We start from the raw sequence: 66,568 nt of genomic DNA on the forward strand, positions 1-66,568 counted from the left end.
CTACATCCGTGTCGCCGCACACAGCGGCGTCATAAAATCGTGACCACACCTCGAACGCTTCCTCCCTGGAATACGGCGGAGTTATTATCCCCTTGTCATCCCGCGACCCACGATACCTCATCCAAACTTTCTCGGGCTGATCCACACAGCCAAGGTTTAACGTCCCGGGTACTGTTATTCACATTGCTTCCGCGGACGGATCCATAAAGCAAATGCACCCAGGAGGATCAAGGCCGAGTACCTGCATGTTTTTCCGGCAGCAGAGATCGAACCCACACCGCCTCCCGCGCGAGCGGCGTCTCTGCGGCTATGCATGTTTGCACGAGCAGTGACAAACGCGCTAACCACTCGACCACCCGTCGGTCTACGATACCTCATCCAAGGGAGATCGAGTCGAGAATCGCGACTCAAGCAAGCGGAAGACCTACTCAAAATCTCCGGATGCGACCCCCAAAGGCAGGATCCGTGAGAAGGAAAGGGATTGCGAAGAAAACGCCGGCTGATGATTTTTTAGGATGTGAAAGGCTTCAGGAAGATCAGGGAAGAACACATCGGACGAAAATTCCGGCCGAAATCGAAAAAATGGCGAACAGTACAAACCTGGAGGAAAATAGACGGTTCCTACGAGCGGTCGGTTTTTCTCTGAGACTCATTGCGTCCACTCGTAAGTGTTTTCAGGCAAGACTTTATCCCCGGAGCAGGAGCGGTCGATTCGGGATAGCGTAGAGCCGGCGACTCGCCAAATCACACAGTCCGTTTCGAGAGATCAATTCCTGAACGATGGGACCTTGTTCTGAGCGCAAGACACCTAGATGAGTTTCTGATTCGTCTCTCTGAAGACCCTAATGATCGCGGGCTCAACAGAAAGCGATCTCAGTCATCCGATCTCGTCGAGAACGGAAATGTGGGAGCTCATAATCTCATATTCTCCACTTATCAATCGGAGTATGCACATCGTGTAGCTTCAGAATTCACACATTCTTCCCGAAACTCCTTTGATCGTGCATCTCGACACTATCAATATAGCCATCTCTCGCGTGAGCATCACTGATGCTCCCAGCAAGTCTGAGCTTCTCGTATCAGTGATCCGGGAGGATAATAATTTCCTAGGTCAGAATCAATCTAAAGGTGAAGGAGAGCGAACTCTACGGAGGGCTGCCGTAAACTACGATTCGCAAACATGCGTGATGCGCCGCTCCGATGCGGAGAGGTAACTGATCAATCTATCGGTCGCAGTCGCCAATCCCTTCTTCCGGGTATACCCTTCTCCGCTACGTTTTCCGTCATGGAGCCTCCCTAGGAAATAAGCGGCAGGTAGATCCATGCAGCACGCAGACCGGAGCAAGGTGTTTCGCTCTCTATCAGGGCCATGGCCCCGGGGCTGACATTTCACCTCTTTCGGGATAAAAGAAATTGAAACTCTTTATTTTCTCTCCTCTCTCGCTTAAGGTATAGACGATTCCGAAACAAAAATCAATGTCGGTAATCCATTGCCGTCCAATGCTGTTCATATGGATGGAGAACGGCTTCGAAAACAAGACGTATTCAGGGACAGGACTTCGTTTCTGGAATCATCTTATCGCATCCAATCGCCTCTCTGAATGCGTTCGGATCCAATTGCTCAAATGATCGAAAACCGAAACCATCAGCGGGTTCATCATTCTGCTCTCCGTTCGTCTCAACGATAGCGTCCAAATCGTAGTGCCACTCTTCCGCTCGGTCAGTCTCGGTCGAATTATAGATGTCGCACAGTTTGAGTCTGTTCGGCGGATTGCCCAGGGAGATCGCACTGTCAAGGGGAGCCGCGGCGTCTGGGAGCGTCAACGGTTTGGTTGCGAGTGATATCGGGGTACTCGAACACACGTTCGGTTTCCTGCAATGGACGACGGAAGTCGTTTTCGGGGACTCTTACGCTCTCAGCTCGGATGGTCTCGGACATCTTGTATAACTACTGACTTCACGGGAGGCGTTTGCCTCATGGATTGCCGGATTTCGAGGGGCTTGAGCACGAAAGAGTCCCATTTCTTCGCTTGAACAGCCAGAGCGAGATTCAGAGTTGCCTTTAACTTCCGTATCCTGCGGATCGGAGAAAAAAATTGTCTGCGGGTTCTGTGCTCATCTCTACCTATGGGACACGTCTCGGAACAGTGCTCTGGCTTGAACAGGCTCGTGGAGCTTTGTTCGATCGGAGATGTAAATGAGGCCCTCTCCCGGTTCACCTGCGATTGCAATCTTCCAGGCGATCCATCCATACCGTCTCCTCGTTGGCATTACCACGGAACGAAATGTTTTCTGAAGCACTGGATCTGTAATAGACCGAATTTGGTTTTGATCCCGCCGTTAGCTCCCCGAGCTCTGAAAACAACACTCTGAGCTCCGAAGCGAAGCCAGTCAGCATTCGAACATCTCCTCGATGACTCACGTCTTTTCTCCCAGCAGATTAGTCGCGGACATGGTGTCGAAGCCTCGCGAAGGCAAAAGTTCGATTGCTCGGGTACTTCCTTGGAATGTTTTGGTTTGAGTCTCTCGCCGTTGTCTTGCGGAAGAACATCCGCACGCGCATGCCCCGGGACATTCTGGATGTTTTTTGAAGGGCGACTGGATGAATACGAGCTGCGAGGGAAGTATACTGTAGGCTTACGCTCCGCGCGGAGCGAGCCAGAGATGAAAAATGTATGTAGGTAGTTCTTTTCGGAAGCTTCACAAATCCGTTCTGATGATATCTTTCCCCCTAGCCCGCCTGTCTGGCTTTCATATGGGAACGATGATGAGCTGAGGCATTACGCGGGGCTTCAGAGTGAATTCGAGAGAATTCCGGGGGAACGGAGACTAAAGGATCCAGCGGCTCTTTCCGTGAGGGATATCTGCAGCGAGAGGGGAAATAACCTCTCGGAGAATTCGATGCGATTGCGAGCGATTCCTAATCCGTAAATACGACGTTTCGTTCAGCGTCGAGCGCAGCGCGCAAGTGCTTGTTGACAGTCTCTCTCTTGTTGTATCATCGGCAGAAATCAGCTGCCCGAGTTCCGGCGATAAGCTCCGCGAAGAATGGATGTGTGTGCCCTGGAAGAAAAAGCTGCCGAAGAATGGCGGCTAGGTCTCCGAGTCGAAGTGCCGCTAGTATACGACTTCAAACCAGACCTCTGGGATATTCCTGAGAGGACGTTGAAAATCGATGCTCCGAAGACTACTGCACAGTCTAGACGAGTGCCTCTTCTCCCTCGACCCTGCGATGACGATATCTATATGAGGGAGATACACCTGGAAATCATGAAACGAGTGCAGGAACGATACAAAATCGATCAACTTCCGTACTCCAACCCGCCCAAATTCCCATTATTCCCGCCGGACGACCCAAGTGTCGAGGTGGAAATCATCGCATCGTTTCGTCCTTTCGGAGTCCGTTTCATTCACTACCCGGAAAACTACGCGGACTGCGCTTGTTTCATCGCTCCGCAACTGATGAACTACTTCGAGCGTAGGATTATCAGGCCACCCGCCGACAGTTTCGATGAAGATTTTTTCGGAGACGTGAAGTTCCAGACGTTTCTGCATGGCTCGTTTGATCAGTTCGCTCTCCTACACCACGCAAGAACTTTCACAGTCATCGGTTTCTGCTCGAAGACGTGGCTGATGGTGACGTACAAGTCCGAAATCGAAGAGCGATGCTTCGAGGAGCGATTCGAGTTCGTAGCAGCGCTCAAACATAGATTGGACGACGAACACAACAGCGCGTGGACGAAATCTTTTCTAATGTGCCCGAGTCCCTATCCCCAATCGTTCGTTTTCTCTGCGAGAGAAAAATCAGACACACGTCAGCCAGAATGCTCCCGCCAGAGCGATTTCCTTTCGACTTCAAGTCCGGAGATTTTCCGAGATTCTACGGTCGACTTTGAGAGAACATTCTCAGAAGATTTTTTCGAGCCTCCAGGCTCGGAAACTTGTGAGAAAATTCTTGACGTGAGCCTAATTGAACGCAAGCCCGCAGATGATTTCCCTGCGAACTTCGAAGGGAGTCCGGTCTCGAGTCTCGGAGGAGAGCTCCCCTTCGAATGCCAATGGTTGGATAGCGAGGTTTCTTCCGATGCTTCCGCAGGGGTATCGGAGGATCCACAATGTCTACCGGACCTCGGCGATAATCTGGAGGCAGTCTTCTCTCTGGAAAATTCGCTCGAGGACGAGGCTTTCTCCTGCTTGCAAGATATGCTGGCCGTCGTGTCATCTGATGGCGATGGTTTCCAAGACGTGAATCGGGAAGGGGCCAACCTGATCTCCGACGAGCTCGGATCGTCCGCCAGTGCTCATAATGAAGTCGAATCAATGTACACATGGGCGTCGACAGAAGTCGAGGCTTCGAGCCCAGATGAGTTCGAATCTCTCAGGGGTCTGTCCGTAGATCACCATCAAGAGTTTCCAGGGCTGTCCAGGTTTTCCGACCTCGAGGAAAATTTACGAGGGGAATCACCGATGGCTGACCCGATCAATTTCCCGCCCAGCTCCCCAACTCTCGACGAATTTCGAATAGGACTCCCATCGAGCGTGGAAGATTCCCAGACGGATCGTTCAGATGAACGGGCTCAACTAAGCATCCATCGGGCCGAATCTGTGCTGGAGGTACCTTCCTTCAGGCTCCGTGTCGACGATACGCAGGAAGGTTCTGCCGACGCCACCACAGCGGTTGCGACGATTCCACAAGTCCCTGTAGCCCATCGAGCCTCGGGATCTGTGATCGAATTGACGTCGAGCGGCGCGTCATTCCACAGAACTTCTCCCGAGCCCACGCAAACTTCGAGCGGCATGGGATCTTCAATAGAAGAGTCGCTGTTCCTAGCCGAAACAATCGCCGCCCTGAGACCCTACGGAGTTCGCTTCATCGGCGACCTGAAGAGCTATGATAAATGCGAGTGCCGTCCGTCGAGCGCAATCCTGAAATTCTGGAGGGACTTCGAGGATTCGACTGAGGTATCCGATTTCGACATGGATCGATACGGCGATATGCTTCTGGCGAATTTCGTCGCCGCCAGAGATCGGTCGGCAGCTCTTCTACTACATTACGCTGGGACCTTCGACCTAATCGCCGTCGAGAGAAATCGTTGGACTCATATATACGACGACCACGGGAACGTCCACCGTGAGTCTTTCGGTGAAGGAGCCTCCCTTTTCTCTCAGGTTGAGAAACAAATCAGTCGGACGTTCAATGCTCATCAGCTGCTCGAAAAATACACGTGTCCTTTACCCGAGGGGGGAACCCAGATAGACAAGCCCCCGGCTTTATTAAAAAGAGCTCTGGAACTCAAGAATGACGTCAGGTCAAACATGGCTCGGAGATTGACAACTCTAGAAAACCACACTGAAAACTTGGGTAAGAGATTCACCTCGTTCATGAATAGGATGAGTCATTGATGAGTATCAATGACTAGTTTCGTCTATGCTCGGTACGCCTAGAAAAAACTACGCGATTCTAAAACTAAGCTATCGAATGCGGTCAACCCTAGGGTCGATGGCTCGCATTTTTTTAATCCTCGAGAGTGCTCAAGCTTTTAGAACCTCGACCAAGGATACGGCGATAGATTCCGTACGCTGAGAAAAATAAAAGATATTCACTTCTGCAGGAGAATCGTCTAATTTTCTGTCCTCCTCTCTTCCGCGTGAAGCTTCACCCCTCATGCAAGAGACATTGCTCGACTTGTGAGCTCGGGTCAGAATCTCCGCCAGGACGCCACAGATGGCGCCACGTGTATGGTTGATTCGGAAACTCTGAGAAGTCACCGGCACCGTCGGTAGCTGGCAGTGAATTTCTTCGTGGACTTCTCTAATTATACGTAGAATATCTTGCAATCGGTATATTCTGGGTCACCTCGACATCATCTGAGCTTTTGCCAGCCGGATATCTTGCCTGCTCTGAATCTCTGCTCCTAGTTTTGCGCAGCGAACCAGGTCGATACCACCGATGTGGGCCGCAACTCTCCTGCGACAGAAATTATTATGTTGTGCCCCCATGAGCTTGAAATTCCGCTTCATATCGCTAAATAATCGCTAAGTAGTCATGACGATATCATAGATATTGTCTCTAAATGGAAGGTCGTCGAACTGCCCCTTGGGCCGGTCGGAGCTGGCGAACTTCAAGATTAGCAGATCGGGACCAGTGATCATCTCCTAAGATTGTTTCGTATCTCGCTCCGATTAGGCACCGAATCCCCCGTTCAAGTGGTGAAAATGATTTCTAATCATCTTGACTCATCTTTGAAAGAGAGTCCCCCGCGAAGTATCCCGATAGCTCCGGTGACCGCAGCATTATGTGTCTCGTACTCGCTCACCGTAGGACACCAAGCTCGAGGGTCAGCTACGAATTCAATGCGGCGAGTGAGAAAAACGGGTTCGACGGAAGAATGATTAATGACTGCTCGCGGCGGAGGCTGGAGCAGCTCTCATTGTGGTGATGATTATGGCGGTCTACTATCATTCGTTCTCGGAGATGGCGGCGGCAGGAGCAGCACCGGGAGGGGTGTCCACGGCGCCTCTTGTTACCGACTGGCGAGGGTCGTTCGAAAAACGAATTGACGACATTCTCGAGCTCTCAAGGGACAATGTTTGCGGAACTTCACGCCTGTCGCATCTTCAAGACCTCCCGGCTGTCCCGGTCCTCGTTGTCGGACTCTTCGTCGGCGTCTCCGCCGCTGCCACCGCCGTCGTCGTCGTCAATCCCGAACACCCAGCGCTTGTTGCTCGGTCCCTCGGGAAAACAACCTTACCTAGGCGAAATCGGTGATTAATGGTTTCTGATGGCAGGTGCCCGATCGTCGTGTCTTCTCGATCGTAAGCTGTGATATTCGGCGATTGCAGGCTCTCGAGAGGAGATCCGAACAGCAAAAAGCGAGGCTCATTGTGCTAAACGATGCTCATCATCGGGCTCACAAGCGAGGAGTGGAGGGTCTCAAATCGAATCCTTCTAGGATGGAACTTTCGAATGCAACGAAGTGGTTCTGGGTCCGCAAATGTTTCATCGATGATTAATCTGATTCCGGGGACGGCAGGGAAACGATAATCGGAGAAAATCTGCGGACGATTGAATTTTCTTTCTGCGTACAAGTCTCGTCGGGGGAACGACGAACGAGAATGAGCACGTGGGTTTCTCCCATTATCGTTCGCCATTTGACTAGGAGTTTTCCACAATCGTCTGGAAGTATCGAGTAGGAAAAGTCGGCGTATTTATCATCCAGGCCATGTCCCGCTAGTACTCGAGTCTGATCGTCGTGTTTTCATATATTATTGACATAATCCACGATGCTGATGACGGAGTGATCTGGGGTACAACGAAATAATCGGCGGCCGCGGCAACAATGACTGACTCGGCCCGTTGACACTGTATTACGCAATGAGTGACAATTCTGTAACAAATGACGGAGAAATCGAGAGGCGATCAATCGTGGTGATCTGGTCCATCAGTCACCGCGGCTGCCGTGCGGGGTCTGCAGCAGAGATACGATAGCGATGGCAGAAGCCGACAACGGGACACTGATTCTTGGAGCGAGGAAGAAGACCTTGCAACGTGACTCCGAAAGCAGTTTCCCTTCCTCGAACCGTGAACGAAATAATTCAGGACATATAATTCGGAGTCTTCAGGAGTGTGGGGAAGTCTTAGCGCGGAAGAGGAAATCGAGGTTTAGCCGAGAATCCGCTGCTACGGCTGTCGCTTTGCCTTCCGACGTAAGAAGCCACGTCGAGGGAGAGCGTTTCTCGCGCGAATCATCGAACAATTAGCTTCGTGTCCATCATCCGAGAGCTGTCCAAGGCATCCCAATCGACTGTTCAGCCACCGCGTACTTTTTTTCCTACTCCGTTTCGCTCTTACCGAACAGAAGCAAATTGCTGCAGAAAGAAGAACCTGTTCTTCAGATATTTTGAGAGAGATGAGGGACAAATTCATCCGAAACATCCCGAAATTCCGTTTTCGTAGAGGTAGGAGCTGCTGCTGGGACAAGATAACTAATGAGAAATCTCCGAGTGCTCGATCTTTGTCAGATCGTCAAGAGTTCCGGCGAACATCGAACGTATTTGCCTGAAACGTCAGAGATATCCCTCATTCTCTGATTCGGTCTTATTTCCGCAGTTTTGATCCAGTTCTTACGATTTCCTACGCAAGAGAGCCCCGACGTGACCTTAGAGCGCCGCACCGATCAAACCTCTCGGACTGGCGCGGAAAGGAGCTCGTCGAAGTCAGCAATGGCTTGTTCGAGGAGCATGTATGTCGATAGGCACGTACCTTACACCGACTCACTTTGTTTGCGTGTTTGCTGTGCATGCATCCGCACGACGTCAGCGGATTGGTCAATCTTCGTATTTTCGCCGTCGATGCCGACAATAGGAAGCAGATTGAGCCATCACGACGCGTCGCTTGGCAGGCTTCTGGTTTCGCCTGATGACAAAATCAATCGGCTTTGAGACTGTTTGTTCGTAACATCTAACACGTCAACTTGGGATTTAGACTTCCTCGCTCCGTCGTCGACGACTGAGTGAGGTTCGTGCCGTTTTTTTTCTGCTCGCGTAAAACTGCATCTCGTCGTTAGTCGATCTCGCGCTGTTGATTGTTTGCGACTCGGACCCTTCTCTCGAACGCTCCTATTCGCCCTAGGTCTCCTCTCGGAGTGCTAATCTTCAGATTTCCCGTTTCCGGAGATTTTCTCGGCTCCTCAGGAGAAGCGAGAAGGCACTTCCGGCACAGAGTGCTCAGCTCCGCCATCCATCACCCGGCCGGGTGGCGAGCGCGATGCCATCGCGTTTTCCAGACCAGAGATCAGGTGATCGTGCAACCCTTGCTCTCAACCGAAGAAAAGAGAGAAACCGAAGAATCCGCTTTCTTGCGAATTTTTCCCTCAAACCACAGCTCCACCGAGACCAATGGGTTCCTCAATCATTCATAAATTCCTCCTTCGTTTCCGGACTCCTCGACGCAGACTCTCCTGAATTTTTATTCGGCTTGCCGTGAATCTCCTGTCGCGAGTCCCGCATCATCAGCACCAGCGGAAATTTCCAAAGATTCTTTGAGCCGAAGTTTCCGACCACGGCCGTCTCCGGAGACGGAGCTGATTGTAGGAAGCCCGGTCGCTGGTTCGCTCGAGCAATTGGATGGCGATCCACTGCGACTGAGCGAGCTGGTGAGTCCCGCGTAATGGAGTGCCGGGTCGATATCTGCACGACGACTGGCCCTTCTTCATGCTGTCAGCGAACTCCGCGGGTATTGCGAACGCAAGCAATGTTTCTCGCACGTCTTCATCGAGCTCTGAAACGCTCCCAATGAATATTATCGAATAGACGAAAAGCTCCACATTCGTTGTTCCCGAGTCTTGGTCCATAATAATGACAGGGAAACAGTCCCGTGGCATGGCTGGCTCGGGCAGACTTAGCGGGTCTCCCGACAAGCTCGACTATGAGCCATTTTGATACCGTTTCGATCAAAGCATTCCGGAAGCTACGAGTTGTGTATGGCATTTAGGCTGGGATGGACTCAAAACGGCAACAGGTACGTTAAATAATCGATACCCCTCATCGCACGCATCTCGGGGACCTAAAACGGCGGTGGGAGCCGTAGAGCCTCAACATGACGTAATTGCAACTCACGTAGATCCTGCGGCGTAACTATGTAGAAGCAGAAGTTGGGCGGTTGGATGAAGAGCTCCATAACCGCAGAGGAATCGTATCAGGATCGGATCAATACCATGAACGGGGAAGGAATTAGAGAATCCTAAATATGCCAGGGGGTCCCACTTGCCTCCCTTTTATTCCGGCCGATAGCGTGAGTTGCCTCGATATCGGGAACGTCCACGTACACCGGGCATCATAATGATCGTTCAGTTTACTTGGTGATCTATCATCGAGCGGGGCCGCGGACGCCAAGAATCTCCGACCGCGTACGGACCAAACTTTTTTACTTATTCATAAAAGCCGGAGTTCCAAAATAAAGAGCGAACATCGCTCGCCAAACTGAAAACTCCGGTAGAACGCAGGGAGCCGAGCCGTAACCGAGCGAGCCACTGGTCGGGTGAGACGAAGCTCGGCAACAACTCGGCAGCCGCCTCGGTGAATTCCGTTCCGTGAGTGAGCCCCAAAATTACAGCTTGCCTCTAACTTGCTCAGTCGCTCGTTGCCGGTTCGTTCTCTCACATTCGCTGCTTCTACCAGTACTGCGACTCGTTCTGCTACAAAACTGCTGCCTGCTAGTGAATAAGATCGGTCGGGCAGCCCATAGCGAGGAAGATAGACAGGATCGACCGACCGACGGACAAACGGACAGACAGACAGGCGACTAAACAGCGAAAAGTTGCTTGAAGTCTTTTCTCTGGTGAGGGGAGCCTCTTCCTCCGAACTTATGCGTCCGCAAGAGCTCGAGAATCAACGATTCAGACAGAAATGCTGTGAGTAAGTAAGTAACTGATTCGCGGACAAGCTGTGACTGAACGGTACGGCGACCACTGAGGTGACTGATGGTTCAGCTTCGAAATCCGCATCGAACTCTTCGGTGGGAAATCGGACTCAGGGAACCGAGGCATAGAGCGGCCGTCCTCACCAGGCAACTCTAGGGAGTTCGAAACGATGTTGATGTCCACCAAATCCTCCGAAGAAATGGTCTCGGTGTAGGTCGTCAACGGGAAAATTGATTCAGCTTGGATCGGGGACATCACCTATCCCAATCTGACTGCCTGATGAGCGCCTCGACTCATTTCATCACTCTGCCCACAGCTTCGAAATGGTATCTCTCTTCCCTGCGTGTTGCATGAATGCATGCGAGGTAGAAGCCCTCCATTCACAAACGAAGATTTCGCCAATTTTTCACAAGGTTCGCTTCTTCAACACACGGCCCCGATCCATCAGTGACTGATCAGACATCAGTGGTGCGTTCGTTTCTGCTCTCTTCCTCCATCTGTACGTTGCTGGTGCTGCCATTCCCGAGCCGAACGCCGCCGTTTCAAGCGACGGAAGAGAAAAAGGAATGGAGGAGAAACAAATCGGCTGACAGCAGGCACTTATAGGCGTCCCGTTGCTGACTGAACTAACTTACTACCGCTGGTGTCGAATCCGGTTTTAGCGCAGCTCGATCCGAACGCTCGCCCGAGAGGGAGTCTGTGTGCACTCTAGCGCCGGCATGACAACAACACTGAGGTCTCGGCACGGACGTTCCCAAAAACGTGTTTTCGAAAATTTTGATATCGATCCCCTGGACCATGATCTTCATGAACCGAACCGCGAAATGCCGGACAGCTTGATTGACACACCGAGCGATGGACCGATTGGAGAAGGGGGGAAAATTAATGACAAAAAAATTAATCGACAGTGCGCTCGAGAGCGATTATTCTGGCGAAAAGGAGTGACTGTGATGTAATCAATCGCTTGTTTCGTTTGAAAAAAATATGTCCAACGCTCCATCGGTTTGCAGTATCGTGCGTGCTCGTGGGGAGGCAACCGAATGACGGGACACGAAATTATGAAAACTAATTACTGCATATAAGAAAATTCGTGGGGAGAGAGGCCGTGCTGTTCCGTCGGTACGACCATTTACCATCGGAGCGTCTTCGCCGAATGAGCTGAACGCCTCGTTTCGTTGTTGGTCACTCCGGTATTGTGCTTGGGGAAGCGGCAACAATAGACGGGACGCGATAAAATCTATCCGTTTTGTCTCTTGCCATCTCCAGCTTGTTCCCCTCGACGAGGATTGGAGCCGATCCTCGCCAAGATGTCCGATCTTGACTGTTACGATAACAACGATGGTTTGGAATGATGACGCCGGCGATAGTGGATCATAGGTCAGTGGGTCCGCAACGCGGCGGAGATTCAGCTGCTCCTCTGAGTTCGGTCCCCAACTCCTGTGGAACACGATGCATCGACGAGAAAATTAAAACAAGTCTGTCGACTCCGAAAATTCCATTCGAGTGGGCGGGTGCGAGCGCTCAGTGGAGCGGCAGGAACAGCTGATAATGAGGAGAAACTCATATGGAATGTATAACCAAAGAAAAGATGCGGGCGCAGCAGTACAAGTGACGCGGAGCAGAAGCTCGGCACAACGATTACTGTATTGGGCGTACTCTCGTTTCGAGTCCAATGGCTGTTCTGGTACACAACTGATCGCCAACCATAATCGGCATCACACATATTCGCTTCGCAGCCCCAAATGCGGGCCATGAATTATGGAGAGGCAGGCAACGACCGCCGACACTGGAACGGAGCATCAATCGCCCTTCGGTACTCGGTTGGCTTCGAAAGCAATGCCGAACAGTGAATTTCATGTCGGCTGACAACTCTGACGCCAAGAGATTCCCTCAAGCTCTCGTGTGTCCATCAACGCTGCGGCCCCGCCGAGCTCGAATGCGTCGATTGCGCGGTACGAAATCGGAATAATTTTTTTTCATTCTCGAGTACCCGAGAAAAAATGCAGTGATGGTTGGGATCTGAATCGAGGAACGTTTTCCGGCATAGTGCCGATTTCCATTTTTACAAATGCGTCTTTTTTTCCGGCTCAGAGGCGAAGTAGCTGCCGAGCTGAAAATTGGTGGAATTCTCATTAACGAACCCACCGCAAGCGGTGTAAACGTTTCGGGCCGATATTATGAAACGCTCGTTCAGAGAGATGAGTAGCAACAGAATTATGTGACAAATTTCGTAAAGTGATGAGCTCTGCCAACGCAGGTTGAACAGAGGGCTGATTATGAGCTACGTGAGTCTCTTGGCAGCGACTTCGAGCGAAGGCGAACGACACCGGAGCTCGCACGGACACGGACTGGAAATCCCGCGAGCCCCGTTCGAGACTGAGGCTTCGAGCTCTAGCCGCGATTACCCGATGTCGATGCCAATTATTCCCGTAAGACCTTAGAATGGACTATAGGACTGGGTCCGAGTAGGATCAATAGCGCCGGCGAGGATGATCCCACTTGACCGTTGTCGGGCACGAGTCTCCGTCCAGAACTACGAACGTGTCTCTCTCATGGTCGATTCCATATCCAATATTACATAGTCAGCGTTCGAGTGTCAAGAAGTACGTGCGGTTGGCAGGCTCGCGGAGCGGAATCCTGATCGCTGGGTGAATATATTTTACTGTCGAAAAAAACACGAGGAAACTCGTTGCAACGAACGCGTTGGGCCGGCATCCCACTCGTAAATACGAATCCGAATAAACGTAATTATCCAGGAGCGTTTCCCCGGGCCCTCGAGCGAAGAGCTGGAATGAGTGTCGTAGCCACGAACTCTGTCGTGCAGAGGCTTTTTTGCGCGATTCCCGACCAGTCGATGATTTTCCAAAGGAGCTGCACATCCTTACATCCCTCCATCGGAGCTCGTCTCTCCAGGAAATCCTGGGAAAGAGCGAAGATGATGAACTAAAGCTCCTCGTATGCTTGAGCTGCCGCCTCGAACACCCCCGTAAGCACGACGCAGCTGATCATTCGGAACTTCACTTTCGATTATATGGATACCGCAGGAGTCAATTACCGGATCGAGCTCCTCCGAGCTCGTCGTGTCCCGACCAGAGGAATGTTTCGGAGACTGATATCCAGCGCGGAACTATGGGGATGTCTTCACCGCAGTTTCCGTCAAGCAGCACTCCATGCTCTCCCTTGCACCAGAAGCGGAAAACTTCGCGTCTGGTCGGTCAGAAGACCTAAAGGTGACGACGACCGTCGGTTCAAAAGCCGTATCTTCCGGACGAACCCGACCGATACGGCATCCAAATCATGCTCGAGATATCGGCGCTTAATAAGAGAGAAGAGCCCCAGATGAGCAACAACAAGGGGAGAGCTTCACTCTCGTGGATTGACAAGAGAACGGGTGGTGTCGTGACTAATGAGCTGCCTGACCCTGAGATGATGACAATGGCCTGACGCTGATTTGCGAGGCAACTTTGAAAACGAAGGAAAAATCAACGTCCCCACCGACAATCACTCATTATACCAGTTGGTCCCTCATCACCGCTCCAAGGGAGACCAGTTCTACGAATTTTCACCGCCGGGGACTGCTGGAATTTATTCTGCCACGTCGCGATTGCAGAAATTGAGCAGAGAGGAATGTGTATACATTCTGCAACAAGCCAGTTAAATCCGAGGAGAATGACGTCCTTCAAACCAGCGGTCTCAATCCATTCGAAAGAAGTGAGGTTCTGGGGGAAGACTAGGCTGATGATAGCTTCTTCATTACTCCTCAATATAGTGCTCTGCCTACGAAAGAGATGGAGCTACCCGGATTTCCTACAACTGCCTGCCTGACGCGTTCGTCGTCAAATCGGACTCTATGAAGTAACTCGATCAGAGTGCATGTAATGAATATCGCGCGAGGAGGACCGAAACGCGATCGTGGAACATGAACCATCGAATTCCGCTCTGCTTCCGATGAGATCGCGCCCCTCTTTGTGCCTGTCTCCCGTGCTCAACGACTGATGGAAAGACCGTAACAAAAGGGACGTGAGGAATTCAGACGAGACGAGACGCACGCCAACGATAGTCGTGGTAAAAACAAAAATCATCAGCAACAACGAGGGTAACGTCACTCAATCCGAAAGATATTTTGTTTTGCTTTTCAAAACGGTACGCGCGCCACGCACACGCACAGAGCTACGAGGAGGCTGCGAATTAGCATTCTCGTTTTTCGTTGAACGCCCTATTTGAATCCAGAATGGACCTCCTCGAGCTGAAATTTGTTTCGAAGTTCTCCGAGATTTCCCTGTGTGCTGACGACGAGCTAATCCGGGACATACGAACGCCGTGGGGGAAGTTCACGGTCGCTGTCCAGGGCGATCCTAGGAAACCGCCTCTACTGACGCTCCATGATGTGGGTTTGAACCACGTAACGAACTTCAAGCCGTTCTTCAATGTGCCAGAGGCTGCTCTCTTAGTGGAATCTTTCTGCGTCTTCCACGTTAACGTGCCGGGACAAGAGACGTGCTGTTCCACGGTCACCGCGTGCCCCGACGTTTCGAACTTGTGTTCCGGCATCGAATTCATCTTGAGAGAATGCGGTATCCGTTCCTTCATCGGTATGGGATACGGGGCTGGGGCTTTCGTTTTGAGCATGTTCGCTCTGCGAAACCCGGACCTCGTGAGCGGCTTGATTGTTTTGAACGCCACCGCCGAGGTAGCATCATGGACCGAATATGGTTATTTCTCGATGACCGCGGCAGGCATCAGATCGGCCGGGCTCAGTCAGAGTGCGTTGGATTACCTCCGTTGGTACCACTGCGGATGTTTGAACGGACAGAGCGAGAAGAGTGATCTCATCCGGACTTTCGATCAACGACTGCTCTCCCAGAATCCGCAAAACCTAGCCAATTGGATGAGCTCCTACATGAAACGAAAACCTCTCGAGCTCGAGAGAGACGCGATGAGAGTCATGGAAGTGCAAAACAATTTCCGATGCCCTGTTCTTATGATTGTCGGAAGAGAGTCGCCCCACGTGGAACACACTCGAAGGATGTTCGCGACATGCGATCCACGACTCGCGACTCTACTGGAGATCCGCAACTGCAGAGTCCCCCTCGACGAAAAACCGATGAAGGTCGGCTTCTAACAATGAATGTTTATTGCTTCCCCTTGCTCGCTGGCAGACTCGCGCAAATATCGATGAAGGCTCTGAAAAACTCGAGACGATCCCTCCCTTTACAGGTACTGGAAGCCATGTTGTATTTTCTACAGGGTCTTGGGTACCCCCTGACGAAGATCCGAATGTTGTTCTCCAAGGGAATACAGAACCGTTCTAGCATAGATTCAGCTCGTGGGTCGGAAAGTTGAACAATCCGCTAGCATCGATTACCTCAGAGTTCGCAATAAAGAAAAGGTCACAGTCAAGCCTCCCGGATTGAACGAAGATACAGTCTGAAATGAGCTCTATCACGAGGGTGGATATACGCAGTCAGTCCTCTCGAAGGTGTCCCGGCCCCACCTTCGAAATGGGCTGCTTCCGATAAAAAAGGCATTCCACCCGAGTGCTCCTCTGGTTTCAATAAAACTATTCTCAATCGATTCGTGCATAATCATGAGCTCGATAAGCGCATCTCTTCATTGTAGCCTTGTCGAGCGCGGAGTTCCGGGGAAACGATAGTTGCCCAACAAAAATGGCTGTGACTGACTGAGTCTGTTCATTACTAGCCGCATCAGGTGACCCAATCGACGCTCACGGCCGTGTCTGCCAGATCGATGAGACGCTCCTCAGCTGCGCAAACCTCACACCATTTAGAATCCTTGATCGCGCGATAAATGTTCAGAGTAATTCACTCGCTGACGGTGGACTCAGAAGCCCCATTCAGGGAATCGGTCCGCGGGCTGATATCGACATTGTGAGAGTAGGAAGGGATACCGATAGCTCCCGCAACAACGAAAAAAAAAACCCTCTGTCTGGGGAATATATTATTGCTTGGGGCAGGAAATTCCGGCAACCTTTACCATCTATCGGGGAGACGAGAATTCAACTTCTGCCAAATTTGAGCTCAGGCCAACGCAGTCCCTGGTGTCAGAAGAAGAACTTCGCTTCACCGCATCGTTCCCCACGCAATAATTGGTGTCGATGGGCCTGACCATATCCGACGGGCAATCCCCAAGCCTCTAAGTCCCCCATTCTGGTGAGGCAAATAAGGGCCATGAATACAGGGAGCCGAGGCGATCCTCTTCGACTTCTCCACGGTCTAGGGAACGTTGCGCACTTCATCCATACCCAGCGAGTTCGACGCTGGAGCATAGTCGGGAAGTGACTTACACTCTTGTTCGAGAATTAAGGAGCAGCTTTTACTCGAGGGCAGGAATCCTGCTCCGCGAAAACCCATTCGGAGGGACAGGTTGAACTTTCGCGGAACTACTAGGGAAGAACCGAGTGGCTATGGCGATCCCTCGCAGAAAGATAAAATCGAGTGCATGATCAGGCAACAGCGGCGGCCGAACCCGAAAGAATTAACTTCGGCTTTCTCGCGATAGGCCTGATAGCCATAGGGGTGCACTCCGCTTCGCGTCGATCTTCCGCCAAGACATGTGCGGACGAGACAGTCGTCGGCATCCGTCACCGAATCTTATGGAGTAGGACTTGACGAGTAGGATATTCTCGATTCTTGTGCAAAATAGCGGCCGGAAAGCGATTGCGAGAACCTGAGGACAACCGCTGTGTAAGCCAAGGACAAGGGTGTGACTGTCGACGAGGCGTATTTCTCTCCCCGGTTTTTCTCTCCCTCGTTTTGTTTTCCCAAGTCCGAATGGCGCGAGGAGCATCCCCTGAAGGTCAGGTACCTCGCGGCGCATGCCCGCTTTTTTACGCTTCGGGTTACGAGGATATTCTCTCCCCATCGCGGCAAGAGGGAGGTTTCCGGGGCTGAGAGTTCCCGTTTTTCTAGCCAGTCGCGTTCTTGTGATTCATGCTCTCTAATCTATCTGCGACGTTATTCCGACGCGTGAGACATATTATATCGATCTGGAGACGAAGGATATTCTGTCTGCGCTCGTTGAACTTAATTTCTCTTCCAGGGTCACAACCCGCGAGGGGCTATATCGGAAAACTTGATGGGCCTTGCCGTGGAGAATTCTTCAACTCACAACGAACGACTACCAGGAAGCGGCTTCTCCCGAAAGTAACAGACGCCTAGGGAAAGAAGAATCAACAGTTTACGGTCATCTTTAAATAATAATAGTGTGTTTTATTCACTTTTTCTTTTCTCTCAGAGAGCGGAGCACATATAAGCAGTTTCGCCGCTCGAAATTTGACTTGCTATTTTCGTGAGCCTTGACATCGCTTTGGACCGCGCCACCGCTGCCAAAGTCCTGCCCCGTCCTATATATTATAGCTAGCCAGGGAGAATGGTAGGATTTGTGAATTCTTCATTCTTTGCTTCGTCATCGAAGTTTGCGACAACGTGAACGACGTCGTGGTCGTTGTTGGTGATGTCGTATAATAGTTTTTTCTTGTATCATATAGCTATTCGAACTCTCAATAATAGTACTGCAACACAATGACACCCTGTCTTGTGATCCGAGTTCAAGGAGTGTCCAGCGAACAGTTGGTAAGGGGACTGCTGACTGGCACTCGCTTTTCAAGGAACGATGAAATGAGACTCCTAACAACACAACATTCTCTAATAATGTCTATCGAAATGTCCACACTGGCCGCCCTGCTGCCGACGTGTCTGTCAATTTTCTTCTTTTTTTCGCTTCAGTCACGTGGAGACTATGTACAAAGGTTCTTCCTTCTTATTTGCGTTGGAAAATTTCTCAGCCAGACTCGATCGGTCCGCATCATAGCATGGTCAGCGAGGGCTCCACATTCGTGTGTATGTCGTGGCATGCCGCGCATCCGGAGTTTCGCTTGCCCCAATTTTCCTCGCTTGCTCCGAGATATACAAATATCTTCGTCGGATCGGCGATTTTTTTTCCGTTCTCGCTCGTCAAGCCCGTTGTGTTTCTCTCCCCCATCGGGAGCTCGTCGAAGCTAACTATAAAGTCATCATGGTCTCAATGGTAATCGTAATAATAATTATCATGCTGATGGGATTAATCAAATTGAACTAAAGTATGTATAAAGAACCGAAATATAAGACTCGATGGCGTCTTCCGCGAGGAAAGACAATGGTCGACAACCCGATCTCTGCGGACCGATCGCGACCTGAAATACCCTGCATGCGTTTGCCCGAAGCGTCGCAGCGTGTAGAACGACGCTTCGAGTGATTGCACTCAACGAGGAGGCAGATGTCGACTTCAGTTCCTCCAGCTTCATCACCGTCATCATCACCAGGAGGGGTTGTCGAAGTTGATGTTGTTCTTGTTGTTGTTAGTTCGTTCGACTGTGGGTTAGATTCGACACGACACCTTTCGGTCATTAGTTCAGTCAATCAATTCCGACTGTCGGATCCCAGGCGCGGTTTGCTCTTTCACTAGTAGGTAGTAGTTATACATCCACAAAGCACGGGATCATATGATACAACGGGTTTTACATTTTCGCTTCTGAACGCCGGACGCCTCTCTGTTTCTGCACGTTCGGCCCGCTGTGCGGAAATCGCGAATTCCCGCCAGGAGCTGAACTGGAATCCGAAGGCGCCCGGTTTTCACTCAGCAACATCTCAGCCAGGGTAGAATCGTCTACCAAGTTGGGGGAGCGGGGCATTGGGAAAAGGGGTGGGGATGTTCGATGAGTATAACATAAGACTTGTTCGCTCACTAAACAAATCATGATTATAGTGCGATTCATCTCAACCAATCGACGTCGGCGGCTGCTTCATCTGTTCGAGCAGGCTGATCGATCGAGAATACGCTCCGACTTCCGCGATTTCACCCTCAATTTGAAGCGCTTCCAATCCCTTGCTTCCAGCTGTGGAATCTCGCGATGTCCCTCGACGAGAGTCTCACATTCCATTTCAACGAATACCTCTTCAGAGAGATTTCAGAATCACGTCAAGTTTCTTATCGTTCTCCGTATTGAATCGACACATCGGTGATATCCTCCCGATTACTTCCTTCGGCGAATTTTCGAATATCTGTGCAGCCAACGAATCGATTGGTCGATGACAGATCAAAGAAATCCGGTTGTGAGTTTACTGAAGCGTCTCTCTCAGCTGAGCATCCAATCAGCTGATTGGGCAGTCTTTCCATCGATAAATCAATTACTTCGGATGGAATATTCCAATCAATCAATACGTCAATTATTTGATGAATCGATTGATCGATGGAGAACATCGGTAGACGCCTCGTGACGACTTGAAATATATATCACATGAAAGGTCTTCGGGATGATGTGTCCAAGTGATCCCTCGGGCCTTCGACGAGGTCTGCACTCCCGTCCATCGTCCATCTGCCCGATCGACTGACCGACCGACAGACGGTTTGACTGACCAACGTCCGTGCGTTTGCAGCGCCGACCTCGTTGAAGGCCAGCCCGACCCAAGACCTCGAGAAGCACCGTAGTTCAGTTGGATCCCAGCTCGATCGCGTCGAGTGGAACGAATAGAAGTCGCTTGCATCGATCGAAAGAGAACTCTCGTATTATCCCCTCGCTACACACAATCTACTTGTATGTTGTTAGAATGGGCGATAAGCTCGATATCTGTCCTTGACGATCGTCGACGCCTGCTCCAGACATTTTTCATCTTCATGTTGGTATTTCATAGAAATCTTCTCCATTAGTATGTTTTCTGTCGCTGCCCGCCTGGCTGGCTGGCTTGATGGCTGCCTGGCTGGCTGGCTTGCTTCACCTCCATACAGACTAGGAGGGAAAAGAGTTCGTGATTACTGGCTGTCCTTCAGAGGCGAGGGAGGCGATAGCTTATGGTTGCCTTGATGAGGGGAGGTCTGAGCCAAGATGTGATGTGAGCCCATCAGCGATAGATCCGTCTGACCGGGCTGCATGTCCTGGCCGCCCTGTTGACCAAGTCCGAGAGCTTGCTGGCCGCCGGGCTGGATCAGTCCTTCCTTCATTCGCTTCTTCTGCCTCATGCGCCGGTTCTGGAACCAAATCTTCACCTGGAAGAGAGAAAAAAGGATAGAGTCGGATTCGAGCCTTCGATCCACCTTGTCTTCACTCCTTTCGACTGTACGCGTGCATTCAATCAGCGCCACGCTTCCATTTGATCCATGCAATGGAGAACAAGGGCGGAGGAGGGAAGGATCGAACGAACGGAGGAAACAGCCCTCGACCGCCGCCAGAAAAGGTTGAAGCCAGAAAAGCGGGGCCACCACTGGTCACCTTCGACGTCGTTTTCGTGGTAGCCATATCCGTGGTCTCCGTCGTGGTCAGACGTCGTTGCTGACGTTGTGGACGCAACAGCGATAGCTTCGGGTCGGGCAGCCGTTCCGATCGTGGCGCCTCCCGACGGCCGCATCGCTTGCCGTCCGGACGAGCGGTCGACCGACCGTTTGACGGCCAATTATGTTAATGCTATGTAGTTTAATGGTGATCCGACGAGCGCAACACAATCGAACAGGACGTCTTTACGACTGCGCATGTCAGCTCGTTCCCTGTCTGGTCGGTGGCTCCCTGGATCCCTCGTCATATCCTCATCCATGCATTCATTATTCATTCATTAATTCATTCATTCATTAATTCGGGACTCTGCGATTCATTCAACAAGAAGTTCCATGAGGCGAATCATGTTGCGAACCGACAAAGTTGGGAGCCGCAGACGTTCGAGTTCCCTACGAATATTCCTCAGGACATGAAGTCTTCCTAATTAATTTTCAGAGTGTCCTCTCACCTGAGTTTCGTTGAGTGTCAGGGCGGTGGCGATCTCAATGCGTCTCGCGCGGGTCAGGTACTTGTTGAAATGGAACTCTTTCTCAAGTTCCGTCAGCTGCTTGGTCGTGAAGTTCGTTCTGCCCGTCCCCGCACCGGACCCCGCGCCGCCTGCGCCCGCACCGCCCGCCCCAGCGACGTTTCCGCCGCCGACGCCCGGTGTCGAGCCGAAGCCTCCGCAGTAATCCATCGGTTTGGGAGCTGAAATCGAAACGAAAGGCGTCTCTTAGCGATGCGAATGCAGTCCGATTGAGTAATTTTGATTGACGATGCAACGCAGGCGCCAGTCTAGATTGCCGGCATCTCTCCCTGAAACAGACAGGTATCTACAGTGCCACCAATCGGACTATCTCTCTGAACACCGATACGGCACGGGAGCATTTTTTTGCGATCTGTGGATCGCTCTCACAAGGGGATTATTATCGAAAAAAGTCCGAGTGGATCGAGAGCACTCCGTAGATTGGCTTCTCCTTGCGAAATGTCAGAGAAGAGTTGGACTTGCGGTCTTAGCTACTCAGGACGGACATAATTGGCTGAGTGAGCCGATGGTGCTGCGGTTGTGGCCGGAGCGGTGGCTTTGGCTGCGGCCAGGTAACCTAAGACCGCTTGGATCCATAAGAGACTTCCTTGCCTCATGAATAATTCACTCGACCGCCTGAACGAGCGAACGACCAGCCAACCGACCGCACCATTCCCACCCCAGGGAGAGAAGAGGGAGTCGGTCCATCTCCCCATTCCGCACAAGTTACTAGTCGTCGGAGCCGCAATTTGCATCCGTTCCCTCCCGAGCGGGCCCGGCTTCTTGAATCTCTTCAAAGGGTTCTTCGATCCGACGCCGGCCGTTTTCTCCTCCGATCGATTCTTCGAATCCACAGATTCACGGTTTCCGCGGAGGGCGACACTGGAAGCTTCACTCGAGAAATTCCTAGACACGATATCTAGCCTATCAGCAAGCCGAAGAGATCCGACGAGCTAAAAGTTCCACTTCCTTCCCCCTTCGCTGGGGTTCCTCAAACGTTTCTTTTTAGCAGGTTATCGCTGCTCTAGTGGCTGCCGCAATCGACAACGTGCTCGCATCGACAGAATTCTTCATTTCTGGCTTTCGTGAAGACTTTTGATTCTCCCCAGCCAACGCTCCGTGCTCATGACGTACGTACAAGGCAGAACAACAACCACAACAACAAGAGCAGCAGCGGCAGCCACCGTCTATCCGAAACGCGTACGATGAGCGCCGTCGATGTTTCTGTGGGCGTTTCGAGGCAGACAGGCAGGCAGGCAGCAGCAGTAAATAGCAATTCGCTAGACAAGCGAGCGAATAAGTAGAAGCTCAGAAAGGTTTCAGTGCAGAAACAGGCTTTGCTCGTGTGGCACCGATGGAATCGTATCGATTCACGACTAAAGAGAGCTGGCATCGGAGATGCCCGATGCAGAATCGGTTCCTCCTGACCCTCCTCCATTTTTTCGAATTAGGTATTGCCACGGGAGTCCTGCAATCGTCGTTTGACACGAGAGCCACGAGCTTGATGGGTCTGAGCATCCATCGTATTTTCAGTATTGAGTCGACGGCCTAGAATTAGAACTAGAAGTTCCTCTGGGCCCATACACGCACGCCTCGTCTGCGTCGCTGTCGGTCGATGCAATTCCTGTTCGTAGTTCGTGAGAGTTCGCTTCGCCAGTTTTTCTTCTTGCTTCTCTTCTATCTGTTCGGTTCGTTCGGAACGTTCAACATATGCTGTCGTCGGTCGGTCGGCCACCCTTCTCTGGCTCGCCGCGGCGGTAACAACTCGCCAGCCTGCTCACTGCCTGCCTGCCTGCGGCGTAGTCGATCTGCCAGCCAGGGAGCGAGTGTCTGCTAAGGACGGCCCACTCAAAATCCCAGAAATAAAAGGCGGATCTCCTCCAAAGCGAGAGCCCCAAATTGTTCTGGAGGGGGTGAGACGGCCCGATGCTATTGCTTTTTGGTGTCTGAACTCGCTGGTAGACCTCCATAGTCGAGCCTGGGGCGCTTGCTTGCGTCCAAAAGCTCACCAGAGTCTCACCGAGCGAGCGCGCGCGAGTCTCTTCGACAAATTCACGAAATCGCTCGTCCTGGGCGGGAGTTATCCTGTGCTCCATCTGCTTGCGCTTGTCCGACCTTAACAGACTCCATCGCTGCCCCACAAAGGGCCGGGAAAGGGCCATTCTGATAGCAACTAGAATATCCGAGTCATCATCGATTTTCCCTCGACCGGAAGGGCTCTGTGAACGAAATCACCCTATAGGGTCGCGGGATGGGTCGAAAGCACGATAAATTTCCAAATCGAGGAAAGGAAGATCTGGGTGGTCCGTGTATCATCGTCATCGTATTCGGCTTGACCACGTTTCGGGAGATAAGGCGAATGCGATAACTCTCGAGGGAGGAGGTTTGATCCGACTCGCTCGGTCTGCGATTGATGCGTCGAGCCGACGTCGATTCAGTCTGCCGGTCGAACACTCAGTCTGGAATTCGCGGGGAATGCTCATAGACGATGCGTACCTTCCCTGTCTTACGACACAATGTCTCGTTGCGGAACAACATGCAAAAAAGTCGTTCCGAATGGAGCGGACACGGAATATAGCTTCGATTACTCTTTGTTCGGCTGATTCGATAGGATTCATCAGCAATAAGCAGACGGCCAGCCACGACCAACTCCTCTAAAACCTTTCGCAATCCATAGACCCATTCCTCCGCTAATTCCCTCTCTAGGGGAATGTCTCGATGTCCTGGAGCTAATTACTCCCGCCGCCACCGAAGGTAAGGGAGCGATCGGGGATTGACCAATGGTCTGGCATGTCGACTAGTCAACGGGTTCCTGCTCTTGAGACGCTCTGCAAAGCCGGCTTCCACCAAGCGTGGTGGCAGTTGTAATGGTGTTTTTGCTGTCGTTGTTGTTGTATTATTGTACCGTCAATCATCATGGCTGTCAACCGTCGACGGCGGCGACGGCCTTCGTGTTAGCCGTTACCGTTAGAGCAAAGTCTACTTTGGTGGCAGCCACTGTGTGGCGGCGCAGCAAATATTTCTGTTTTTATGCTTTCGGATACGACTCGACGGACAGTTTGTCCGTCGTGTTCACCGGTCGGAGAGCTAACCGAAGCTGTCATCGTTGTGGACACGCTAAAATTGCCAAGTTAGACCTACTATCGCGCGTTGGTCGAAAGGCAAACACGGGACGGACGGAGGAGAATCCCCATCTGGCTTCGTCAGCCAAATTCAATGGATGACCTGGCAGAAGCGTGCTTCGATTTCATTGATTTCCACGCTTGAGACCTCTGAAGAATAGAATCTGATTCGGAGAGGGGGCCAGAGGTCTGCTTTCGGTCGCTTCCCGAACTGATTTTGTGGAATTGATGGCAAGCACCTTATACACGAATACAAAACTGTCTCTGGGTGATTTCATCAGAGGGCAATGCGATGCCTCCGCTTTCCCATAACTGTATCTTTTGCTAATGAGACAGCTCTTTCTGTTCGCGTGTTCTCTTCTCAACCGTACCACACCCCTTCCATCATTGCTCTACGACTTTGTAAACAGATTAGCGTTATCAGCACGACGTTATCTCTTGCAGTGAGTTATCTGGATGAGAGTACGCGAGTGCGAGCGTGGACTTGTGGACAACACTGACAGTGTTTTATATATTCTCACGCAGGCACTCACTCACACAAGCGGACCACCGGGCAAGCGAGCCGGTGAGCGGGCAATGTACCGATGTATGTACACAGAAGGGACGTGGTACCACATCACATTACGTAGACCGAAGCACATTAACGGCAGGAGGTAACGAGCATTTTGATTCATGGTGATGTCTCAATTCGGCGATAAGCCCGACGCATTTATCACGCTGCCACCACCACTGGTTCGGGAGAAAGTTAATGGTCACCGCAACCTACCGGCACCGGACCGGTATTCCATTAAGCTCCGCATTTCTCTTTACGGAACCAACTGTAGTCGACAACAAAATGTCTGCTTAGGTTCGCCGTTCGTCTTCTCTTGAGAGCTCCACGGAAATTGAGATTTTGTCGGGATGTCTTTTTTCCGCTCCTGGTCTGAACATTCCGAATCGCACGATATTGCTTCCCTCTTGACTGGAGTCGTGGCTCAAACGCGGGCGGTCGTTTCATATCTATTCGGAAAAACTTGCGGTTGTTTCAGCTGAAATCGTTGCGTTTTATTATGGCTTTTAGAGAACGCGCGAAATAAGTAATGCGGTCTCCTTGACGACATCAACTTTCCCGCGTATCAGACGATGCGCTGATGCTTTCAAACAATGGCTTGACGTGTTCAGGTAGCATTTGACAAGTCAAAGTGTCGATTTGGCGATTGTGCCGCCCGTAATGGACTCTCTCGCCTCCTCGCTTCTGTTGGGTAATGGTGTGGAATGGAATCGCTACTATCGCCTCCGCGGGCAGTGTTCGTCAGTCTCGGCAAGAAAGTGTTTTGTTCCTGGGGGGAGTGGATGACCACTCTCTAAAAGGATGCTTGTTTCAATTTTCGCCTCGTCGTCTTCTCGCTCGACGGCTTTCTATCTACGACGAGGACACCACGAACTTTCTTGATTAAGGGTGAGCGATAATGACCTTAGGGAGGAGAAGGAATGGAAAAATGCTCTTCCTCTACGCTCCGTGGGGTTTCACAAGAGATTTGGTAAAGCCACGCTGGACAGCGGAGACATCAAGCCGAGACAGCGGCAGACATGTCAGCCACGATGACGTCGCTGTTCAATCCACCGCTAATCTGGCCCGGTGCTGACAGAGATGCGAGGATTTCCGTCGGAGTCCCGCACACAAATCTGCTCAACATTTGTATTCGCTTATAAGTTTCGCTGCTTCTCAAACGTTCCGACTGCGCCCAGCGCCGGCTAAACTACGTAAACACGGTTTTGTTTGCAGTCGTCCATCACTAAATTGCGTGGCCGAATTTAAATACTCACGAAATCGCGGAATACCCCTCTCTTATCCAGCTGAATCATATTTTCTCATATCTTTTCATCATCTTTTTCTTTTCAATTCGCTTATTGCTCGCACGTCCCGTCGGAAATACTGAGTGTCGATTTTCCGTTGGGCACGCTCCCGCGCTCCCACTTTGTATGCAGCCCTCTGCGTCCACGGACAGCCACCAGTTTGACGGGGGCTTCGGTTACGGCGGCTGTGAACCAGCCGACCGGTCGCGGAGTAGCTCACAGTTTTTTACTTTCATATTTTCCGCTTAATTTAACTCGAAATCCGTCGCCGAGGTCCGCGTCGTCCCTTTTCACGGGAGAAGCGGCCGCAGCATGCAGCGGAAGCCCGGTGAAGTCCAACAGAAAAACTCTCGGAGAGCCAGCCGTCACTGTTGACCTGCCGGCCAATACTCTGCAGTTCGACGGCCAGTACTCTGTAGCCTCGAGCTTTCTACCGGAGAAAGAAACGGCAGAACCGGTCCGAACACTGGAGACCTTCGCTCGATTCTTCAGGTCATAAATCGATCCATGGTCCAGAAATTAATGGCCGTTCCGATAACTTCCGTTCCGATTTCAATTCGCGAGCCCTCGCTCTCGAAATCAGGACTCTCGTCCGACAAGAAAGTCGCGATCGCGGCGTTTGGCGGGACCAGCTTCTGATCTGCGGATAAATTGTTCGGATCGCTGTCCGCTCCCGCCGAATCCATCGGGTTCTTTGCATGCATTGAAAGCGTACATATGTCCACTTGTTCTCTTTTTGACTTTTGATGGTACGGTCTTGACCGAACACTCCCGAGGGACTCGCTCAGAAGAATATCGGAGCTCAGAGAGCCATCCCTCCTCGCTCGTTCGGACTTTCGCTTGCTGGTCTGTCTCGTCGGGTGACTGTCGTCGTCGCCGACTGTGTAGAGAGTAACGCGTCCGTCGACGAGCAACATGAAGATTATGGAAATCGAAATCTGTTGATTTGGATCGCGCCGATGTCATCGCCTACTGCTGCGAAAAGAAGCTCCTGGTCGCGAGCCGAACGTTAACATGGGATCAGCGACTGATCATTCGAGCACCAGATGAAGCGTTCGGGTGCCCCGTTGAAACTTCGCTCGTTTGGACGTCCGTTCGGTCGGTCGGTCGAAGGCTTTGCCGAGCATTGTTGCTGTTGTCAAGGAGCAAACGAAGGTCTCAGCTCGATTTAACGCGTTTTAAGTCCCGGGTATTTCTTTTCTCCGTCTTCTTCAGAATGTTGGGCGCTCGTCCAGCAGCGGATTGCGTCAGAGGAGAAACCCTACGTCAAACGGGAAGAACGCGTACTTATTTTCTGCTCCTTGCCTCCATGTTCTCTAGCGTGGATATTCCCTCTTCATTCAATCATTCTGTTGGAGGTCGCGAGTTCAATTGGAACGTATCCATGCCGACCGCGCGGAGAACGACGACGCTCGCGAATGGCAGCGAATTGACTCCGTCTGAATGGAGTCTCGCTGTACCGGAGATAATGAATTCAAGAAACTCATCGTGGAGAAATATGAATAAGAGTAGCGAGATCCGTGACCCGAGCGGTCACCTCGCCACCGCATTCTACATGCAACGCCTGCTTCGCTTTGTTTTTCGTTGCGAGGGGCGGCGCATCAGATCGCAATTGTATTGGTAATGAGACACGACCACTGGCAGATCGTAAACGCGTTCCATCCACCCATTTTTCACGCCAATTCGTGGTTCGTCATTTTCCACTGTAATTAAACTTCGCCCACGGTGAGGGAGCCACTCCCATTGCGAGCGAGCGGGCGAGCGTCCGTCCGTCAAGAATCCAGTTCGTTATGGAGCGTTGGTTCCTTGCTGAACTCGCCATATCCCTCGGCGTTGGGGTCATCGTTTGATTTTGTTCCAAGATGTGCCCCGTACAGTCGAGAAGTCGAAAGACCGTCGATAACAACGAGTTCCGAACCGTGAGGGAATGAAGTCCACGCGCGAATTTCCATGAAATTATCCTCTTATGACGCGAAACCCCGATGTTATTCGAGTCGCGTCGGAACTTCGGAGAACCCGACGACACTCGGAAAACTGACGGAAATGCACCGGGGAGCCGGACCCTAGCTCGCGACGCGTTGTTGCGCAGTGCGGGATCTCGAGCGGCGTCTCTAGGAAAGCGGAAAAGACATCAAACGAGAACCCATTCAATGATCGCGAGCATTTGTGTACTCCCCCACCGCTCAACATTGATCGTTTCGATCTGCTCCGAGCCGCTACGAGTTACGTCGCCGCCGCCGATGTGTCAGGGTGTTTGAGTGTGCCTCAGAATACATTACTATGGATCGTCTATCGAGTGAACGAGTAGCGAACGAATACGAGTGTGAGTCGGCAAGCGAGATGTTGTGAACCAAGCAGCACGCCGGCTGACACTCGATGTAGTAGTGTTATCGTACTACGACCAGACGGTGTCGCCTACTACGAAAGCAAACAACCCAACTAGGCTCTATTTCCCGGTCCCTGATTGAGAACGTGCGACATCGACGGATTGCTGACGGCCTGTCTCGGAGAAGACCACGATCCCTGCGCCGAAATGTCGTTCGGGTTCTCATCCAGTTTTGGTCGTCGCGTACGAAGCTCGCTTTTGAATCCCGACAGCCTTCCCATTACGGCAGTCGACGGAATAGAGTCATCAAAAAACGACATGCAGCAGCAGCAGCCGCAGACAGCACGACCGACACTTCACATACACACGGTCAGATATACGAGGGCTGAAAATTACCGCTGTGATATGATTTATTGCTTCAAAATATGGACCGCCGGTTTCGGACCCCTCATCTCGAAATAAACACCGTAGACAGCGCTGATGCGTTTTTTTTTGCTTTCACCGGCTGTTTGTGTCATCAGTAATTTTCTTTATGGCTCCTTTTCACTCTCTAGTGGCGTTCAACTCCAACTCGAATCCAAAGTTCAAAATCGCCGATTCGGTGGTGATCGGACGCGACAACGAGTTCGACATTCGATCCGGAATCGAAAATTTTTCTCATTCGATTCGAAGCGCGTGTCTTGCTCTCAACTGGAACCCTTCCCTCAATCTGTCGAATTTTCTCCAGAGAGCGGATCGAAGGTGTCGAATTCGGAACCGCAATCGGTGGATTCCAATGAATTCGCTTGAGTAGATTTTCCACTGATTCGGAGGGCGTCGTGCGGTCGGGTCGGGTTCGAGTCCGGAATGCCGACCCTCATCAAAACTTGGTCAACCGCAACTCGAACCGCTTAATTAAGAGTGAAATCGCCACCTGATGAACCAGAAGAGATCAGGAGAAAAGAGGGAATCTTTCTCAATGGAGTCCGCGAGTGTGGTCGGACGGAGCGGAATATGAAAGAGAATATCATGAGATACAAGAGATGAGGAAGGGAAGAAGGAAGCAAGCAAGCAAGAACGAATGAATCGATCATCATACAAGCTGCTGTCCGCCATAGAAGTCGAGAGCTGTTCGAATCGCATCCCAAAGAATCGGATTTCATCGGACGCATTCTCGTTTGAAAGTCGTCGTCATTTTAGATCAGCGTCGGTCGCGGCCGCCGCTTTCTTTTCCGAAAAGCAGTCGTTCCCGCAAAAATGAGCCAATTCAAGGCGAGACGCCCGGCCGTGTTGAAAATCGCAATCAACATCCCGGCGGCCGTGTCATTATCCCCCGATACGTTCAAGCGATACATATTCGAACGCCGAGACCGCTGAATTAGGCTCGCGGATTCCCATTCGATTCGGGGAACGAAGAAAGAAGAATCGAGTGCGGAGTCAGTCGATCTGTCCCATCATGAAACAGTTCTGGGTCCTTTTCCCTGATACTCCAGGATTACATGCATGTCGATATACACATTACAATTTCGGCGGCAGACATTCACACTAAGGTAGGATAAGTGCATGGAGCCATGCGAGAGTGAAAGCAGTCCCATTCGCAGTCTCATACGACCTTCCAGGTGTCAGTGTTCGCTTGATGGATCGCGCGCGTAAGTATTAGTATTCGTTCGTATTGGATCTTGGAGAGTGTATGAGAAACATGTAGCGCGGGTAATGGTGGCGCATTCGCGAGTAACATCAATCCCAAGCATAACGGTAAGACTCTTCTTTCGAACGACGCAACGGCTGGACACCGAGCAATATCCGCGGTCATTGCGCGCGCGTAGTTTCGGCGCGAACGCCGAATCTTTGCTTCCAAATACTGCATCGGACCGCTTGCTATTCCGCGTATGAGCGTCAAGATGATAGAACATGCGGACGGAGCAGAATTTTCTTTCTATACGGGGGACTTCGCTGGGCGAACGATTCTACCTCCGCGGACTGAACCGACGGTCGGTCGGTCCGTCCGTTTGTCTGTTCGTCAGTCGGTCTGTATTTCCGTAGGTCGCTCGCTCGCTCGCCTGCTCGCTCAGTCGGTCGCTCGCTCGCTCAGTCCAAATGGCTGCGAGGCGAGCGGCTGCTGGCGAGGTGATCGGTCTTGCCTGTCACCCCGAGCTTCGTACAAGAGAGACCAAGCAGGCTGCCCGCCATCCAGCTTGGCTAGCTAGCTAGCTGGATGGTTCCCTTGCTGGTAGCCAGTCAGTCGACGCAGCCAGCCAGCCAGCCAGCCAGTTAGCCAGTCAGTCAGCGAGCGAGCTCTCGCTAGATCCGAAGAAGACCGAGCGACCTAAGTGAACGAATGCGGCGGCCAATTAAAGCCGCTGCCGTCATCTACGCCGAGTCCATCATAGCGTTTTCCTCTCCCGTATTGGATCCACAACTTGAATTTCACTTGACGCTGCTGCTACCGTCGTCATCAACGGCAGCGGAGGCAACAGCGAACGCGTTGGTGACGCCACTGGTATCCTTAACAGGAAAGACATCTATCCAAATATTCATCCCCGCCAGAATCGACAGTAGAGATGTATGCAGACGTTTAGTTCCGGTGGAAATTAGAGTTCCTGAACGACATCCGGTATCTCCCGCTGTACGTCTTTCGCTCCTCATCCACTTGATTTCCTCGCATTCGAATGTAAACGTTATGCGGGTCTGAGGTTCACGCCCCGAACTCGTCTTTCCCACAGGCTATTGGCCTCTCATGACCTGGTCTCGACGATCGGTGGGTCTTACTGTGCCGTCGCTCTCGAAGACGTGCCGCATGGGCCGCGGGGTTGACGGGTTCGGCCGAGAGTTCCGAACATTGCACCGGAGTCTATCTGAACAGTGAATCATTGAACAGGAAAAATGTGAAGATATTTTGGGCGGTCTGGCTGGCGTGGGTTACGACGATGAAGAAGACGACGGGAGGCCCAAGGCCTCCGAGCCTTCCGAACTACGGTTGTCTTTCTACGATTGTCTGATTACTGCACGGACCTGTGGCTGATCCCGGTGAATATGCGCTGTTGGAGTGAGTCTGCGCACATAATGTTGCATGAATTTTTCATCCCGATACCTCGCATGTAAACTGCTCCGACAGGGTGGAAGCGCAACAGTCGGGAGGGAGCGCATCCTCCTTGGAGGATAGCAACTGGTCGACGAGAGGGGCATCCGAGCGGCAGCGGCCGCGGTAGCGAGCTGGGACGAGCCGAGGCCGTCCTGGATTCTTGTCGTCGTTGTTGTCGCCGCCGAGCCAGTCACCGACGAAGCAAGTAAGTAAGCTGAGGTGAATCACCGCACGGGGTGGTCGGTCGTCTACTTGCTTGCTTTTTCTTCCGCTGGTGGGATTATCTACAAGTGATCACCAACCACCAGCTCGCCAAGAGATAGAGAGCCCCCGGTCGGTCTTGTCTCATCGCAACCGCTGCCGCCGTCTTCTCTCAGTTGCCGTCCTCGGTCGTTGTTGAAGTGCTCTTGACAAAGACAAGCAGGATAACAAGTTCTGGAGTCCTGGTCTCCTCTATCGATGAGCGAATGTACCGTTTGGCGCACGAGCTACTGGCGGATGCTCGCGTAATGGCATCCGATCCCGAAAACCGCTCAAGTTTCTCACAGATTTCGCGGGAACTCGTTTTTCGACTCGTTGGCATTGAAGTGCGTGTTCAGGTCACGCCTTCCGCCGTAGAATTTCATCTCGGCTTATTTTTCCGTCCCGAGAGTTTTCGAGCGAGAATAGGTGCGATCGCTGACCTTGCTTTTATTGGCGGAAGCCATGGCTCGTGATGCTCGATCGAGAGAACGAACCTCGGAAAAAATAGCTGGTCCTCTATAAATAAGTGTATGAGGCAGGCTTTCTTGGCCTTCGATGCCGATCGGCACCACTCGCTGCAGGCAAGGCACACACCCTGTTGCTCTCGACACCCCGCCCATTATAACCCCATCAAGCTCTTGCCTCGGAGCAAAAACTCCGATATCTCGCCAAAGAGCCGCCTCAGCGGGCTAATGCACGATAAGACCAATACAGCAATTGAATGGCCCGTCGACGCGTCGACCGAGATCCCATACAAACTCGTTGCTATCTTAGTCTCGATGACCGGGCGGAAATTCTCCGCGAGAGCCCGAGGGCCGCATAACGAGGTCGGAGCCCAAGGGCGGACAATCCAATATATTCTAGAATTTGACTCAATTAGATGTAACTACGATTCCGAAACCGAAATACAACAAGTGTTCGAGCGGAAATCGTTGGGTTTTGCGGATCCGTTTCATCAAAAGCTTTCTCCGAGTTGTTCATCTGCGCGGACCAATGATCGATCCTCGCTGTCGCAAGCAGGGAATTTATCTGCCAGTGCGCGGACGCACGTAAGCGCACTTGGCTTTCAGAATAAAACGCAACAGCACCGGACGAAGAAAGGCACGCATAAACGGGAGAGGAAAAACACCAGCAGACCAATCGACCAGCAGACAAACAGACGCAGTTGTTTGATTGTCGTGATTTCATTTGGCTTTAATCAGGACTGGTGTTCCATCTTGCGGCTGTTGAGGAATCTCGTTATCCTTTCGCATGATCTCACCCTTCAGGCGGACGAGCGAGCGAGCGAGCGGGCGGGCAAACAGGCGGCTGACTGGCGGCTTGCTTAGATGGCGGGCTGGTTGGTGGTGTTCTCCTTAAAACGAAGTGATCCTTCACCCTTGTAATCGGCCCCACCCACGATCCTCGGAGCAAAAGTCACTCGGCAAGCACTCCCTCAATTAATTCGACTTTTACCCCATCGTCGCCCACCCAACCCTCAAACGATGTCTGGCCCTTCTCGAGGAAGCTTTAACAAGCTTTCAACGCGTTCTCGCAAGGAGCTCGCGAGCCGCTTGAAGGGGAGAACTCGGAGCGAAATCAGATTTTGCTCCGCTCTTTAATTCGTCCTCTGAATTCCTTCATGCGAAACTTTTTTCTGTTCCGGTGCTTCGACGACGGACGAAGCGCTCCCTCCTTGAAGGAAACTTCTTCCCTTCCAAAGAGCGAAGTCTCTTCCACTTTCCGTCATGAGCCGACCGCGCGAAACGACACTATTCCTCTTACATACATCGGGATTTCTTAGAACCTTTTCCCCACTCGAATCGGGAAGGCGGGAATATCGAGGTATCTATTCTTATTCCTTCTCCCTGAACGAACGAACGAACGAGAAAAAGTTGCATCGTCCCTTCCCAAACACTGCCCAGAGACAGACAGGGAATTCATCACAGGATCTCGATGAATAAATGATGCCGGCCAGCGTCGCTCTCGGTCTTCCCTCATCGATCTCCTATCTCCCGCTCCGAAACACCCTGTGTCTACACCGGGGGCTTTCCCTCTTACTTTTTTTCCCATCTCTGTCACAGACCTTGCCGGTGCTTCCGAGCTCGAGAGCCGATAACCCGACTTGAGAGTTGATGTCAGGACGAAGATTATGAAGAGGACGACTTTGAAAAACTTGCGTCGCGCTTCGCATGATAGGGCGTGTGGTTGCTGTTGCGGGGGGCGCTGGCTGCTCCATCGGCAACGACGACGTGAATAGCAGCAACTTTTTTCATGTATTGAGCTAATTTGCCTCTTACGAGGGGCAAGCAAGCGAGCGAGCGAACGGTCGAGGGCGGAACCGCGGTTGCCTCGCTCGACAATTGGCAAATTCGAGGAGGAATGCGAGGGTATTAGGCTCGTTAGGATCGATTCCGTGCATACGATGTTTGCTCGCGCTGATGGGATGACACCGCGGCTCTGCCGGCAAACAACTCAAAAGCCCCAGCACAGCAGACTCGATCTTACGTTGAGCGTGAAGGAGCGTGAGCATACAGTGTTGCCTCCGCCTCGGTTCCGAGTGGCCGGGTCAGAATCCATCATAAAATTAGCGTCGACCAGTTCCGCGGCCATACTGCTTGCCTAGTTAGATGCTCGCTTGCTCGCTGGGCCGGTGACTTCGTTGGTTGGGCGGTCGGTCGGCTACCAGCTTGCTAGCGGGCTTGCCGCGTAGCTCTATGTATGTGGCAGAGTACGCGTAGTGGACCATGACGGACGATCGCTCAACGTTGACCACTGGAACTAGAATCCGATGCTGCCCGTCCCCTCCCGAACCCCCATTCGAGTCCACCATGCGTTTCCCTGCGCGTTGGATTGCCGAGCCCCTCCCGAGTTCTTTCAGAGTTCACTCCGCGTTTCTGCCCCGGCCAGACTCCGGGGTTCGGGAGGTTTGATCACCCCCCAATCTTCACGGGTCCCGAAAACTCAGGAACTTCGGTGAGCCGTGCTCTCTTTCCGAGCGAAGAGCTTTTGATTCGTCTCTCTGAAGTCTCACGAGGGCCGATTTCCGTGTAAGCGTCGCCGGCTCGATGATGGAATCATTCAAAAGTAAGAATGCTCCCTGAATGGTCGACTCGCCGCTCCGCTGCCTGGTTTGCAGTTAGCATTGTTGACACGCGAACTGCGATTTGCCCGCGGCTCTTGTTGCCCATGCGGTGGTTGGCAACCATTCAATAATGGCAATAGGGATAATGACAATAATGAAATGCTGAAGACGATAATTACGGAGCGTCGAAGAAGAAGAGCACAAAAAAAAGAGGCGGTCTTGGAACTGGTCAGATTCCGCCACTCCCCAGGGTGTCGACCGAATTCGTGGACGCCGCTTGGCCGAACGGTCGGTCGCTCGCCGACTCGCTGGCTCGCTCGGCCGGCCGGCCGGCCACATTGGCATAAATATTTGGACCTCCGCACACGGGGCCTCTCCTTCAAGCTCGTCGTCGTCGTCGATGGTCGTAACCATCTCTCAACGAAAACGTTTGGTTTTTTTCCTTTCCCTGTCTGTCCAGTTCAGTTTTCCTCCGAACACTATAGGGAACGTATGCCGCGCCTTCATGACGGTGATGCAGTGGCTGCACTTTTCCCGACCCGACGTGGAAGACAGCATAGCTAGAAGGATCAACAGAAGGAGTCGGTAGCGGAGAAATGTATGAAGCGAATGAACGAAAGCGCGAACGAAAGAAACGAAATGTCGTCGTGCATAGCTGAACCAGCTGATCGGCCGGGAGAGGAGCAGATCAATCAAACAATCCTGTTATATTTTCACCGATAGTTGTGCGAAAACTCGACATCAGCGGCAGAGGTGCCTCTTGGTTGCCGTTCGAGCAATCTCAATTTTCCCTTACAGCTAGGATCCGAGGTTCAGTCTCACGACTTCCAGCCTCTGATTCTCAAAATATCGGAAAGGACAAAAAGACGGGGGGTCTAGATGTGAACGTCCGTATGCATCTCGCTCATGGGGGCGTACAGAAACTCTAGGGAGCAATCGGATTAAACTTTGACGGAGCTCAGTTATGAGATACCAGTGACGCAATTTCGAGAAATTCAACTGAACGGCTCTCCGGCACTGGCGCTCTCGCCGGCTTGAGCATTATCGTGCCCACGGATCGGATACTCGCGAACCAGCCTCCTGAAGTTTCGAAGACCGCCTCGGTGCCTCCGAAAGAGCAGGATCCTTGTTCTCCTCCCGTTTCCTGCTTATTGTTCCGAGCACTCCGAGTGCACCACCCAAAGACACAAAGGCTGCGATAGTTGTCGAGGGATATCTCTAGCCCGAGGAGAATGGTCGCGGCTGCTCGACTGCGATGGGGAAGAATAGGGAGAATGTCGGACATGGGGCTCAACCGACATAAGAGCTGTTGGCTACACCGAGCCGGCTTGTTATTCTATTGTGGTCGCAAACAACGGAGTGAGCCACCGCGCCATTCTATCCTCAACGACAAGGGATCGCGTTACCCTCGCTGTGGTATAATTCAAATTATATCACATTGTCAACAGTCTCGGCGTCAATGACGATGGGGTCCGCAATTTGGAATCAGGGACTCGCGCGGAACGGAATGTGTACAATATGTACGAAACAAATCTCTTCCCGAAACCTTCGAAAACGTCCGTACGAGTGACGAAGTATCATTCTCCCCGGTATTCAACCCGCGACCCGCGACTCAACGAGCTCCGGGGGTCTTCGCTTCAGATTCAAATACCGAAACACGATGAAATGATTCTTGGTGAGGCTTTTCTCGTTTCCCTCTCTTGTATGCGTAGGTTCAACTGAGAACTCTTGTAGTAAGATGTGAGTTGGCCTAATTTCGTCCGTTTCCCCTGCTCGACTATCTGCAATGTGTTTGATGTTGGCCGTGTGATCCAAGATCGGATCTGCGAGAGAAATGTCCATTTTGAATGATCGCCATGGGGCCGACACACAGAGTCAGAGCCAGTTCCAGCTGCTTTTGTGCACTCGTCGTCGTCGTCCGACACCCTAACCGATAACACCACGCTCTTTCGAGAGAGCTCCACATGCCGCGCGGACTGCTTCTCGTTGCGCAGATACTCTTGTTCTCCCAGTACCATCATGAGTGCTGGATTAGGTAAATCGATGCGAGAACAGTCTCAAGCTTAATCGGACGCTGATTTGGAAAGCGGAAGCAGACTGAACTCCACGAGAGAGTCAGACCAGGCGGTCCGAAATTCTGAGGCGATGAGTTCCCCGTGTCTTCGGCGGGTCTCCGACCAGATCCAAGGGTGGTGGGGAAGCGAATTCGGGAGAAAGTTCCGCATTGTGTCTGGTTCTTCCAATAACGGCGCGGAAAGGCGCACGCACGCAAATGCAAGTAGGCAAAGCGGCGGGCAGGAAGGGAGGCAAGAGTTGCAAATTTGTCCTCAATTCCCCCTCTGCGAATCTTGTGAGGCTGGCGCACAGATATTGAGTAGACGACGTATTGACATTGATCGATGACGAGATTCGATCCCCGCTGGAGAGAGGCAGGCAGGCTGGCTTGCTGGTTGGATGCTGGACGGTTGGCCAGTCGCTCGGCAGCGAGACTCGTTCCTTCGTATCGGCAGCGCTCACTCGAAGCGCCGCATTGACGGGCGAGAGAAACGCAGAGAGCGAGCGCTTCACTCAGATGCAAGCAGCAACATGCAATTTGCATCAGGCTCCCTTTTTGCTTTGGATAATTCTCGGCACCGATTTCATCTAATATTCCTTCGTGGTTCCTCCCCTCGAAATTTCACCCGCATCTCCTCTCGCGAGAACCCTTTGCCGGCTGCTCTCGGAGATCGTTTCCGTGCCATAATATACCCGATACCCGAGCATTCCACATGTCTCCCCTTCGGTGATTTCCTCTCGGCGTCATCAGGCTTCATATTCCTGTGGGGAAAAATCTCGAGAGAGACGAGGGGTCGGCATTGGTTTGATGAGTCCAATCGTTGCACCGAAGGAGGGATACCGGGAGAAACATTGAGTTTCGTCATCGGAACCCTTGGAATATGGGAACATTGTTTCGATGCCGTCGAGATTGGGCGATCGCGGAGATAGCCTGTGGTGTCCCGCGCAGACCAACGAACGCATCCGACTGGGTAGTGTGGAGTTTCGTGAGCCGACCCACGGCCGAGCCATCGATCTATGTCATTCTGTTGATTTGTGAAAAAAATCGCTTATTTTCCTTGTCATGAGAACTTATCGGAAAATCGCGAAAGTCTGCGTTCCGGAAAGCTACTGAACTAACAGTGCTTTGTGCGTGCGTGTCCGTCGTTTTTTTTGTGTTTTGTTCGGATAACTGATCACTTGCAAGGGTTCCTACCAGCTGACGTCCTTTTCATACAAGCTGCACTCCCCGGCAGCGACTTCCACCGCAACGGATGGCGACGACGGACGACGCGACGCCTTCGTTCCAGAAAGCCTCGCGGTAACTTCGAGACCTTTGTTCTCCATTCTAAAGCGTCGGGTTCTCGCCGGTAGCCCGTGCATGAAATGTCCCTCGGTCGGAGCAGCAGGATCGGCTCAGTTCCACCAGTCTGTTACAGCTAAATGACTTAATCATCGCTGGGATCATTAATCTTGGTCGCTATTATTCGCTTTTCATTAGGAGCGCTTACCGCTCAACCAACTCCGAATTCAGTAACACGAGAGCAACGAGTCTCCAGGATTATTTCGGATGCTCATCGCCTACGGCACACACGGCCTCAATTAAGCCTCGTATGTGAAGCGACTACTCGACGATCGCGAATTGCGACCATTGAGCCGGTCAACCTGTCGTAGAAAGGATTCTGAAGTTGACTTGACCTGAAGAGAGTCCATGTAGGATTCCAGAGCGTCATCTGTTACAGGAATAAACGGGACGCTCAATCCAGAGCAAATAAATTTTCGTACGGACGACTGGAGATTCAGGAGCGAGCGCGAAAGATTTATGATACGTATTCGATCGAGGAGCAATCATTCTGCACTGCCTAGGTCGATTGAGAGCTCAAATAGACTCGTTTCGAATGTGGATCATGCGCATTCTCACCGTGAATGCTTTCTAGCTCATTTGTGTCGATCCATGAATCGGCGGAAGCGCCACGATGATTCAATCGACAGCGGGTAAAGGAAATAAGATGAACATAATGGGGAAACTAAGATCATGCCGAGCCCTTCTCCTAGCATTTTTCCTATGAAATGCATAGCTCGAGTCAGATCCACGGAAAAATACTTAACGAGTCAGCAGAAGGAATGGGGCTTTCACGCGAAAAGTGATCATTCGACGTCGGGTCGTCGATATGCTGCGGCTGACCTCGTCTGTGATGTCATGAACGAGAATTTCATTCGTGAAGTAAGCCGGAGGCAGACTGACGGGAGGGCGAGCAATGAAAGCAGCGAGGAACCATGTCAGGAGGAGAAAAATTAGCCAACGAACACTTCGTAATAGTTTCTTCGTCGCAAGCATTCGATGCCAGCGGAAACAACAGCATCTGAGGTACTCGGACGGCGCAAGGGACCAAGCCGCAAGAAACGAGCGCAGGGAAGAAGCCAGTGAGCGAGCAAGCAAGGAAGGAAGCAGATCTGCTTGTGAGTGACGCGACTGCAGAACAAGCTGCTGCCGCCGCCGCTGTCGTGGCACACAAGCAGAAGTGGTCAGTTCGCCGAGTTACTGATTGGAAAGTGGCGTGCCGAAGAAAGACGAAGCCAGAGCTCTCGGCCCGCCGCAGGGAGGTAGGCAAGCAAGCGAGCCAACGGACTCACGGACAGACCGTCGGCTGGACGGACAGAAAGACTACTCCGCTAAAAGCGTGCAACCGCCGAGCGGTAGACTCAGCGGCTGGCACGGTGGTAGTTCCAGCGTTTAGCAGGCAGTCGACGGGATAGGTAGCATCAAAATTCAAACCAGGGCGATCTTTCCAGAAATATATCCGAGTATCGTTCATTGTCCTAGAAATTCCTGTCCCAAGAAGCAAAAGCATGAGTTGCAATGGAATCCATTCCATATAGACATTGTATCCTGAGTGAGTTCTCCCAGCTGACCACAGAGCCGACCACCCACTCCGCAGAACGTGAAGCGTATATCTTGTTTGCATAGTCGCTCGTTACCGGTTCGGTGCCGTCGTCGATGGCATCGTTCGACGTCGCTGATGCTCGTTCATTGTCAGCGATCAGCGGAAACAAAAAAGTAGGAATCAAGACAATGCTCCATCTGAGCCTCGCCCACTGGGCCGCGTGAGCCAACAAGGAACCGAGTGCAAGACATCTGTTGATTTAGCGGCGCAGTCGTTTAGCCGTTCGCTCGCTGTTATTCGCAACCTCCCCCCGGACCCGCTCAGGACATTCCGATTATTTTGAATTCAAAGAAGTTCGCATCATCGCTGTTCTGACTGCCAGATCGATAACTTCGGAAGCAAACGTGTCCGTGTGTGAGGAGTCACTAGCACTAGTCTTCTTGAATTATGCTCGTCCGTCCGATGGAATCGTTCGTCTGTTCGACACGGGGCGGACGGGATGTCAAGTTGCTAGATGTCGTCACTTATGTGAGTTGTCACTCACTCGCTTGGTGGCTCGCTCCGGCACCCGACTCAGTCGCTGCCGAATCGTACTTGAATCTGTCGACAGGTCGGGGGGCGGAGAAATCGGTACGCCACTCGAGCGGTCTGCGGCCAAAGAATTTCTGACACCAAAATTAAAGACCTCTTGAGCTTCATGATCATGGATCTCAGCTGGGAGTCTTCGCTATTGATTTGATGCATCCGGCTGCATTCCTCAGAAAGGAAATTCCAATCATTCAATCAGGAGACATAGGTTTGGAGGATGAAACCTCCCGAGCTGCAAAGATTTCGGAGTTAAGCGGCACCTTCCCCGATCTGATTTGATCCCCGGAGTATGTATATCGAGAGAAATTCCCTCCTCCGTACACGAGGATAATGGTGGGTTTTCGTCGGCTCGCTGTTTTGTTTGTAGGCGAAGTCAGGTGTCGCACCCCGACAAGAAGCAACGCATTAGTCCCTTCCCGGCACCTGATCATACTCCAGATATGACATAACAGGGTAGGCATATGTGTTAGGATGGATGTTGTTTATTCTCCTAATGCACTCTTTGATTAATATGCGGATGCCTTGTCTATCAGCTCGGAGTACGAACGCCGGCACCCTCAAGCTCGAGAAGACAAATAAACGCCTCGCACCTACGGAGTTCCCGCACAGAAAGACAAAAATCCTGACCCTTCCTGATCTCAGTGGCTTTATTCCCAGAAAGATCCTTCATCTCGGCACATGAGAGATGCTGAATGAGCAATATCCTGCGAGCCAGACTCTGTGGGCTCTACAACGCCGGGTCGAGAGGTAGTGATGTGATGTTTTCAAACCATCTCCGTGGTAACCGAGACTAGTGAGACTAGTGCTCGAACGTGGATGAAACCCGATTGCTCCGACTCGGTAGCGTCGTCTGAACGAAACGATACTGCGAGTTGAAGGTGCTCATCGTTCGGAAGCGAGAGAAAGCGACGAGCGGGCCTGTTCGACCGACGGACCTTGCGGCCACAGGGCCAGCTTCCGGGCTCCGAGGGGGAGCTAGAAGCACCGCTACTAGATTCTTTTTCGCTTCCTCGCTGCCATGGCTCGTGCTAACTTCTTCATGATCCCCGAGAGGCTTATGGCTGACGGCTCGCGGGGTTAATTCCGAAAGTAAACCAACGCGACTCGATCGCAACTCCTCGCTTGAGCTCTCTCTGCCCATGGCTGACATTTCCTCAGGAGAAAAAGCAAGGGATTTTTTCCTCACTGCTTTTCCTCGTCGTCCCTGCCGCTTGGGAAAATTGGCATAAATTTAAATCTTAGTTTTGGGTGGCGATGATGGATCATTCAACGAGGACTCGGGGAGGGGTTTAGCCGCGGCGGCATTGCGAGCAGCGGCAGTGGTCGAGGGGTCGCGGCAGCGAGCAATTGGCGATTGCTAGACGAGAGAAACTCTAAATATAAATTCCTCTCTTTTCCCTTCGACGGCAAGCTCGGCAACTTACGAAATCGATCAAGATTGCAGCAAGCGGCCAATTGGACTCCGTTGTACGAGGAGAAACTGTGCCGAGGCAGGGGCTGTCTCAGGGGGTATCGTAGACGGGGAATAGAGGAGAAAAGCGGACCAACAAGGGGAGAAGCGGTGCCCCCACGATGAGAAGAGATCTCTCTCAGATGTGTTATCGGAGAGGCGGAGTAAACCGCGATGAAAAACTCATCTGTTGCCGATGGAAACATCTCCAACTGTTCACAGCGAAGCACGGGGCTATCAAGAAAACCAACACCGCAGACAACCTGTTCCCCTACGGACGACAATCACAATGCAGCCGATTCTTATCGAGTTTCGGGACCGCGTCTCAAACTCCACCCAACGACACGCCGAACTGCTCTCACTCAGAGGACCGAAGATCGAGCGTCAGTATTTTTTATGTGTTCAAGCGAGCTCACATCACATAGCCTGAGCGGGAGATAGAAATTCAAGCGGGAAAATGTCAGCTCCAGGTCACGCGGACCGATTCCACAGGGCGTCCGTTGCAACAGACCGGGCAATAAAAAAATGTCCCAAACTTTGCTCTGGTCCCTAGCCCAGTGGATCTTGCAGCCCCCGATCCCGCTCCGTCCGCCGAAGCCGCGGCCGACAACGCCGCCGCTTCCTAGGCAATGACGGGCAGTAATTTCTTTAGGAAGATTGGGATGGGCTCGATACTACAAGCATGCAGCCAGCCAGTCAGTCAGAGAGATGGGCAAAGCGAACGGGAAGCCTTTATCAGAGGAGCATGTCACGATGATGGAACACCTCCAAGTACGGAGCCAGCCACCCAACTAGCTATAGCAAGGAAGGAAGCGAGGAAGGCCACCATTGCTCTCACTGACTGTTGGTTCGAGCGGTCGGACGGACAGGCGGCGAGCAAGAATGCATTTCTTCGTTCGATGCGAGCGTGCGGGGAGGACCAATCTCTTCCCTCGAACGTCGTCCCGCGCTCAACTGTTGGCCGGCCGTCGATGGTTAGCCAAGTGCTAAGTTAGGACGAAAAAAGAAGCCCATGAGCTCATCCTGTTCGAGCACACCCCTCCGTGGGAGCAAAAGTTCTCTCTAATGCATTTGGCCTCCGCTTGCCGTAGGTCCGTTCTTGTGTAAAAGCTGCCGGGAATTTGTAGTCTGCCCATTCAAGTGGATCGTCGTCTAGACGAATTCGGCTCGAACTATACGGCGACCCTTGTGAAACGATGTCGGGGTGAACGAACCTGTCCGAAGCGTGTCATAATCGTAGCCCCGTAGAAGGGCAAAACGGCACTCTTCATTCGTTGTCGCCGTCGTCGTCGTATTATCGGTATGAAAAATGATGGCCGTAAGAACGATATGGCGACGACCTTCAATCAGTGATCCGCTCGCTCGCTTGCTGGATCGTCCGGCCTACTGATTTATTGAGAATGATGTATGTAGGACGCAGAGCGAAAATGAGAGTCAGGGTGGTGTACCTAGTACGGCACGATATCATTCTGATCGCTTGCCTAATTGAGATCGGCTGCTGGGAGTCGGAGCGACCGACTTCAATAAGCGCTCAAGTCAAATTCAACAAGTGCCTCGGCTGGTGCTTGCGCATATTTGACGTTCCTCCACCGAAGAGCGACTCGGTCTCCTTTGCTTCGGAATCTCGGAGATGCCTAGATTGGAGGTATTCCGGGGGAAAATCGCCGGGAAAAATCCTCGCACCGCGAGGAATTTCATCGACATTCCAGCAGCAGGGAGCAGAGGCCGAAACTGTCCTCCTCTGACCAATGATCGAATCCGTGATAAACTAAGCGAGCTTCGGATCGGACCGACATCGAAAGTCTATGTAAATGAGCTGAGGTGTCATCTCGATCTTTATCACATAACCCCTGGATGACTTTAAAAACATATGAGAGATATGATCTCGTGTCCTCGCTGAGCTGGAACCGTCCGTTCGTTCGTCCGTCGGTGTAGATCGAGGTCGATTACCACAAACCCCAACGAGGACGACGACGATGATGATGATCACTGCGATAAGCGAATCGCTGAGCGTGCACTCGACCAAAAAACAGTGAACACTCTATGAGGAAATGCAGTTGCTCAGAGCTGACCCGAGCGATCACAAAGATTTCAGAAAGACACTCAAAATAGTACTTGACACCTGCGCCTTTTTGGCGCGCGAGACGCATCCGCGAGGCATCATGCATAAAGTTTTCCCTGAGCCCTCGTCGGGGATAACCCGATGGAGGAACGACCGATTGACCGACTGACTGACTGACTGTCTTGCTGGCTACCCTACTTCAAAACTTCCGAGACAAGATTCGCCAGCACACTTCCTGCGAGATGCAGGAAAGCGCTGGTCATCCGTCAAGAATGTCTCTGAGGGTGAAGACAGTTGCTGTCAAAATTCGCCACCTAGCCGATGCGAGTCTAGCGGTTTGAGAAAGTTGAGGCATTTTGAGTCGCTTCAAAAGCGACGACAACAACAACAACAATCGCTACCGCGACAGCCCAGCGCTTCCGAGATCATCATCGTTCCGAGCTCTGTATCCTTCAAGACTCCGTGAAATGGGAGCGGGAGGCGAATATGATATTTTATAAGGAGGTCCGAGAGAGTATGAGCCATGAATCTTCGGGGCTTCCGAATTTTTCCGGGACGTCTTCATGTTTCGCCTTCGGGAATCGTCCGGATGGTCCCAGAGTCTGAGTGACAGAAAGGAAAAAGAGAAAAGTCCCCGAAAAGAGGTTCGCGATGGGCCTCTTGGCGGGAGGTCTAGCAGTGCGTTCCGCAGATCGCCAGCGGCCCAGCGACAATAACCACAACCACCGCAGCAACAACAAAGAAGAAGCTCGTCTCGTGGTCGTGATGTTCCGATTTCGGGCAAATTTTTGACAATTTCATGTTTAGACCCTCCGGGCCTTTGTGGCGCTGTCATCGATCCCTGCTGGTGATGGAGATTTTTTTCTCCATTCTTCCTTGTCTGCACCACCATAACCAGAAGCCTGGGTGGAGCTGGCCGCGGTGGGTATCCGAAGGGAAGGAAAGATACCAAAAGTCTTCTTGAGGGAAGAGAATGACGAGTCGTCTGAGCTTAACGTAGTTCGCGATCTATACGTTCCAATTCTAGTCTTCTTGAATACTCACTCAAAGGGTCCTCATTATGGGCTCGCTCCATCGATTTTCCACACGTTCCCCTATCCGAGTCAGGATTAGTCAGCCGGCGGTCAAGGAGCCATGTTCGACACACCGAGTCGAAGGAGCGTCGACGAGAACGGAGCAAACTAATTATCAGATCATTATAGACTGAACACTTTCCTCCGTTTTTTCTTCTCCCAGAAATTAATTCCCCATCAGGGAGAGGAGGATTCGAGCAATTTGCAGGCAATCACATTGCCACGGCAACGGCGACCACCAACCAGCATGCTTGTAAACTGCGAAGCAAGGTTATGATGCTGGCGGTCGGCCGGTCTGCCGGTCGTTTCGGCCGTCCCTCCATTCGTCGTAGTCGACCAATGTTCGAAAGCTTGGTCGACCGCTTGGTCAGTTCGCAATCTATTTCAAACTGCATAAATACAGCTGCAAGCAGGCATTGGCGACACTGGCGGCTTCGCTGAGGTCTTTCCCCGCTAAGCTGGACCGATGCCACGAGCGATTCTAGATCGGTAGGGTCAAAATGAAACTGGTATTTGATTCGGTGAGAATGAATTCAGGAATGGCCCGCCTCTAGCTCAAATTACTCCTGTGCAACATGATTGAGAGGACGGCGACTCTGGCCGGCCCTCAGCCGATTCAGAAGAAGGGGCCATGGCCCCCTCCAAGATGTATCCGTTACGATGCCCAGTTATAAGCCTCGATGAGGCGCGTCATCATTCTGGTTCTAAATCCTCATTAGTCTCCCCCTCCCAAAGAGGAGAAAAGTCAGCCCTTGGGCGGCGATGCATTTCGCGCTCGAGGGACTCGCGCGGGGTCGCGGAATCCGAATCGAGGCAAAAAGTATCAGTGTACCTTTCGGGTCGGAGAAAGGATTTGGATTAAGCGAGCGTATCGAATATTAGGCGAGCAAAGTTCCCAGACGAGTCGTAACTTTCGCCTTCAAGCCTTGCGTCTGAGGTTCTCCAGGAATTCCCCCGTACGGTGGGGGTACCGTTGATGCGTCGGGCTTGTTTTTAGAAGTTCATGATGGCGGGAAAGTCTCTCGCAACAGGGCAATCGGCTCCCAGATCTCTTCTCTCCAATTTTTGACTTCCTCCTGTCTCTCAATGATCCGCCGGATCTCTGACATCGAGCCGTCACATGAGTATCGAGATATTCTTCTCGTGATCATCTCTTTTTTCTCGCTATCATCTTCTTCTGTCACTTCTGTTGCATCCACTCTCATTGCGCACTCCCGTTCAGTGCATCAAAGTGTGATGAGCAAACGACAATGAGATAAAGCGGATCCCCGCGGAGACTCGCACTCAAAGCCAGCCTTCACTGTCCTCGTTACTCGCGGCCAGACAAAGTCGCAAATTCAATGGCTTCTGACTTCATGTCACTCTGTCGATCTCCGCATGATGGTTGGTGCCGCTGCTGCTCGGAGTGTTCGTGTCGATCACTTAGTTGCGAAGTCAACACCTCCAACTGTGCACGTCCTATTTGTCGTTTCGGTATTGTCCCCGAGAGTGCGTGTCAGCCTGCCGCGAGACGAGCAACTGTTGACAAAATTGGAGTGGACTGCGCGCAGCACGGCGACTCGGACGCTTGCAGCTCGCGATTCGTGCTCGGGGGGATTCGACGGACTATCTCGTACTCCTTTCTCTATTCATTCCGACGAGAAAAGATTCCGATGGAGATACGGATTTTTGGAAAATTCGATCATCAACGCGGAATAAACTCAAGACATATGATAATCTCTCGGAGCTTCGAGGAGACTCCGAGAGTCATGGATGAAGTGAGCGTCTTCAACGAGTCCGACAAGAAGAAGAGCAACAGCAGATCGAACGATTGGCGCTCCGAGCGAGCGGTCGACAGATCCACCGACCGACCGACCGTTCATGGGCGACTGAGCGAGCGACCCCCAACACGGCGGTGACACATCTTGCCGATCATCTGGATGAGCGAAGATCCATCATTGCGTCCGGTGCGGCCAAAGATAATTTTCGATATTGAATCCAACGTGGGGACATTTTTTTCCTGTCCGCGTGTCCTCTGACCAAATTACTTCGAACTCACCGAACAAACGCCACGCGACAACGGCCGCAACATATGCCCCATCGCAGGATATTTTTTATTCATCTTTCCATGGTGTCCTCGCTCACGCAGCGACCCTGTCATCAATACTCTGTCTTCTGCTCCGCTTGTGCGAACTCACTGTGCGGCACTTTCGATCGGAAGCTGGTTCGACGCAGGAGTTCTGCTTGTCTTCTAGTCGAGCTCCTCGGGGACATTCGGTAGGAAATGAGTGATTCTCGAAACATCGATGGCCGTATACATTCCGTGTCGTTGGATCGGAGTCAATTCTACGTCGAGTTCCGAAAATTCACCGTTCTTCGTATCATCAGCAAAACAACGGCGTGACGAAAGTTCATTCGATTTGCTCGCTCCCAAGAGCAACGAAAACTCCACAGCCCCCAACTGCGAAGTGTTGACCCGAAGACATCTACGGAGTTCCTCACCGTCGCCCTCTCGCAGCTTCTGCGTCAGCCGGAGAGTGCGTGCATGACTTTTTCCTTACCGCTGCTGAGGCGCCCCCCTCCCGCGAGGTTCTTTGCCCAGGCTTCCTCCCTTCGTAGGCTCCTTCTAGGCATTCCGGAACTCCGACCAGTAAGAGCACTGAAGGCGCAATTCAGCTCTCGTTCGGATTCGGAGCAGGTGAGCGGCCCATCTCTAAGCCTTTCCGATTATTCTCACTGTTCCTCTAAACGACTGCTACCTCCCAAGTCTTTCGTTACGAATGAGCTCGATGATTTCTGACGAAATCATTATCATCTATGCGAGCATGTGTGACTACTCGGACCGGTGAGCTTATCTAGGAATCAACCCTATCGGAAACAGAGCCACAACTTTCGCGAATCGCTCCAAGTCGACCGCCCGCCCGCCCGATCGCTGCCTGCCGAGCATCTCGCAACCAACCAAGAGACGGTGGGAAAGCCTCTCTCTCTCTAATGAACTCGTCTCAAGGGAGTGCTCCGAAAGGCTTCGACAAATCATGGATCCTGATGCATATGTTGTTGAGCACATCTAGTCGGAGTCAGTTTCAGCCGATGAAGGGTCATTCGTATAATAATCGGATACTGCTCGGGTGGACAATTGATTGCACGATTCAATACTCGTTTCATGGTGAGCATCACTGAAGCTCGAAAACTGAGCTCTTCATGGATCCATTGTCCTGGATATTGGAAAACTTACGAAACAAACTGCGGACGAGCGGGGAATATCGAAATAGCGAAGAATGACTTGGAAGAAGATTTATCCCTACAAAAGAAATCACTCTCGCAAATTCATTTCAAGCCGAATGTGACTCGGTTAGAAACAATAGCTGAACCCCGGGGAAATGGGAGCTGGGTCAGATTCGGGGTCGGAACGAGTTCGTGCGTGGTAATATGCGCACGGTAGGGCGTTTATGCTTTTTCGCGTGCGTGCTGACGTGTCGATGCGTGCCGCGACATCTGTCGGTGAGCTCAGAAGAGCTCGGAATGCTTCGTTAGCCGAGTAAGGAAGGATCGGCCGCGGCTTGCTTGCTCGGTCCGTATGTCTGTCTGTCATTTCATCCATTCGTTCGTCGGACGGTCAGTAGTCTGCTCACCTGGTTCGGTCGCTTCGCTAGCGCTGAGCGCAATCGAAGCATATCTTTATCTTCTCTTCCTCCGTAGTGGAAGCAGCGACGGCGGCGGCGGCAAGACAGTAGAGAGACGCCGGCGGGCATCACGAAAAAAGGTGATCAGCACGCTGCTGCAACCGCCGCCGCGGCCGAGGAACAACCACTGACGGTCTGACTGTGCGTCAGTCGGTGCGTCCGTTCGTCCCCGACGCACGGACGGACGAGCGGACTGTCTGTCTGTCGCTCTGTTGTCTGCGAGCCATTGGCCAGCTTTTGTCTTATTCAGATTCAGAAAAAAACCGAGCCAAGATTCGCAACCAGTCATTACCCCCTCCACTCCACGAGCAGACGGATTCGCTTTTGATTATGTCCCGCTCAATCCAAGATCTGCCAGTCTGACTTCTCCACCGTCCAGCGGCCAGTGCCAGGAACGCCTGATAGTCTGCCTGTCTGCCAGTCCGCCTCTCCGTGTGGACATCCGTGCAGGATACATCTGCACTTATGTTCCAAGTTCGGTTTATGATGAAGACGCCATCTCAAAATTCCCGAGTCGAGTCCACTCGAACTCTGTTGCCTCGAACGAGGTTTTCTTCATCTTCTCGGTAGAGTTCACTTCGACAGAATGAAGATATTCAAAATGACGTTTGTGTTTGATCGATCACCGTCCGCTGAGCTTGATCGGAGAGTTTGAAAACCGTTTAACGCCGCAGCTTCGGCAAAAACTCGGGAGAAAAGGGTTCGGAGATTTCGCGGCTATGCGATGAGAATTTCAGATCATAGGACCTCCCACCGCTCACACGATAACATTATCCAAAATTCTGCGTGAGACGGGGAGCTCGAGATCCGTGAGGAAGTCTCCTGAGCGCTTTGAACGTTTTGGAAAAACGGATTTGAGCGTTTTAAAGTATTTCGACGGGTAGCAGCAGTCGTCAACGCTAGATGACGCGCAGAGCGTGCCCACTGCCCACCGAGACTTCCAGCCTAAAAATATCAAATTCCTCGATTACCGTCGTGAAACGCTTTCGACCCGGCTCCAAGCAGAGGGAGTTTATCGGTCAGTTCAGATCTCGATAGAGAGCTCGACAGCAATCTTATGGTACATCTTGACGATTCTAAAATCTCTGTCCAGGATCTGCTTTCCCCTGTATCCCTGGCTGTTCGGTCCACCGCATATGGGTGGAATTCAGCCCACCTACCGCGCTTGACAGAGTTCACAAACCTTACAGCATAAGAAGGGTTCCACTCATCGTTGCTCTCGAGCGCTCTAGACATTATCCGTTCCGGTCGATTTCCCGAGCCTTCCACTCTCGCAATCCGCGGCAGCATCTCCCTCTATGCCCAGAGAAAACCGAAAAAAATGGCCGGATCGATTGTGACTTCATAGAGGAAACTTGCAAGCCATCTCTAATTACTCATTTCGCTCAATTATGGCTCGTTCCGAGGGGAGTGAGCAGAACAGAACGCCATCTGACAGCAGCAGCAGCAGCCTTGGAAGAAGTAGGTACATATAATCAGCGGGCTCAATGAGGCGCTTAATTTCTCATTAACCCTTGGGTGGCAAGCACTTAGCACGAAGACGGTAGCAGCCGTCGCATATCACGGGGCTGGCGCGTCATCATAAACATCTCAACTTTAAGGAAGTTGAATCTCGGGAGAAGCGTTCGAGAGGGAGGAACGGGGAAGAACCAACAATTCGTTTGCTGGACCGACAGACGGGGAGGAAGGCTGACCAGAGTCGTTGTATGGAAAAAAGCAGCCCAGACCGCCAATGCCAATGATTCGCCGCGCGCACCGGAGGCACCCAAGCAGAGAGAAACTCCTGTTCGGTAGGTAGGTAGGGAGGAAAGAGTTCCCGGCGTTTCTCTATTCGAGTTAAAAATAAATATCCCCTCATACAGAACAGAGAGCAAATATGCTCAGAGGAACAAGGGCTCAAGCGATGCAGAGATACATATATACCTACTGTTCATATGCGAATGTGGGCAGGTCCATGTAGATCGCGGTCGGCGCGAAATCTCTGATCAGAGCCGGGAGGATGTTCCCATGATACTCTGATTTATCACTGGTGGAGCTCGTTCTCGCGAAGGCAATTTCCTATCGGCCGAGAGCTGGCTCAGCGATACAAAGTGTAGCGAGCTCGCGAGGCTGGGGCCGCGCGCCGCACTCATCAACGTTCGATATCTCGGTCGTTGTCAACAAAAAGGTTTCGACAATCAATATCGACTGAGTGACTGACTGACTGAAGGGAAACTTAGCTGCGTGAGACGCGCGAGGACTTTTTCTTCATTTTTTGTCGTGGCTGCTCCTCCGATACGAAGAAAGTTCACCCAACGACGACGACGACAGCGGCAACGACGACTACGAACAGGAGGAAAACGACAACCACAACAATAACGTAGACAGACTATAGGAAATTGAAAGCGAAAACCTCGCGCAGTCGAACAATGGCTGATTTTGACAGGCGTCCTCCTCACCCTGCTGAGCCGAGTGTAATGCATTGAGCTATGTTCGATTGCGTCTCACTTCTTCCCTTAGCCAGCTAATATCCCAAGACCACGTCCCCTCGCCGCCCTAGGGATCAGGATATCTAGCGCGGGTGGAGGACTAAAATTATCCACGATCCCCCCCCCCCGATTGGAGACGATTCGTTGCTAACAGCTCACAGCAATAAGATCCCCCGCGTCCCGAGTACGAGCGACTTCTCAATTGTTCAAAGTTCAGATCATTGCAAATCTTTGCGGAACACGCATCATCTGAACGAATGGGGATATACATGAGGTATCGGAAGTCTGTCTTTTGTCTCCCACGGCAAGTTGTGGGATGTGCATAGAACTCATTCCACTGACTGAATCCACTGACTGAGAATAGAGAAAAAAATCTAGCTCCGACGATGGTCGAATGGATTCTAATTCTAATGAAGGATGCCTAATTCTTCTCCAGCTCTCGACCGATAGAGAGCGTCGTGTAGGGACTACTCACCGGGTTTCGGAACGTTCCTCTTGACTTGCATCCATTTGTACGTGGGGACCGGTGCAGCGTTCGTCGCACATTTCGTCGAGTTGATCGATCCTGCACCCACCGCGCCCTGGTAGGACGCCCCCGACATTCCGCCTACGCCCATTCCTACGGCCATCGCGTCACTCATGCCTCCGTAGAGTGGATCCATCCGCATGAGGTCGTATTCACCTCCAACCCCCGGATAACCCCCCATGGCCATATAGGCCGAATTACGGCACATCGCCCCGTTGCTCGCCGCCCGTCCGCCAATATCCAAATATGGATACGCCGAATGATTAGGTGACAAGCCGAGTGGCGGTTTCTGATCTGCCATCTCTGCAGCTGCTGCCGCTGCGGCCGCAGCAGCTGCTGCTGCAGTACGTCCCCCGCCGCCACCAGAAACGACGCCAACGTCGTTGGGGGAATGTGTGTTGTAGTCCCGGTAGAAGTTGGAAGCGGCGGGGTGTGTTGGGCTAGGCGATGCGCCCGGGGAACTGTAGCCCGATGAGGAGCCGTTGTTGTACGTCGGAGTTGAGATCCGTGCGTAGCCCGCCGCTGCGGCTGCGGCCGCGGCAGCTGCGGCCCTTTGTTGATCGAGATTCGTGTAGCTTAGTCCGTTTTGGTCTATGAGAGAATGTCCTGCCGACGGAGGAGTTCCGTCGTGTAAAGGCGGTGTACGATGATCAGAATAAGAACCCAGGTGGGGATGATGATGAGAATGATGGTAAGGATCTGACGACGGCGCTGCTGGAGTTGGAAAATAGACCTGAGCGGCTAGCTCGGGATACTGTGCCATCTTGGGTGAAGCAACCTCTTTGCTGCTGCAATCGATGGTCTTGTTGCTTCGGATCAGGCTCGCGGCTTGTTGCTGGCCTTCGATAATTCCCTGTTCTGTCAGGATGCTCTGAGGGGATTCTCTCGGTCAGGGGTCGGGGTCCTTCCTTGGTTCGGTTGGAAACATTGGGGCGCCGAGCGATTTCTCTCAAGTAGGGGAATAAATTCGGACTTCGTCGCAATCCACCCAACACCGACCGATGATACAACACACCACTACACGCGGATCCGACTCAGCTTTTCATTGAGCATCCAGAATCCAGATGTTGTTGCACGGGTTTCACTCACTCACTGGCAGGCGGGCAGATTCGGTGAATATACGACCACGCCGACCACCGCTAGTTCCCCGCAAGTTCTACCCCTGCCGAGGCTGTCGTATCTGAGGCGTCGTTTGCTTGCTCCTGATTTTTGTTGATATCCACTCGAGTCCGTGATCGGGGCTCCGATGATCAGTCGCTGTCCGCAGCTCGCAGTGATCAGCCGCCTCGGCGATTGGTTTGCTTCTCCGACTTCTAATGCACGCCACCGGTCTTGATCGTGCCGATGTCTCAGACGAGGATGCTGAAGACGTCCTTCGAGCGGTAGCTACTTTTTCTGCTTCTTCCGATGCAAACTGGTAGTTGTCGAACAAGTCACTAAACATCACACATCAGAACGAAGCCTTCGTCGTTATTTCGCTGAACGCAGCAGCAACAGCTGCAACCGGATAGCGGTGCTCCTTATTTTCTCCCTTACTCCGACTGACTGTTCGACGGACTGTCGTCCAGAGCAAGCAGTCAGGAAGGCAGATTTTGCCCGAGGGATCAAGTCATTCCCCAGGTCGGTAGTTCACAGTTTCACTCACTCTCAGTGGGCACGGCGCAAGTTTACCGCAACACAGACCAACGCCACCGTTCGTTCGTCGGACGTTCCGGCCGACGAATCGTCCGTTCGTTGAGGGTCTGCTTTGCCTCCTGTCGTCGACTGACTCCACCGTGCTTCGTGTTCGTGAGGAGAGACGAGCTCTGCTGCAAGCAAGAAGCACTGCGCGTCGGCCGCCGCTCGCACCAATGAGTCGGTCTGTTGCCGGGCGGCGAGCTGGATGGCTGGCGCTTCGGCAGCACTCGTCAGACACGCAGGCACACGGGCTCACTGTGTATGTCTTACACACCCGTCACTCATGCCCACTCTCCTCGTTTCGCCTCCATGGCTGCCTCACTGGTTCGTTCACTGGCTCCCTGTCGGCGGCAAGCGACCAGCCTCCAGCATCCTACACGGGCAGCCAAAGCCAAGGGGGCGGGGCCAGATCTTCGAGGGAGGAGTCAAGCATCCAATGGCGGAAGGCCGCGGAGCTCCGCCCATTTTCGCCTCGCTCAGTCCCTTCTCGTCGTCTCCTCACCGCCGCTGCAGCGGCCGCGGCAGCCGATGCTCGCTGGTGGCTGGCGGGTTCGTACATCGGTGAGAGACGCTCGCAGCAGCAGCCACCTTGGCGCGCCGTTGTCGTCATCGTCGTCGCGCCGCTAGCCAGCTACATGGCAATAGAATGGCTCCCTCATTTGCTCAGTTGGTTGGCGATGACAGCGACTTTATTTATGGCGTTGAATAAATGCTGCTGCTGCGGGCCGCATCAACAGCGTATGGAATTGACCTCATACCCCTTGATTCCCTCCCTCTTCCGGGACGGTTTCCCCTCACTGAACCCAACGCTCGAAGCTGCTGCTGTCGTCGTCCTCATCCTCGTATTCTTGGATGTAGTCCTCGATGTCACCGTTCGGGAGTCCGCCATCTGACTCCACATGCTCACGAGGGCTCGACCGACCGCCTGCCCGCCCGCCCGCTCGCCCATCCCCCTTGGCGGTCGCCTTCCCGTCCGGGTCGAACATTCGCACGCCGGCAGAGTCGAAATATAAAATTAGGCCACCCTCCATATATCATCGGCCATCTCGAACATTCTCCTCACCTCTAATGCACAACCACTTATCCATTACAGAAGCTTTCGTTTGCAGTCCGGAACAGCGAGCCGTTCGGGAGTTCGGCCAGCTGGCTGAGAAATTAGGCTGCGTAAGATCCGAGCCAATCAGACAGAGGCGAATTCGTGAAAGGGGTCGACGATCACGAGGAGCGTCTACCGATAATTATGACCCTCTTTCGATTTCTTCTCCATCGCTTCGCTGAGAACGTATCTCGCGACAACAATCGAGGATTTGAATTCAATGAGTAGAGAAGTACTTACCCAATTCCATTTCTACGAACGCTCCAGGAATTCTAGACATTCCACGGCTTACGAAACTTTCGCAGTGATTTCAGTGAGAAGAAGCTCTCGGTGAGACGAAAACATCAATCCAGATAGACATCCATAAGTCAACGAGTGGATCAATCAATCAGTCAATCAATCAAGTCAAGTATCTTCTTCACTATCAGCTCGCCCGCTCACTCACTCTTAGCTTGTCGGCTGTCTGGTTGTCTGTTCTGCTGCTGCTGCGCTCATTCAGCAGCGGCACGTGAGGCGGCGGGTAGAACACGACGACAATGACGGGGGAAAGCGACTGAGTAGATGGATGAAGACGAACATTTCAACTTATCAGGTATCATAACAATAAAACGCCGTAATAGTTGTCTTTGTGCTATCATCGGAAGCTCTCTCGGATTTGGATCAGATCTTGACTCGTCTTCATACACGAGCTGTGGGCTGAATTTATTCTCGCTCCCGCTCATTCCTTCAAAATGCGAACGTCTGGATCCAGAGGAAGCGTCGAGTCGAAAATGATGTTCTGTATTTCTGAGTCCGGGCGTGCTTTTAGTCTGATGGGTTCTTTATTCATCATTAAGGAAGGCGGGATTCGATTCGGCCATGGGGAGAAATGTTTCATTAAAAGTCATGAGTTCATGAGAGATAAACGTCAGAGCGGCGTGTGATTCCACAGCTCCGAGCACTCGAACACCCACGCCCCGACGTGTTCGAGCCACGAGCCGAACAAAATCGTTGTTGTGTTTTTCTTTATAATGAATTCATTGGTGATGCATGATGCAGCTACGCTCGTTGCTACGCTAAGCATGTTCGACCGGACAGGCGGAATGAGGATTGGCTCGTTGAGTTCCGAGCGAGGCTTAGCGAGTCGACAGACGAGTATCCAGCGTGCAAGTGAGCATAGCCGTAAAGTTATTCGATCAGGGGCGGTTCGAAAGTCTCTTCATCTTCAGCATCTTAGTCTGAGTTCTAACCAGCGACGGCAGAACCAGTCATTAGGGTACGGTGTGTTTTGTACTCGCTGTTGTCCATAAACACCGGAACTGCGAGTAGGAGGTTGCCGTGTCGAATCAGCTCGACGACCACAGAAGAATCTCCGCCGTCTCAAATCTCAACGGATGGTTTCGACGAGAGGCTCGCTCCCTCGGTCGTCGATCGTGGAATTCTGGGTTTGGCGTACCCGACCCAGAGCGGCTCGATTCCCTCTCATATTTTCGAGCATTCACGGGGACGTAGATGTACTGATACACGAAATTCTCCCGTAGGACGAAAGCGTGACGTGCGCGCGAAACTGAGCGCGGCAACTATGAGGAAGGACCTGTGAGTGGTATTTTTTCCCTTCGTTGACAAATCTAGGTAGTGTCATTCTCTATCGGAGTAAACTGCCCGTGTCTTCTTTCTTCGCTGGTTCTCGCGGTCGCCGACGTCGTCATCTTTCAACTAAACAAACAGAAACTGAGAAGAAACGATTCTCTCACTGGCCGGCGGTCCGCGCTCTGCTGCTGCTGCTGATAGATGATCATTTCGAAGCGCTGCTGCTGCGACCGATGCTGTCCGCGAGGACAACAACGACAACTGCTATTGAGATGTATCCACGTGTTCACAAAGCCGAAATTCATTTTCAAGATCTGTATGTCGGTCTCTGCATACTGATGTCGCCCTTCAGTGCGATTTTACGTTCCGTCCATCGTTGATCGATGCAGATGACAATCCATCAATCGCCCTAACCATCGATCAATTCGCCTCATCACAATCTATCATTTAACGCTTGCGAATCATAGTCTATCACTTGACGACGCAATACTCTATCAAACTGTATCGATGTTCCGATTCAAGAATGGACATACATCGATGTTATGATCCGTCTCCGACTATTTCCTCCGCGAATATCCGCGGAAATATGTGCTCCCGTATCTCCGCCCAACTGGCGCGCAGGGCATTCCGCGTCGATTCATCGCGACGAACATCGGCAAACATTATCCGAGTTTTTCTTTTTCGGCGGCTCAATGTTCTCTGCTCAGCCCACCCGCGACTCCGCGCATCGCTCAGGGCTATTCCACAAGATTTCTGTCGATTTAACGATGTCACCATCTTATCTGTTTGACTTCAATGGAGTTCAGAAGGCGTCTTCTATTATATCATACCAGCACGGGTAAAGAGAGCCCTATTCCAACGGAGCTGCCTTAGCCGATCAGCCCAAACATCAAATCGCAAAATAGTTGTTGCTGTCCTTTGCCAAAGCGAGCAAGCTTGAGCATTCAATCTTCGAGCGGCTTCAGAATGATGAGTAGCTGCTGTTCAATGGACAAACCGACGGAACAGACATTGGGTGGATGGATGGAGGACGATTTGTATTTTGAGAATGAGTGATGGAGACGAACGGACCGCTAACGCGAGAAAGGTGAGAACGGACGAATGAAGAAGCAGTAGCGGCAGCAAGGTGCAGCCGATGAGGTCCAGTACTGTGGCGAGCTTCGGAACCCGCTCTGACGACCTGTTGCTGGTCGAGATACTTCAGGGCCGAGTGGCTCGACGGGGAAACATATTTTTCGCCTTGAATCATGCTTCGCCCATTCCCGCTTTTGTTTTCTCTCACAGGAACTTCGCAAGGGAGTAAGCTCGGAAACTTCTATGCGCAAATTCCGTGCCCTATGTCGGGATCTGGGTGGTGGACTCGTAAGTCGTAAGCCGCTCATCTCACAACCCCGAAACTCTTTTTCAGGAAATCGGAGTCAGCGATGTGCGAGACTTCGAGCGGTACCATCTCAGATTCCCGACTCTCAGATGCCCGACTCTCTAATGCCCGACTCTCAAATGCCCGACTCTCAGATGCCCGACTCTCAGATGCCCGACTCTCAGATGCCCGACTCTCAGATGCCCGACTCTCTAATGCCCGACTCTCTAATGCCGGGCTTTCGGATGCCTGGAAATTGATATAATTCCTCCCTCTTGCTCACGGAGAAGCGGTTAATTTATTTTCACAATTCCTCGCTCTGAACCATTTGGTATCCGTGTGTCTCATCATGTACCTATCGCAACTAAAGGCTACTTGAGTACGCTTGGAACAAGAAAGCATACCTGAGTCAATTGTGCAAATTATAGCCCACAGAGTGGACGTATTCGATTAGAGTGATCTCGTTGGATTCATATTGCTGTACAAATTTCATTAGCGTCTTGTTCAGTTTCTCATACTTTTTACACTTTCTTGGAGGGTCCTGGCCCATTCGTAGGAGCAGCATAGTGGCTCGATCCTTCTCTTCCTGCTGCTGGAGCCTCTTTATCATCTCGAATATATTTATGTGACTCTTCCTTATCAATGCGTTGAGGGCATGATGCCATCCCACTACGTGATTTGTAGTCCTAGCACCAAAATTTCCGTAATGGTTCCACAGCTTACGAGGAAAGATGCTGCTGTTCTCCAGCCAGGTATTGATAAAATATCTGAAAACCGAGCATCAGAGAGTCGGGCATCTGAGAGTCGGGCATCTGAGAGTCGGGCATCTTAGAGTCGGGCATCTGAGAGTCGGGCATCTGAGAGTCGGGCATCTGATACCCGACCCTTCGAGCCTGTCGCCGAGCTGAGCGCGAATAAAAGCGCAATAGGAGGATGGGGTGTTCATGAGGCGCGCCTTGTTAGCCTCGCGGGGGTTTGCTATCAATAGCAAATTAGCTCCATGGGAGGAAGACAAGGCTCGCACAGAAGGGGTAAGCTGTGTGGCAAGGCGAGGACGCGACGAGTAGACAGCGGGCGTGTTGGATGGTGGGTGCGTCAAAGGGCTTGCCACCCAGCCTCGCTTCGCTCTCGTCATCATACTCCTGGTGGTGGTGGTGTTGGTGATGGTCTCAAGTTGGTAGCGATTATGAATAAGTAAGTGGCTTCTCGCGTACACAATTCGTCTTCTCAAGTTCCATGGGAGCCCATTCACCCTCAGCTCCGGATCAAGGCGCTCGAGACCGTTCGCCAGGGAAAGGGTCATTCAGGGATTGATTAGGTAGGTACGATTTTTTACTTTCCATTCAAAAGATGCTCTAAAAGCCGCCGATCCTGCTGCCGGAAGCCGGTGCTCGTGTTGTTCCAGAGTTTCAGCCATCGAGTTTTTCTTTGGGGCGGCGTTCCGCAGCGCTCCGAATTTCGGGGGTGAGTCTATTTCGGGCTCCTTGGGATTCCTTCCTACCTGAAGGCGGTCGAGGTCAAAAACTCTGCAGCGTTCCTCAGAAAATGGAATAGCTGCGCAAATACCAATAATTAAATGCAAATTGGGAGACTTAAGTGAAACATCTCAATTTACTCGGTGCGTGTGAGCAAATTACGAGCGGGTCGTATTCTCCGCGGGCAGACCGTCTCCTTTTTCTATGTTCGCAAACCGCGGCAGCTATATGAATCCGTTTAGCGTCCCGAGAACTCGTGTGAGTTACGCCGTTAAGAGGGGCACGTCTGTCCATTTTTCATTTTTCTACGAACAGTGCTTTCTTGCCTGGTGAAGATAAGAGAGATGTCAGCTCAGTCTAGCATCACGGAGGAAGAACAGAGACAGGACATTTAGTGAAAAATAATGAAGTACTCCGCGAGCCACAACATTGTTAATAAAAAAACAACAGCAACAAATGTGAAATTAGACGGTGCTTCTGAATGCGATAAGCTGAGTTTCGCCGGACTCATGCTCCTTGCTGAGAAGCGCACGGGGAATAGGGGAGCTTCGAAAGCAAAAACTGAACGAGGCAACGACTTGACTTTTTCAGCACGGACGGCGACATCCATTAATTTTTTGGCTTGTTAGTACTGGGAATCTCTTCACTTTCAGTGGAGATGCGGCAAAACGGTCGAGCTTCCCCTTCATTTTCTCGCTTATCCTTAAATTGTATGGGACCGGATGCGGAGCTGCCCCATCTTCGGTGAATAATAATCGAATAGGGTACCTTAGTCATTAGAAGTTACATAAAAAGAAAGAAAACCGAGGGTCCCGATTCCCGATTCGATGGAATCCGATGATGGTCTGCGTCATTTTTATGAACTCTTAGGCGTTGACGATCCGGAGCGGCTTTTCTCCGACACAGGACATTTGACAATTCAGTTAGACAGTGGAGAATGGCGAGACTGAACACGAAAGGTGTGAGCGGGAAATGCTTAGCCTCCGGCGCTGTTTGCCATCGCGTTCGCCCCATCGGGCGCTAAAAACACGAAAGCTGCCGTTCTGAAAGGTCCCTCGCATGATCGGCCGCTGGAGCAGCCGCCGCTCGTGCTAACACGCGGCTGGCATGTGTATCCAGATGGTCTCGAATTCTCGCTTCCGAAGCAACGATTCGTCTCCGGCTCCATCCTCCCTGCGACAGGGAAGCCGGAATTTCGGTATGGCACACCGCTGTCTCAACCACTCAGATGCTATCAACTTATAATTTTTTACTGCCCACAGGAGGAAAAGTACATACTTAGACTTCAATCGTGTTGTCGGCCTGGCTGTCGGCTTCAGTGATCCGTTTTCGCAGGATTTCTCCCCATAATGACAGACATTCGATGTTTCTGACGACTATTCATTATCCGTGTAGGCTTGCAAGGGTTTCGCTGCTGCTTCTCTCGGGGAAACGCACGCTTGGGTTTGACTTCTGTCCTTCGATTCATTTTCAGTCAGACGGGCGAATCGTGTTCTGCGATTTCTTCGGGAGTCGCTTCGTGGCTTATGAAGTCGCTGCTGTCGTTGCTCCTTGCCCGCTGTTGGCGTCTTCATCAGCGTACAGTCGGTCGGATGATAAATAAAGTTGTAACGTCGCTCTACCAAGACCGGATTCACAGCAGCACGAAAATTAATGGTCTTTCCTTTTGTCAATTTAATGATGCACAAGGAGATCTAGACAAAAACGGCGGGCGCGCGTCATCGCAACAGTGCCACCACACAGCGCCTCATCTCAGAGAATTTTCAAACATTGAAAGAAAAGGAAACGCTACTGAAAGTGCACAAAAGAAAGGACCCAGGGTGCCCACACGGAGACGGTACCATCGTGCATCAGAGGTGAGCAATATCTCCCTCCATCGTCGGCGCATTCAAACCGTAGTAGAGCGGATTTTTGCTCGTCTTTCGTATATCCCGTTGACCTTCACCGTAAGTCGGCATCGTCCAGACTTGATTCCCTCCGTAGAACATGAGAATATTCGAATCAGCTGTAGCTGCATACCCAGTACGGAATGAGGGAAATTCTTCAAGATGATTGACCCACAAGCGTGACCGTCGATCCGATGCAGATTATTCCGGAAAGAAATATCATCGATTTCTCGCTCGACTCGGCGCTCCGTGTGAAGAGCTCGACAGACTGGGAGAGTGTACGAAAAATGGACTTTCTGCAGGCTTTCTCGCGTGCACAGCGCGACTCTGCTCAACACGCAGATGATTTAATGATACACTTGAGATTCAAGAGCTCGTCGAGACAACGCTGAAATAATTAGAAGTCCTCTCATGGGTGTGAAGCGACTGATCAGAGACGGATGGGCGGACGAGCTCTCGAGATTGACAAAGGTCGTTCGAGAACTCGCACCTGGACGTATCGAATGGATGGAAATGACGGTACAAATCGAATTCCACTGAAGGATTCTGAAATGACTCCCAAAAGTGTGTAGAGAGCAACATGGAAGAAGAGCATCCATTCCCGGACGGCAAATTGGCTTCGGTTGCCGTGAAGAGGGTTTGAAGCACGTGGCGTGGTATCCAGCGAGAAGCATTGTGTGCCTGTGACGAATGAACGAGCTGCGTGCTCGTTCAGCTGGTAGCGTCGCTGACGCGTGAGTTACTCGGCCTATTTATTCACCGGCGTGCTAAAACGTGAATCGATGCACGCACGTTCTAGGGGGGCATCAACATACGGTGGAACTGTTCATATTCCGTTGCACCATGTTTTTGGGCGTCGAGTCTTCAAATAGAGATGATATCAATTCAAAGATCTCTCGAGCTTGGGCCGCACGTAAGTACTGCAGGTACGGAGCGAATGCTAACACCTTTCAGGCTACTTCGTCACTAGATACCCTTGTAGAATTGCCACGTAATGACTGCAGCAGTATGATCAAAATGGATGCTGTTCCGGCTACGCATGAATTCCGAAAGACGCACGCTGATTCCTGTTCGATGCTTCATTCTGATTATAAACCGATGCGCCTCTGATCTGGCGGAGTCACGATCTTGATACTTTCATGATGATGAAGACAGTCACCCTTTCTCGGAGAGCGCATCAGAATAAAACAATCGAGGATGGTCTAGGGCGTGATCCTTCAGGGTAGTTCTCTTTTATGTTTTCGTCGGCCAAATCATGATTGGCCCGAGTAACCTGGCGATGGTGACGCTGAAGGAGCAATGACGACGAAGATGCTATCTGGAGTGGAATTCTACTCGAGAGCCTCCCAGATCGACCGACCACACAGTAAGTTGCACCGCGGATGCCGTTACCTCTGACACTAGGAAGATTTGTCAATCGAACCTTTTCGTCCCGTCGTATGGAATTCGCCATGTAGTCCAGAACAAAGCCAAGAAAATTGGTGCCGCACCCAAGCAGGCTTATGGATTTGAATCGAAGCTCACTTCGAATCGAGCCGATCAGATGATGCAAAACCATACTTTGAGGATCGAGTGGGAGATCACGAGCTCTCGTAGTTTCCGACTCGCTCTTTGAAGATCGAGAAGGTCTTTCATCCGGCTGATTTCGGCGGTGTTATTGTTTCCGCTCTGGCTTCGGGCTCCGTTGACTCACGACCGGGAGCGAGACAATAAATAATATCTCTACGACATACGATGGCCAGTGAATATGATGCAGAGGCGGACGAGGAGAAAAATTAAAACGCAGCAACTTTTCAAAACCTAATAGCTTAATTAGCGTTCTCTGAAACCAGCAGCGCTCAGCAGACGCGAATTCGCTACGAGACAGGTGCTACGAGCTCGATCGCTGTTCTTTTTGTCACGCTTTCGCGGGCATGTCGTTAGCCGTCACGAAGGACGCCCCGTTTTGTGCGAATCCGGTGAAAGCCGGAAAAAGTTTGGATACATCACTCATAGGGTCTACGATATAGGTTCAGAGAAATAGTGCTGAGGACTGAGTGCAATGACTGGCGGATGCTCCGCTAGAAATTCTTGATATCCGATGCGCTGTTCTGATCATATTCACATTTTTTCTCACTCACCTTGACGCTATCCAGATTCGGACTCCTCGAGAATTCACCGTGATATTGCGCTTCGACTTCCTAATCAGCTCGGGTATCTTTCTTTTGCTAGGACTTCCGGGCTGGGAGTCTCGAGCCGCGGAAAGAGGGAGCACGATCGAAAGGGATGCATGTATCTCTGGGCACATTTCACTCGTGCGGAAGGGAGCATCGAGCTGGAACTTGTGATGCCTCATTCGCACACCGAACGTGAGTTCCTGAGGAGGAACACGGAAAATACAGTCCTCCTCTCAATCGTTGACTTGGATTCTGATCTTGACTGCGGGTTCTACGACGAGCACTTATGTACGATCTTCTTCTGATTGATACTACTCCGCGCGAGGAGCTGCATGCCGCCAGGGGGTTACGACTGACGACTAATTCATTCACCTCTTCCAGCATCACTTTCCATTTGAGGGACTGAAGTTCTAGGCGCTCCGGTTTGAGCCAGTCTTGCTGACCTGGGAGGAGCTGTAGGGAGACCGATCATTATTATAGCTCATGACTCGCCGGTTTCTCTTGTTGAAATCCCGTAGAGGCTTAGTTCAGAGCATCGGAGTTTATTTATCGCACCCTATTAAGAATCCAGCATCCCAGCCGTGAGAACAACTGTCAAAGAATCTAGAAGGTCGGGTACGGAGTCAACCTATCGCCTTCAGTGAAATGTTCAGCCCGTAGGCAAACAGACTCTGTTGGCCTTTCTATCTAAACGAATCGCTCAAAACGCTTCACCAAAATGAGCCCTGCTGACTTTTAGCAGAAAAAGGCTGTCTGAGCGAGCTAGGAATATTCTGCGTTCGAACTTCACGGATCAATCTTCACGCCACATTACAGCCGTCCGGATTCTTTTTGTAGAATCCTCTACCGACATCTGAAACACCCTGGGGCTCTGTGTCTCCATCTCTGGGGCTTGCGAAACCTAGACAAGAATTCCGATTCAGGAAGGAAGTGGTGGTGTTCGGTTCTTAATGGGAATCGATTGTGGGACTAATTGAATCGAGGATCCGTACAATGATTTGGAAAAATGAATGACTACGGGGTGATCGTCATCCGGCTCCTGATCGGTCCATCATTCTCATTATACACGAACACCCACAACTTCGGACTTTCGGAGCCGGTATGCTACGGAAGACGAGGATCTCCATGAAAGATTTCTCAACAAAATGCCGGAATGTCCAAAGGTCTGATTTTTTTTGACGTTCCTGCTGTTGGGGGTCTGTTTCCCCCATGTGGGAAGTTCCGAGCAACCATTCCGGACGATGAATCTTCCCGTGTGAAAATCTCGAACGCTCGAGTTCTCAAAGATTCGCTCTTCATCATCGAGCAGTCGAAGTTTGAAATCTTACGTAGGTATGATGGTGGTTGCGGACCTTGGAGCAACTCTTCAGTATTCACTCGTAGCGTTCCCTGCGATCGTACGCGTATGTCGTGACCGAAGCGAGTTTCCACGTACCCACAAAATGTCGGACAAAGCGAGCGTACTAGTCGCGAATCATAGCGGAGGAAGATCGTTATCGTAGTTCCACAAGTGCGGCGCAAACAATCGACTGCGTCGGATAATAGTTCAAAAACGCTGCTCCGTGGCATGTTTTTTCGCAAGGCACCGAGGGAAAAAAAAAGAGACCCGCGTGTTTGTGTCCGACACGGCAACATGGCGGCAGCGACGAGCGATGCGGCTCGCTCGCTGCAGAATCCGCCAGCAGGTTGGCGTCGACCGATTACTCAGGCCAGGATCGAAACATCTATACGAGGAAGATTGTTACATCGGCGAACGACCATTATTTGTCGATTCGTCATCTGCCGCTAGCTGCGTGCCCCAGAAGGCGACCTCGCCGTCTCCAGATTCACGAACAAGTTCTACTGAGCCACCGAAGTAGAAATATCCAGCCTCTGTCTCCGGCGTCTGCCCTCGGAGCCCGGCGGTCAGCGCGTAATCATGTACATTATGATGAGTCGTTTATGACAAGTCGAGAATGCTACCAACGCGATCCCTGCCATACGAGCAATCGCTTTGCTGGCTTGTTATGTCATGGATTTCCAGGCTCCCGCTGTCCGTGATCCAGGGAATCTGCCACAGCGTTTCGGGGTCCGTGGGTCGCTTATCTTCAGTTGAGATCTGCAGCTTGGCCAAGGCTATGGAATCGACAGGCCCCGACGGACCGATCCAGGAACTCGACAATTCACGATTGTGCGTTTTCCAGACCCCCAATTAGGTACTTAGGTATGATTGGGTCTATGACGCCGGGGTTAATAGAAAAGCTAGTCTGCCGGCCGGTGTCATCTCGAGGTTACCGAGACAATGGTCGCTCCAATTCAAGCTTCAACGCCGACACAACTGAGCTCCGGTGAAAACTCACGCACAAACAGCATGGATCTACGGGATCAAGGGACGTTGCGAAAGAAGCGCCGGGCGTCAATTCGGAGCTGAGAGACGTCGACTTCATTATTCACGGCTCTGACTGACAGACCGACTGACAAACGGTCAGAAACGCGAACGAACAGTCGGTCGGATAGATGAACGCGCGGATGGACGGACGGACCGGCTACTTGTCTAACCGGCGAACCATGATAGACAGAAACTAGTGACTAGTGACAACGCTTTCCCTCCGCCCTCAACGCTTTGTTCTCGGTGATCTTCGAAACCTGAGTCGCCCCGGCTTTGAATAGTTCGTTCATTGTTTCGTCCACGAGGACAGCAGGTAGCGCGCTGCCACTGAAAACTCAGGTCGTCCGACGCCGAGCTGGAGTTGCATTTCAATTAGACACATGTGAATGCCGCAGTGAATTCATAATCATCGGAAATGAAGGAAAACCCTTAGGAAAAGCGGGAGCCATCTTGATGGGCGGTAGGATCACCTCGTGTTGCTTGCCAAGCAGCAGCAGCCGCCGCAGTGGAAGTCAGACGAGCAGTAGTCCGAAGCGTCGGTCGCATCTGAGCGACAGACAAAAACATTTCAAGTTACCACTGCTAGCGTTGCTCTTTCGGACAGAAACTTTTCTTAATTGGGGAACAACATCATCAGCCGCTGCGGTGGACGCGGCATGCTACGGGAGAACAACAGCGTCCCCTCGTCTCTTCTTACGTCTTCGAGAACGATGTGAGAACAGCGCTAGTGGCCACAGCAACAGCCTCAGCGATGACTTCGCCTTCATAATGACCGGAGAAACACGAACCTCGATCCATGATTCGGTTTTTCTGCTCGCATCTCCATCGGGAGCAAACTCTTCCTACGAGGGAAGGTCTTCTGTGGAGTGGAATCGCTCGGATATGTGGCTGAGAGGCTCACTAGATAGCTTCATTAGTCCAAAAAGTTCATACCGGAGCGCAAATAAAGTCCTCCCGATGAGAGTCTGGGTATATCTATGGACATGTTCCACCGCTGAAACCCTTGCGTGTGATTGATCAGTTTCTTCAGATTTCAAAAATGTCTCTATGAGAAGACGAGTTCTTCGAAGCGCGATGCCTTCCCGTGGTGCTGTATGTAGATTTCTCCACAAATTTCATTTGAGGCGAGAAGGGCTCTCCGACCCCGCGTGACCGACCGTTTTGCATCTCGTGCGTCAATGAGGGTTTCCGTAGATAGCTTCTCCAAAGTCTAGTTTGAGACCATCCCCACGAGAGAAATCAAGACACGAACGAGGGAAAAAAGGAGCAAGAACAAGGTGATAGGGCGAGAAAATGCGAAAGTGCAGCCCCACCCGGAGGCACAGACGGCC

General features: G+C 51.8%; 3 protein-coding genes across 3 annotated transcripts; 1 reads left to right on the top strand and 2 right to left on the bottom strand.

Annotated features, from left to right (window-relative positions):
* Positions 1 to 1,545: 1,545 nt before the first annotated feature.
* Positions 1,546 to 2,525, bottom strand: LOC100898276 (uncharacterized). The gene is made up of 4 exons (XM_003744755.1): positions 2,423 to 2,525; positions 2,220 to 2,306; positions 1,957 to 2,076; positions 1,546 to 1,873 (listed from the first exon to the last, which is right to left on the bottom strand). Exons 1-4 carry the CDS (start codon positions 2,452 to 2,454, stop codon positions 1,546 to 1,548), a joined length of 567 nt encoding a protein of 188 aa, XP_003744803.1. The 5' UTR covers positions 2,455 to 2,525.
* Positions 2,526 to 14,564: 12,039 nt separating this feature from the next.
* On the top strand, positions 14,565 to 15,764 carry LOC100898425 (protein NDRG1). The gene is made up of 2 exons (XM_003744756.3): positions 14,565 to 15,531; positions 15,639 to 15,764. Exons 1-2 carry the CDS (start codon positions 14,653 to 14,655, stop codon positions 15,762 to 15,764), a joined length of 1,005 nt encoding a protein of 334 aa, XP_003744804.2. The 5' UTR covers positions 14,565 to 14,652.
* A 4,464-nt stretch (positions 15,765 to 20,228) lies between these two features.
* On the bottom strand, positions 20,229 to 52,413 carry LOC100898565 (homeobox protein Hox-B1-like). The gene is made up of 3 exons (XM_003744757.1): positions 51,600 to 52,413; positions 21,194 to 21,432; positions 20,229 to 20,462 (listed from the first exon to the last, which is right to left on the bottom strand). The coding sequence occupies exons 1-3, from the start codon at positions 52,411 to 52,413 to the stop codon at positions 20,229 to 20,231; spliced, it is 1,287 nt and encodes a 428-aa protein (XP_003744805.1).
* Positions 52,414 to 66,568: the final 14,155 nt, after the last annotated feature.

The sequence above is a fragment of the Galendromus occidentalis genome, unplaced genomic scaffold (genome assembly GCF_000255335.2).
Source record: "Galendromus occidentalis unplaced genomic scaffold, Mocc_1.1 scf7180000077474, whole genome shotgun sequence".
Lineage (NCBI taxonomy): Eukaryota > Metazoa > Arthropoda > Arachnida > Mesostigmata > Phytoseiidae > Galendromus > Galendromus occidentalis.

Bases quoted from the DNA above. Each gene is read 5' to 3' on its own strand.
- LOC100898276 (XM_003744755.1), bottom strand. From the start codon at position 2,454: ATGTCCGCGACTAATCTGCTGGGAGAAAAGAC. The intron at 2,307-2,422 runs GTGAGTCATCGA...GGTCTATTACAG, and splicing joins AATCTGCTGGGAGAAAAGAC to ATCCAGTGCTTCAGAAAACA. The intron at 2,077-2,219 runs GTGAACCGGGAG...TCCGATCCGCAG, and splicing joins CTGGAAGATTGCAATCGCAG to GATACGGAAGTTAAAGGCAA.
- LOC100898425 (XM_003744756.3), top strand. From the start codon at position 14,653: ATGGACCTCCTCGAGCTGAAATTTGTTTCGAAGTTCTCCGAGATTTCC. The intron at 15,532-15,638 runs GTCGGCTTCTAA...CTCCCTTTACAG, and splicing joins TCGACGAAAAACCGATGAAG to GTACTGGAAGCCATGTTGTA.
- LOC100898565 (XM_003744757.1), bottom strand. From the start codon at position 52,413: ATGGCACAGTATCCCGAGCTAGCCGCTCAGGTCTATTTTCCAACTCCA. The intron at 21,433-51,599 runs GTGAGTAGTCCC...TTTCGATTTCAG, and splicing joins GAGGAACGTTCCGAAACCCG to CTCCCAAACCGATGGATTAC. The intron at 20,463-21,193 runs GTGAGAGGACAC...TCTCTCTTCCAG, and splicing joins TGACACTCAACGAAACTCAG to GTGAAGATTTGGTTCCAGAA.